The 69,747-nt window shown below is 44.2% G+C and overlaps 2 protein-coding genes across 6 annotated transcripts; both read left to right on the top strand.

The window, feature by feature from the left end:
• Nucleotides 1–1,789: 1,789 nt before the first annotated feature.
• Nucleotides 1,790–16,215, top strand: LOC113970668 (TNFAIP3-interacting protein 3-like; the record flags this gene model as incomplete). Its single annotated transcript, XM_027689804.1, has 6 exons — nucleotides 1,790–1,918; nucleotides 4,092–4,208; nucleotides 6,308–6,433; nucleotides 7,988–8,146; nucleotides 10,690–10,750; nucleotides 15,396–16,215. Coding segments are annotated over 6 exons (624 nt in total), but the record flags the coding sequence as incomplete, so codon positions are not given.
• A 5,766-nt stretch (nucleotides 16,216–21,981) lies between these two features.
• Nucleotides 21,982–52,616, top strand: NDNF (neuron derived neurotrophic factor). 5 transcript variants are annotated; one of them, XM_027689939.1, is made up of 6 exons: nucleotides 21,989–22,083; nucleotides 27,311–27,468; nucleotides 31,034–31,183; nucleotides 48,407–48,595; nucleotides 49,586–49,710; nucleotides 50,555–52,616. In XM_027689939.1, exons 3-6 carry the CDS (start codon nucleotides 31,164–31,166, stop codon nucleotides 51,943–51,945), a joined length of 1,725 nt encoding a protein of 574 aa, XP_027545740.1. In that variant the 5' UTR covers nucleotides 21,989–22,083; nucleotides 27,311–27,468; nucleotides 31,034–31,163; the 3' UTR covers nucleotides 51,946–52,616. The 5 variants fall into 5 exon arrangements, with proteins under 5 accessions (XP_027545739.1, XP_027545740.1, XP_027545737.1 ...); XM_027689936.1 differs by having other exon boundaries at nucleotides 31,030–31,183; XM_027689938.1 differs by lacking the exon at nucleotides 27,311–27,468 and having other exon boundaries at nucleotides 21,982–22,083; nucleotides 31,030–31,183.
• The last annotated feature ends 17,131 nt before the right edge of the window (nucleotides 52,617–69,747 follow it).

The raw sequence follows: 69,747 nt of genomic DNA, 5'->3' as shown, positions 1-69,747 counted from the left end.
GATCTGATGGCTGAGGTTGAGCTTCTCTATTCACTTGGTAACTTGAAGCAAACCTGCAAACAAGTGGCAAGCACATCACTTCCAGGCTCAGATAAGATGTGAGTTACCTGCTGCAGGAAAAGAAATGCAAAGCCCTCAGCTTGTATCTGCATAAGCTGAACATTCATCCTACCTGCTTATCAATTAATGCTAGCTAAGCATATACTTGATTTCCAACCAAGGGGACTCTGTACATGTTTTAAAGGAAACAATGTCATTATGTACTTGCTGAATCACTTCCTATATTTGCTCTGAGTGTGGATTCAATGTCAGACAATCCATCTTCCTCTTCATATTACTGTCCGCCTTTTAATATAGGATATCTGGGAAAAATAGCCCTAACTGCCTTTTTATAAATTTAAGGATGAGAGTACACTCTGCAAAATGTTTTACTACATACCTACCTGAATAATGAAATAAATGACAATGTAATCCAAAAATTTCTTATGGGGACAGGTTAACCTGCATGGAATTTCAGCCTTAGATCAGCAATTTCTTTAAAAATTATTTATTTTTCTTCTCTCTGGGCATGTCTAGGTGCCCATAGACAGGAATTAAAGACCAGCCTAATCACTGGAAAATCTCGGTGTCAGAACACCTAAGATTCAGTGTTGAATAAGGAGCAATAAGATGTAAGAATTCAGATTATTCAAAAACCTGAAAAAACTGGAGATGCTTCATTGTTAATGTTCATGTTCCTGGAGGTGCCAGCCTTTGAGAAGGAGAATGTGTCCTAGGAGCTGGGAAAAGATACCATTCATATGGTGTCCTGTGCATGTGATTGCTTGATCTCGATTTTTTTATTCACATAAAGCAGCTGCAGAAGACTATTTGAAATACTTTCTTTTTCTTTTGTAAAAAAGCTGTTATGTTTCATATGTCCAAACAGCTTTGTTCCAAGACCAGTCTGGCAAGAGTGGGCTAGTGAGGAACATGTTACCCTGCAAAGGAAGCTTATGGGATGCCATTTGCTTCAGGATCTGATGTGGATCTCAGCTCCCTTCACTGTAAATCCAAAACAGCCACTGTGAAAGCCATAGAATAAGAGAGTCAAACTTACAGGTTGGCAAATGTGCCTTAATAATTCTTACAGTACCATCTTGGAAGGCTCGTGTTGCAAGTAGGGACATCTTCCTGGTAGTTTGCTGGGAAGGCAACAGTGCAGGCATATGCACTAGGAACGGTCAGGCTGAAATTCAATGACTGTGATGGGGTCAAAAAAAGGTAGATTTTCAAGCCTTGATTGGTTGCATGGTAAATCTAGAGTGGGCTGAGACCTGTCTCATCTCTCCTGTAGTGAATAAAGCCTTAAGACTATGTGACACTGAGATCTGGTTTTGTCTTTAGTGTTGTATGGCATTGGGAATGGCTGGGACTCCTCCAGCATTTAGCCCTGGCCTTATACTGTGAATACATGAGAAATGCAAGCCTGGGATAATTGTCTGTATGATTCTGCCCTGCTTGGCCTGCCAGCTTTCTCACGGCTTTGTGTGACTGCAGAGAGCAGGGATTTAGCCTGGTATGTTGTCTCTGTCCCATCATGTGGTGAGTGGTTACAACAATGTCTTCAGACTTTATCATATCTGGGCTTCCTATCAATCTGCCTTCCTGTTGCCTCCCTTCCCAACTGTGCTTGGGATAACAAAAAACGCAGCACATCTGTCAGGTAGAAGATACTCTGAAAACTGTTCTTGAAAAACACTTCCATCTGCACTTCAGCAGCATCTCTCTGTGCTTTTTTGCACCCCAGAAAGAAACAAAAGCCCTCAGTGAAGCCCTCCATGAGATGAGGGAGGAGAACAAGCTGCTGAAGCAGAAGAACGCCTCCATGGCCAGAAAGAAAGAGCACTATGAGGGGGAAATAAGCCGTCTCAATAAGGTAGGAGCAGCAGTGAGCTGCTGACCAGGAGCTGTTCCTTTAGTTCCAGGAGCTCTCTTGTCAGGCAGTGACACTACCAGGTGCCCATCTTTTCCATCCTGGGTGAACAAGGTAGCAAACCATGATCAGCTTTTGGGAATTGGGGAAAAAAGCAAGACCTAACTTGAGCTAATACCTGTTCTTGGCAGGTAGTAGGGCTGCATTGCAAAGAGGAAAGTTAAGAGAGTTTTTGGCTTCTCCTCTGAAACCACTCTACATGTCATTTCTAAGCTCTTTCTACATCCTCCCTCCTTAGAACAAAAGGGAAATGGCACAAAGATGACTTTTTGTGCACCGTGGTTAAAAAGAAGTCACACAGTTTTAAAACTGTTGTTTTACTTATGTTCTGTGTTTGAGAATAATGGCTTCTCTTCACAAGACACAGTCCTGTCTTACTGTTTGTACCCACACATATATATATATTCATGCCTATAAGTATTATATGTATTTAGGTCTCACCGAGGAAATTGCCATTAAATAGCTAATTGGGATTTTTTTTTTAACTGAGGGAAAGTAATAAATGTAATTTTGTTTAATCAAAAGATCACATAAAGCAGTGGGTGTTTTCTAACAATTTTTTATTTCATGGTGAACCACAAACACTTCCTGAGGAAATGCACTGCAGTAACCATTGCTGTGTAACTTTAAGTGCTTTAACAAGCTAAAGGGCCATGATGTGCAAAAGTCAAGCCCAAAATCATAATGTTTGCCATAATAAAAAAATCTGTCAGAACATATGACCTCTAGCTCTTTTTGAAATGCATTGACAGGACTCGCTCAAAGCCTCAGTGTAACTTTCATTCAAGGTTCATTCACATTGTTTTGTGAAACAACTTATTTCAGTGTTATCTTTTGCTGCCTTATGATGTGCTTGGAATAAGAGAGATGGGTAAATAGAACATTGTTTTAAATGAAGCATCGATTCATGTAACACACTTTCCCAACAGTAATTTACTGATTTTCTGTGTATCTGCATCCTTCATATCTCATGTCAGGAATGCACATAAGACTGTAAGGGATCCTTTTAAGTCTAGTCCCCTGCTATTGCAGGTTCAGCCACTTGAAGTTATTACAAATCAAACAACTTCCTTTATTTGAAATGATAAAACAAAGTCTCACAGTACTGCTTCCAAATAATCTTCACCTTATTTTTCTCTACTGTAAACCTTTTGAATATTGAATTTTCTGGATATTTATTTTTTTCCCCTCCATAATCCTGAGATGTAGAACCTCCTCAAAAAGGTATTAAAAAGTGGTTTAAAAAGGAACAAAAGGAAAGTTAATCAGTCAGGTATCTGTATCTTCAAACTCCCATGTTGAAGTTCAGCCTTATTTATGTACTGACATGGAACAATTTCTCTTCTGCACAATCCTTAGGGACAGAAGTTCATCAGGTAAAAAGCCTTCCTTTTCTATATCTTCCATGGGAAGGGCTTGTTTTTGGTTGGCCTTTTAATAATTAATTAAAAATTGTTCCTGTCCCAGGGAGAAATGTGTAATGCTGTTAAAAATAAACAAAATCTGCAAAGAGCTGTGGCAGAATTTCACTGTAAAACTGAGCCAGAGTGGTACGATGTTGTGTGTATTCCTAACTCCCTCTAGTGACAAGCTACGGAGACTACACAACGTCCTCTCAAACAGGAGCATTTGCTCCGTTCCAGTTGAAGAAATCTGTACTTTAAGTACAAAAAATGTTTCAGTCTGACTTTCCCGTAGTCACATTTTTAGGCCACCTTTAAATATTGCTTTTATTTTCTTGGGGTTTCTTTGCTCGCTTTTGGCCTCAGCTGAGTTTAGACACCTGTCTGTTTTCCTGAATTCCAACTTGCACAGGGAAATGGTGTTTATGGATGAGATTTGCAGCTGTGATTTCCATGAGTAAATATTGTATATGGTTATAAGTAAAAGCACAGTCCCCTAAATGACACTGACTCAAATTCATGGATGTAGTGTGATATCTTTGAAAGTGTGGACCTAGTCATGGATATATGTTATTCATGGGGTTTATATCCAGGGTATATAATGGAGGCAAATGCAAGTGAAGGGAAAACCTCTTTCTAAGAATTTAAAAGGATATTTTTTCCTTTTCATGTAATGAATCTCTGCTCAGTATTTTTGCTGTTTGATGTTACAGACCCTTCTGGACGTGTTGAAAAAGCAGAACTCGCCTGTCCTTGGGACTCCCCCGGGGAAGGGTGACAGGAACAGCATTGAGGAGATGAGAACCCAACTTGAAGTGCTGAGACAGCAGGTAAGAGCAGCTGGAAGTAAGGCTGGATGGATTTCACACAGCATAATTTTGCCTTGTCTCCCAAGAATTGTGCCTGGCAGACTTGCTATGCAGAGTTTTTGAAAGGAAGTCTTGGAAAACTAGAACGTTGGCATTGCAGTTTTTCAAAGCGCGAGGCGAAACATTTGCATCCATAACCTACGTCCCAGTCTCTGTAGATGTGTATTTATTTATTTTTAAATCTTTGTACTCAAGTGCTTTGTGCACTGCCTTTCTTTCCATATGAAAGAACCTGTTTAAAAAGCATTATAGTTTTCTGATAATTTTACATTTTGGGTCTGGACAGTGTTAGGGTTAACGTTATTGACACACAAATGGATGTGATCAGAATGTGAATTTTATTCAATGGGAATAAAATACTTGTTTCTGTCACGTTTGACAGCAGAGCCAAATTTTGCTCTCTAATGTAATGCTTGCCACATGCCGGAGAACAAAATCCTGCACTTGATTGTACAGTAATAACTTATTTCATTCTACACAATAAAATAGAGTAAACCAATTTTTTTTTCAGAATTCTCATGGGGTATCTATGTTATGAATGTATTCTTCTAGTTGTATAAATCAGTACAGTGAGCCCAGACTGGCTTGTACACAAAGTGGAGCAGGAGGCTGTAACTGTATGGAGAGGGGACTACTGGGACAAACAGTGATGTGGCAGGGTCTCACCAGAGCTTGGTTGTCATCAGCCCAGCCCTGGTCATGACAGGAGAGATGAAGGCATTCTTTTCTTGGGAGGTGTCCCCCTCTGTGCCAAAGGGGTTCCCTTGCAGCTTCAGCAGGTTGTACGGCTGGGGAGTGAGAGGGAGGGAGGTGGGACAGAATCAGGAGAGAAGAAATGAGGAAATACTGAGGGGGGAAGTGTGTAGCTGGACAAGGAACACAGAGATTTCAGCTTTGCCTCTGCCTTGGAGGGTCAGGGGTGTGCAGGCCTTCTCCACACATGGGCTGTGGAGCAGAGTCCCCACACAGCCACACAGAAAGCCTTTGTTCCTTTTCCACGGTGTTATTCAGGAAGGAGGTTCTATCTAGTGGGGACCATCAGGTCCAAAAAAACCCTTGCAAAAATTAGCTGCAACAGGCAAGTTGTGAAAATAATTTTTAGAGCCCTGTGTTGACTTTTTTCTTCCCCTGAGGTATTAACATTTCTTTAGTCCTTCTGTGAAGTCATAGTCCTGCTGCCAGCAAAAGGAAAACTGGATCTATCTGATGGGCAGGGCATGAGCCACAGCGAGCAAGGCCTTTGGAAACAGACTGTCAGCAGCTTTAGGGAGCAACCAAGAGGACATGAAAGGGCTTCTGAAAGTTCTGGTGGTGGTTCCCACCCAGACATGCCTTGCTGTTGTTTGTCAGCAGAAGTGCCACCAACCGCCAGCTCCTCACTGGGTGAATTCCTGCCCATTAGCTGGAGAATTCAGCCAGTCAGCTTAACACCAAATAATTGACAGATTTGTGCTTCGCTTCTTGCTGCCTGAGCCTGGGGTGGTCAGACATTTTTTGGAGGGATGAAGCACTGTGATTCCTGGGGACATAAAAACAGCTAAACCATTCCACCCCTCAGCAGAAGCTTATCTTCTAGGAACCAGGTCAAACATCTGTATTTGCATTTTGAATTGTGTACATTGCATTCCCCTCTGCTTCTCCATTGGGGTGGGGAGGTTATTCCCCAATTGCTTGCACCTGAGGTACAGGAGGGAAGAGAAAACCGCAAAAAGTGTTGGTAAAATCTTTGTCCTGGTACTGTTAATCCCTTAAAAAGCTTGATAGTAGTGTTTGCTGTCTGGTTTATAATATTTAAAACTGATATTTGCCAGTCAGCCTTTTAAATTTCAAGGGTCTACAAATACTGAAGCTGTGGACTGTTTTGATTGACAGGTGCCATTGGAGAGTAGTCATTAGTTGTAATTTTGTAGAAAAAAGACAAGGCAAACTTTGATTGTCCAGAGGAGGGGTCCCTTTGGAATGCACTCCGCTGCTTGGGCAGTGTTTAAAAAGCCACCAGACAACAAAAGTGGATGAAATGGCTCTGCTGAAATTCCCATCCTTGATATTAACAATTGCAGGTACAAATATACGAGGAAGACTTCAGAAAGGAGAGATCTGACCGAGAAAGACTCAACGAGGAGAAAGAAGCATTGCAGAAAGCTAATGAGAGATTGCAGTCTCAACTGAATAAACTCAGCTCTCAGGTATGAGGCAAAAGAAAGCTCCCACTGCCAGCACATGTGCACTTTATTTTTGTTTTCTCACTTTCCACGCAACTCAAAGCTTTCTGGCTTCCATTAATTGACATTGGATTTTATATGAGGTCACCACCTGGGATGAAATCATTCTGAAGTAATGCAGCAAGAAGATGAGAAACGATTAGAGGAGGCTTCCAAAACGAGTAGATGAAGGGAGTATTTATTGCAAAAAACTTTTCAAACATATCTTAAAATGGAGGCGGGGGGGTGTGGAATTACCAAAAACAAGTCCAGAGGACTTTGATTGTTTCACTGGCACTTGATATAAGAGTTATAACATCAAACAAACTTTTGAAATAAAGAGCTTCTCTAGTTAACCCTGACCTCTGCAATTGAATTACAGGGATGGTAATATCACCGAGGAACAAAATGGGCTCCATACAAATGAGCTGAGCAGCCGCCGCAATAATTTTTTCTTGCAACATCCTTTTTATCTCTTCAAAGTAGTGTCAGTAGGAAGCCATAGTAAAATCATGGCATGCAAAACTCTGAGCTTTCTCAATCCCCATTAAAAAAAATGACGAAATTTCGAGGTTTCCTGTCTTGACAAAGTTGTGCAATGTTTTAAAAGAATGGCCGGTTACCAACAAGTTCTATGATGATTTATTGTCCTCCCCGACATTGTTGTGAAACAGAAACTTCAGTATTGACTTATTCTCAACTAGCCCAAGCATCAGTACTAGTAAGGTCTTGCTGTAGCATCAGAGGCAGTGAATAGGGGGGTCTAAAAATAGGGCTAAAAGGCCTTTCCCACTCCTCCCCAGGAGGATTAGGAGAAATGCTGACACCTGAAGGGCTGTACAGGTGCTGTGTAACATGTATGTACAGCTTGTCTGTCCCTGCAGTGCATCCACAGTTCACACTGGAGATCTTCTTGTTTGTCTCTTCCTTGCTCAGGATTTGATTAAACAGAGCTTGTGAAGGATTTTAAAGATGAGAGCAACCATACAAAATATTTATTAGTTTGTTTTCTTAAGTCAAATCGTTTAGTTGTGACTCACAGAATCACAGAATGTTAATCATCTTTTACCCCTCCTTCCTCTGTCCTGAAGCAAATTCCTGTTGACTTTACTGTAATGCAGAGGGCCTAAAGAAAAGGCAGGCCTAAACCTTGAGGCCATTGACTTTGGTCCTATACCAAAATTATTTACTTTTCTTGTCATGCAACTGTCCATGTAGTTCTGCTTCAAATTATCGAAAGCTATTGTCTGTAATGAAGATATAGAATACCAGAATATAGAACACACCCAGAAATGCGCTTGTCATATCTTGAAACCAATATTTTCCTCACATAAAAAGTACCAGGACTCTGGCGTGGCACTTTCTTAAATAATTTTTAAACAATAAGTAGTCAGGAGGGGCTAAACAGGCAGCATTGTGACCCAATGCTGAGAGAGGAGGGTTTCTTCCTCGTTGCTTTTCATTGATGAATTTGTGCTTGACTATTCTGTCGGTCATTGTATCCTGCTGATGATGCATTTCTTCTTATTTTTGTGACAGACAAAAGACCTCCCAGTACAGCCTGAGAGGCCCAGTTACCCACCTCCACTCTTCCTCTCACCCTGTGTGAATTATGGGAGGTGTGGGATGGTTTTTCACTATGCAGATCCTCGAGTACAACCAGGGCCTTGCAGGGCACATGATCAGCAGCAGCACTTGGTAAGATTCCCACTGCTTCTCGTGTCTCAAGGACACTGATTTTCTCTTGGCATGGTGACCACTGAATAACTGGTGCTATCACAGCACCATCAACACCAGCAACTGAATTTGTGGTTTCATAGTTTGTTGTTAGTTCCAGATCAATATCAAATTTACTTTGTCAAACACTATTAATCTATAATGCCATTCAGAAGAAAAATGGGGTTGTTTTATTGTAAGGAACATTTGTAGGTTAATTAGAAAATGAAAGTTGTTGGATTGGAGTCTTGCTGATTCCTTAGATAAATTTACAACACTCATTCACAGCCCTTTCTAACTGTATAGCTACCCACATTCAGGATTATGGGTCTGCTCTCTGGAGCCCAGTTCTGACCCTTTAACCTACAGTAATAAAATAATACGATAATAAAAACCAAATCAGCAGAAGTGGAAGGTGTACCTGAGTGTGGCTAACACCATGAGAAACTTGCCTTTTTTCCTGGCACACAACAGAGTCCTGTCTTCCTCAGCACGAGGAAGAATAGCTTTGCACTGGAGCAGGTTATGTGAGGGGGAGTTATCTATTTCAAGGAAAATACTGCTTCAAAGAAGTGCTCTGGGTTATCTAAGTGAGCTGTGCTTGTTCCAATCTAGTGAGAATGCATTTAAACATGGTGAATGTCATTTTAAATACTCAGTGCCTGTTTCTGGCTGTAAAGCTGTCACATATGGAAAGATGCTCATTATTTGGGAAGTTATAGCCTTTTGAAAAATGCATGTAAGGCTTTCAGACTGCAGAAATCCAATGGAAAGGCTGTGGTCGGACAAGTAATTTGTGTGTTTCGGGAGTGTGCTTATCTGCCTATTTATCAAAGTTGGAAGTATTGCAGAATGTTTTTCACTGCAATTTGGACACTGGCCCAGATTATTTTGGCTCTTCTCCCTGAACTTCCATCATCTGGGTTTCTAGTTCTGTGAGGGATCACCAGGTTTACGGCTCTGCCATTCCTGCCGGAGCTCCGGGGTCACTTTGCCTCGCTGCTTTGTGACTTCTCGTTCCATCCTGACCCTTGTTTGAAATGCTGTGCCTGGGCCAGTGCAGCCTTGCTGCTCTGAGCTTTGGGAGCCTCCCTGAGCAATTTGTTAGCAATGAAGGAAGGTGTTAGAATTTAATGAGTGTCCTGATACTTAATCCTGGGTGTTTAGTCTGTGCTTTTGCTTTTTCGGTCTTTTTATATCTTGCACTTTTTTTTTCCTCTTTACACTGGTAGTGGAAACATTTTGTTTAGTCTTGTTTCTGAAATTCATTCAAGTTTGTGTGGTGCAAGTAGCTATGAAAGAGAAGAGTTGATCAGAGAACAGAAAATCTACCAGAAACTCAAAAAAACCAATAGCAAATAAATGTAATTTGAGCCACTGATGAGAAAACTACCTGTGCTGAAAGCAATGCAGCCTTGCTCTGTATCAAAGCCTATTTTGATTGCCCATAAGCACGGAATTAGTTAACAATTACTGTGAACGGTACAACTGAAGTGAAAATACAACAGCTCCTTCTGTCCTGAAGGATGAGAGTGATCACTGCTCTGTAAGTGCGGGTGACAGCAAAACACAAAAGTTAAATCTGTTTTCTGTATCTACAGCTTCATCCTGCCATCTTAATTTAGGCAAAACTTCTTTAGAATTCTCTGATATTTGTTGCCTATAGATTGGAATCTGTAAGATTCCCCTTGGCATGACTCAGGATTTTGTCAAAGTAATTTCTGCAAAACGAGAATTATTTTTCCAGTTTAGCTGATCTGAAGCAGCAATTACCTGAAATTTGACAAGCTTGCATGTACTCTTACACCACAGATAGCCTAACCTGAAATGTCTGGTCCCAAAGTTGTTTTCTCTAGTGGTAGTTTGCAGCTAATTTACCACAGTGTGTGGTATAAACTATAATGCACTATTTCTTTCTTGCAAGATTTCCCTGGACAGAACTGCATTTGCATAGACATAACCTTCCCAATACTTCCTCTTATAAGAAAGATGGGAATATTTTCTACCTCACAATATTTTCAATAAGTTATTTGATAACAGCTAGTGCTGTGAGGAAAGGGAGAGAGGGAGGGAACTTCATTCCATGGCTAATTCCTGTCCCACTGAAGCATGTTACAGGTGTGTTCGAACTGGAGCAGCTTCACCTGGCAGGTGTACCAGGTTTCTCTGAGGTGTTTTAGTACAGAGATGCCTGCTGGTATCTTCTGCACTTTAATCCCCAGCTCTTTTAAAATCTCATTTGGTTCTGTGAGTGTTTCTTTTGATTTGTGGGACCTAGAAAGGTTTACACCAACATTTCTGATGGGTGCAGCATCTAAACCCCGTGCCATAGAAAAGGAAGCAAGCTGAGGGACTTGGATCAGTGGAAACATAAAGCTAAATATAAGATTTTTTTTGTAAACTACTTTTGTACGACTAATGAAAAGCTTCACAGCACAATTATGTTTTTATCATGTCACTATTCTTCTGTTTGAAGTGCCTGTGAAGGCCATATTGCTGCAATAATGTTTTATTGTTCTGTGCAGCCAGACTATCAGTGGTATGTTCCTGACCAGCTTCCGCCAGATGTGCAGCACAAGGCAGATGGTAAGACAGCAGCTGTTCAGAGCACATATTAAATGTACTTTTATTTTAAGTGGAGGCCTTTGAGGCATGCAGAGCAAACTTTCCTATCTATCTGCCGAGTGCTTATGTGGCAGCTTTGCCTTGGAGAGGTTGGGGTATGAACAACACAGGCGAGGTTTCTAATGTAACACCACCTATGCTACGGCTTTCAGCTTCACTGCAATTCATAAAACGTCTCTATTACACATTATAGGATCACACATTGGCCCCATTAAACACCTGGTAATAGTCCTAAAGAAAAGATGTTCTCAGAATTCTCCTTAGAGCTTCTGTTGTTCCAGCTAAGACCGAATATGATGATGTGCTGAACCTGGGGGCCAGCATGGGTTTAGAAGTCCTTGGTAACAAAGTACAGGCTTCAGGATGTCGTTTCACCTTAAGGGCAAAATGCCCATTGCTGTTCTTGATCTGCTCTGATAGTTCAGGGTGCCAAGTGTGGAAAAAAAGCCATGTAAATGAACAGAATTAAATAGTTGCTACAGTGTCAGTACAAACTGTTGGGTTTTTTTGTGGAAACCAGGAGGAGTATTTAATATTTGTACCTGGACTTGAAACCATTCCTGGTTGTTTTGAAGTTCTTGTTTCAGACCACTCAAAAGATGGATGCCAGGGAGCACAAGGAATCTCTTCTGGATGGGAGTCTGCTACTCCATGGTGTGAGTGGGTACCATAGGGAGTGGCAGGGACTGCTGAGTCCAGAAGCTGTTTTGTAACATCTAGAAGAAGAAGATGGCTACAGAGGAACTATTCTGCTATTTATTGTTGTCCACATTTGCCCAGAAGAGAGGGTAGGGTGAGAATGGAGCTTGCCAAGATGGCTGATGAGCTTCCTGTAATTACATGGCAACTGTGTGGAGGGTTCTGATGTGGTCACAGGGAAAGTAGAGCTGTGACTGCAGGAGAGAACAGGAGATTAATTTTGCTGTTCCTCCCACTTAGACTTGAAGTGATTTATTGCACCAGAGGATACAGGGAGGTTATTTGTAACAGGGAATGAAACAAGGCCACCAACTGCAGCCGTGGGCCGGGGCAGTGCATTAAGGGGATCTGAGGAAAGAGAGTTCTTCTCCCCTGCTTGACTATGACTTGACTTCTGGCTCCCTGAAAAAAAACCTTTTAAAAATCCATGCCCTGTCTTTCTATTACTGTTCCTTGCCCAGAACATCCAAATACCTCCTTTGTCAATGGGACAGTGAGTAGGACACTTGGAGACTTTCCCTGCCCTTTTTTCCGTCAGTCCCTCATTTCTTAATGAGTCCCATCATAGCACTGGGTGTCTGCTTTAACATCTTTAGGGCTCTTTTTATCTTGGCTGACAAAACAAAGATGATTTTATTAGCCATTGATCACACAGAAGTCCAGCTTCTATCAGTTAAAAGTCACTAGCCTGGGTTCATATACTATATATAGTGGTCTCTATTAGATCTGCATGTAAGTATTTTGAGAAAGGTTTCAAAGATAGAAACCCCAAGAATATGTGATGACAAAGTATCCCAATGTTCCAATTTCTTTGTTCTATTTTGTGCGAGCGCTGATTACAATGGGGGGTTTAAATGAGCCAGTATGTGCAGCAGCATTCCTGAATCTCATTTCTCATCCTTCATTTTCTCATTAGATGATAAACTGACCAATAAATCTTATCTCTGCTGAGCTAGGGCTTCATTATAGAAAAACAAATCAGCAGTGCAGCAACTTTTAGGCATGAAGCAGTTTCCTTTAGGAATGCTATTTCAGTAAATTGATATTTCTAAGGAAAAGCCTTAAGTTTTCCTTAACAAATTTTCCTTTGACACTGGGCATTTTTTCTTAAGAAGTAATTATAAAATACAGATCACAGGTTGTAGCTTTAGAGCTGAACAGAAGTGAAATGAATTGAGAAACTCATATTTTTTATAAGTTTATTCTCCAGACTACTATTGTCCCCAGAGATGTGTTTTGGTAGTTGGCAGAGGATCACTTAAGCACAAGCCTGTGGAGCAATGTTGTGTCCAGCACTGAACTCTCAGGGTGGTGTGATGGTTTGGATCTGACATTTTTTAATTAGCTGGAAATAACTTCATCAGAATATAGGAAGGATGAGAGGAATGAGGTGAAAGGAGAAAGAAAAACTGCCCTCAAAAAACTGCTTAAAAACTCAGATAACTCATGCCAGAGTTCAGCTTCTCTGTGAACATAAGTATTTCTTCTCCATATCTTCCTAAACATTAAATATTCCATCTGAAAGCAGGCAGGGGAAAGATGGATAAGAACATTTTGTGTCCAACCATGCTCCATAGGTGGGTTGCTGTGGAGATCAGGCTGCCAGGTAAAGACCACTCAGGGAATCCTCATAGGACAACCACCTGCAAAGCAGGATTAGGGGGAATCATCCAAAAAACCAAAGGTGTTTCCTTGAAGGTCCCAGTAAAGAGGGAAAGGCAAGTGATAGGAGACAGGAAGAGATTAAGGAAGAAGATTATGAGGTATTTTCCTACTGCATTAGCAATGTATTTCCAACAGAATAACTCTTCTTTCCCACCTCTGGGCTGGTCCCTCCATGGGTACTTTGCTGTGCAGGAAGCCCAGTCCTAAACTGTGCCTAAATTCTTCCAGCTTAGCCTTGTTCAACCAGCAACGCTGCTTTTGGAGGGACATGAGCTCCTAAGTCTCTCTGTGCTCCCTCAGTGTTGCTGGAACTGGCTTCTGAGCTTTTTTGTTCTTGGTTGTGTGGTTCTGTTTGGGCTTTTTGAGTGATTCCAGTTTAATTCGTAAGGAGCAAGGCGGAAAGATTTCCAGCAAATGTACTTAATGTCACTTCATTTGGCGAGGAGTGTTGACTTCCTTCCTTATCCAACTGTGCAAAATTGAAAAGACAGTTGAAAAAAAAAAAGATTGATTATGGAGATTTTCCCTGAACCCAGTTTTTTAAATGCAAAATTCTCTGGAAAAGAGGTTTACTGCTCAGAAGCCTACTCAGAGCAAGAACCCTTTTGCATGCCACAACTGCTGGCATGTACTGCCTTTTCCTCTTTCAAAATTAATCTTGCTGCATTTGTTTTCTTGGCAGAAAGATTCTCAGCACATGTATTTAAGGACCCCAGTCACCCCTTCAGAACATCAGATATAAGTAATGGATTTCTGTGACCTGAGCTGTATGTTTTATGTTGGATCCAGTCACGCCAGGCGCAGGGACAAGCCAAAATATAGCCCTTTGCTTAATCTTGGCACAATTTGGGAAAGCAGAAATCAACCTGCAAAGCCCTAAAGATGCCCAGATGAGCACATGAAGCAGCAGGATGTGCCCACTTACTTTCATTATAATCTCATCTCCTGTTCCCTTTCCACACTCTACTGCTTTCCAGATTTTTGCCCTCAAGGTACCTAATTTGCTGCTAATGTTGTTATAATTACAGCTAATTGGAAGAGGAGGAGGGGTTTTTCCACTGAAAATAATGACATCTGTAGGGAGAGGGAATAAAAATGAAAAAACTGAAAAATGGATTTGTGGAGATCTTCAATGAAAACCAGACAGGAAAAAAGAAAAATGTCAATTAATTGACATCTTAATTTTCCTGGAAAAAATCCCAGACCCTAAAAATTTTTGGTATTAGCCTGTTCTCAGTGCATATGTTACATGAGAAATTACCAGTGCTCCCAAGTAGTCAAGACAGATTTAATTAGCAGCTTTGCCATCCCCAGTGGGAATGAAAATGTGATTATTGTCAGGATTTTTACTGGTACAGCTTGATTTCTGCTACTGCAATGTAACAGAAAGGCCATTAGCACACCTGTGGTTTCTAACTGCAGAACCTGTCAAGTTGCCTGTTTTGGAAAGGCATTGCTTTTAAAAGTCAGTTTTATCTACCTTGCACAAATGTGACCCTTTTGGACCAGGTTTTCTGTGGTGTCCATTTGGATCTCATCAGCCCTGTGGGTTTGAAGTGAGTGAGGGGGTTACTGTGTAGCAGCTGCAGGGCAACTCTCCCAGGCGAATTCAAAACCCTGCTGGAAATATTTCACTCTTAATGTTTCTCCTGTAAGTGAAATACTGTGTGCACTTGCACGTGTGTTACTAGAGATGTGTTACAGCATTTCCAAAATCTTTTGAAACTTCGGGAGGCTTGTGTTACACCAGCAATAGTGTATTTCCTTTCTTCGGTTTTGTTTTTCCTACCTTGAGTGAGCTACTATCAAACAGGTTTTTGAGCCACAGACACCTGCTTAGCCATAGGTACTGCTGCCTAATTGTTCCCTCTGTCATACTTACCTACTCTCCTGGGTGCCCAGGTACACCTATGAGCCCTGCTGAATGTCAGCTGAGCTTTTTAGAAGTCTACAAAGGTTTTACAGGGGGGTTTAGGTCATTAGACCCTGATGTTTGCTCTCTATAAACCATCAGGACTAGATGAAAGTCGAGAGAAACTACCAGTGCACTCTGATATCTCTACCTTCTTTTGCTTCTTCACTCCTACTGCCCCTTGTAGTGAATTGATTACAGTCTTGTAGGGATGTATAGAACTGGCTTTAGGGGTGTGTCTGTGAAAGCATTAGGAAACAGAGGGAAATTAATCACAAGTGAGTTGTTTTTCTCAGTCCCAAAATAATTCCTGTGGATTTACTCGTGCAGATTCATCCCCGGAGAAGGGAGCCCAGCGCTGACAGCCCAAGACGTGGAGAAGTGTGAACCAGAGGCTGCAAGCAAGTCTTGCAACTTCATTATTCTGTTTTCTTCTGTGTTTTTTTTTGCCCTCAGCTCCTTATCTCTTCAGTGCATGTGATTTATGTGTGGTGAAATCCCTGCGAGGACAATAGAAAAGCAGATCATACAGGCTGGTGATCCTCAGGATCCAGTTAAACTCTGCTGGGAAGCGTTACTGCCCTTTGTTCTGAAGATGCTGCTTGTGCTGCCTATGAGAATCTGTTAAAGAGCCTTATGAGAAAAGATGCAGCCCTTACTGGGGATTCAGACTGTCACATCTGGTTTGAATCCGAAAGTTTATAAACCCAATAGTGTTGTGATTTTTGTTGTTGTTGTTTGAGAATTATAGAGAAGGCTTATTTGATTCCAGGGAATGATTTGTTGATATATCATCTCGAATTCTGACATCTTTTTCTTGGTTGGTAAAAGAGAAATCTGCTTCACTGTTTGAACACATTTGTGTAACTCTAAACAGGGTACCACCGATGCCAGGCCGAGTAAAAGGTGCCCCTTTCTGAGTCCAGGTCAGCTCTCATTTTGTTTTGGCTCTAGAATTATATGGAGAAAAGTAACCACATGCTTTTTTCTGTGTGCACTTATTCGTGTCAGAAGAATTGTAGTAGAAATATTTAATGGGTTTAATTTCTCAGTGAATATGGCTTTATATTTCCAAATGATTCTTGTAAGGAGTCTGAACATCGTCGTGTACCCTCTAACCCAAGAATAAAACCTGGCTTTTTAAGTGAAATTGTATTTAGATGAATTAATTTTTTTCAGAAAACTATGGTGTGTGGGTGTTCAGCAAATATTACCTCATAATCTACTGGCAAGATTGCCTCTTCCCTTTAGGCTTTTAAGAAGGCAGGTGCTGGGAGACAGGTACTTGAACCTGCTGGGACCCCACCTGAAAGAAGCATCAGATTTTTGCACCATGAAGCCATATGAGAGTCCTGCCTGCTTTCCTGATGGCTCAGGAGTAGTTAATGTGGATTGAAGTTCCCACACAAACAGTTTTTGGAGCTGTGCAGAGTCGTCAGCTACAAGATTGCCTGCCTGTGTCATTTCTGCTTTTAGAACAGGTATTTCCATTCCCTTCCGTATACAAAGGCCTGTGCACTGAAATAAGAACCTTACGGGATTAAACATGTTCAGCATTTGATTTTGGGCTCAATGGGGAACAGTCCCTGGGAAAGGATTTTTCTGCTTTTACTCTGGAGCGATCCTGCCGACACGGATCCAAGCAATGACATTCCTAACCCACAGTATGGACTCGGGGAGAATACAAGCAAAGCACTGAGCAGAGCAGCCTCTGGAGGGAAATTGCTTTTCCATGAACTATTGAAATTAGAGTTTGACTGCAACACTGGCTACAGAATAAACTCCCGGGTCTCTGTAAGAGAGAGAGGAGTTTTTATCTGTGCATGACTTTGGAGCTGGCCTGCAGACACCACAGCAGCAGATAATTTAACCAGCAAACAATGTAACTGCGCTACTCCTGATTAGTGCTTTGGCTAATAAGGGTGAGATCATGGAAAATGCTAATGAGGTGCCTTCGGAAAATCCAATTATAATGTAACCCAATTCAATGGGAGGTCTCAGCAGGTGACCAGTGCTGTGGGCAGAGCACCCCACACTCAGAGACGCCGTGAATCCCCCGAACAGACGAGCTTCTGTGTGTGCCTGGGGGGAGGCAGCAACCCCCGGGTTCATTGAGTTCCACTGTTTCCCCCAACTAACCAGGCAGGTTTGCTCCTGCCGTTTGTGGTGCTTAACTCATCATCTGACAGCTTGTGCAAGCATTGTCTGCCCCGAGCAGACGATTCAACACTGGCTATTCACAGGAAGAAAATAGTGTTTGCAGGGCTATCTTTTTTTTCTCTGCTCAGTCACAGGCTTTTAATGTTTGTCAGGCTTGGGCACAGGACTAAACTTCGACTCACACAAATCCTAACCTCTCTTAGTGTGGGGTATTCCTTTTTTTTATTATGCTGTATCTTTTAAAATGCATATAAAATGCCTGTAAGTTGCTTTTCCTCTTGGTTTTGTTGGAGTGATGTATGTTTCCCAAATGCAGGTGCTGCCCCAAAGGATACGCTTTCTGCAGTAACCCAGGCAACTTTGAGGCGGTGAGTTATTTTAGTTAAAATCAACCAGGCCTTTTTCCTTCCCTGAGCTTTGCCAGGAATGGATATCAACGCTCCCACTTCTTCCTTAAAAGCTTGGTGTCTTTTGGGAGTTTTTGTCCCTTTCTTTTTTTTTTTTCCATGGTGATGTGACACCAACATATCCATGACTTGAAGTTTTTTGTTTTGACTGAACACTGTTTTACTTCCCAGGTATTTTAAGCTCTGTGCCTTGCCAAAAATTTGTTATTTTAAAATTGCCTTTTTCTTCTGAAGGCCTGAAGGGTCTACTGGTGACAGCCAAGTCAATGCTTATTCCATTCTATGTCTATAGCTATTTCTTTCTACCCTTAGATAATGTGTGGCATGATGGGAAGATTTCACTGGTGATAAGTAAGTTGCCTGTCTTTATAAATCACTAAATACCATCCCTCCTTAGTCTCAGGCTGTCATTTGTTTCAGGAAGGAAAAATTGTTACTTTGAAATTGCTGATAAAGTCAGGAGCTGCTTTAATGGCCTGAGAAACTCTGCATACAAGAGGAGCTGGGTTCATGGCAATGCTGTAGGCAAAGCACATGGGGTGCCCCAAATACTTACCTACACTATCTTATGGTGGGAAGGCTGGATAACATGGCCACAACATGTTTCTGAGTAATTAGGATTATGAGATTCCCAAAATTTCTGATCTTATCCCCCTCTCTCTCCTTCTGTAGTCTAGAATGAGAAAAAGCAGGCGGTGTATGGCGATACATTTTGCTCAAGCAATCTGAGCTGCTCCAGCTCTCCCTATTCTTCCCACTCCAATGGACTGGAAATGTAATGAGATGGAAATTCTACCTTGCCCAGAGCACCCTGTGCTGAGAGAATATTTCTAATCAGGTTGAAGTTCTCACTCTTATTTAAAAAAAAAAAATCCTGAAGTTTAAAAATGGTTTCTGTATTTTAACTTTTCTGTGAGAATGACAGAAGAATTCCCCCGATCTGTGCAGATGCAAGTTTAAAGGCCTGTAAGACACCACAGGGGTGGAAAATATTTTTTTGATTAATAAAGCACTTTCCCACCAGGAGCCAGGATGCTGGTTAACGCTGTGTTTTCACTTGCAGCAGCAACGGCCCCGCTTCCACCTGCCCTGTAAAAGAGAAACACCCAGGTGCTTCCTGTCCAAGGGCTGCTGATGTGAGAGCAGAAGGTCCACGCTGGCCTCCAAATGTGCCGTGGGCTGGAGGTGGTGGGAGCAGGGCTGAGGCAAGGAGGGCGGGCAGGAATGTGATAGGGCACAGTGCCACGTGCAGTCTGGTGATCACTGGAGGAGGTCAGACCTTGCAGGACTGAGCCTGTGGGTTGCAACTTTCTTGGTCTAATGGGAGACACCAGACCAAGGGGGGTCTGAGGCTCTTCCCATGGCCAAGGGAAAGGATTTGGAGAAGGGAAGTCTCGTGGAGCGACGGCAGGATGTTTGTATGGCATGACCTGCTGAACAGAGAAGTTACAGCTTTGACCAATGGTAGAGCTCCTTTGTTGCCTTTTTTTGCCATCTGGTTGGTTTCTTTCATTGAGTTATTTGCTTTAGCTGAGAGAAGAGAGGGAGATGTTTTAATTTTCTCGGAGGAAGTTTTCATTTGGTGCCTTCCTGCATTCAGGCTTCCTGCGTCTCATCTCTTAGTTGTGTTAATCCCAAGTTAGTCCTTTTAAGGCAATGGCATTATCCTGGAGGGCTGGCACATGCATAGCTTCTTTGCAAGTTGTTTTGTGAACAACAGCCATCTCTAACTAAATATAGCAGTCACTTATAACTGTTACTCAAGGTTAGGCACAAAGCACCAGCCAGATTATGTCCCTATGCTAAAAGTTAGGAAAAACTGCCCTTTTCTGAAGATTGAAATCAGAGCTGGTCTTTTTGTAATTCCTATTCTTTTCCCCTTTCTCTCCTCAGTGCCAAATTTGCAGCCTATCCTGTATAGTCATGACCCAGCATGGAATCTGTGGAAATAATGTCAGAAGAAACAATCCTAGTCATGCCAAATGGAAGGGATTAGCAAGGATACCAGGAAAACACAGTCATCAGCACCAAAGAGCAGGATATTTCAAATAAAGTCCTTTCTGCATAAGTGACCTGTTCAGACACCAAAAACAGCTTTGGAGGGGCAGTGAATCACCCCTTATTTTCAGGATTCTTGTAGGAAAGAAAAGCTGTACAGGAGAAAAGCTGATTTCTTATGAACTGGGTTAACAATACTCTCTTATGCTGGCAGTAGCAAGAGAGGGGTTACCTTATTCCCTGTTAAAATTCCCCTGTGGTCAAGAGTTAAGTGAGAGTGGGGATGTCAAACAGGGGACTTGGAGCCTCCAGTGATACACTTTCTCTAGAAGGGAAGGGAAGGGAACTTGCTAAAATCAGGTTTGAGGCATGAATATTGCATTAGAGTTAACTAAAAGCAGCCTCGAGTCTGGCTTAGTAATGCCAGCAAAATTGGTTGTTCACAGGGATTGCTCCTAATCCTTACTAGTGATAGTTAAAATTCAAAGTGTGTGTGTGTGATGTTGTCATCTCACTGCTCATGATGCCTGAAGAGACACCTACCTTCCCTGAGGATTGGGGTGTGGTGGGGTCAGAGCACTGGAGCTGCTTTTCTACCCCTGTCTGATAAATTAATAAGGCAGCACTTTGAAGCACAGCTAAGAAAGAGCTGCAAAACCAGAAAACCTCCCCACCAAATCAAACTCACTGCGTTGCAGGGTGACCTCTGAGCACCACAGTTCTGCATTACCAGATACCTGTTGGGCAATTGAAACAAAAAAAGTCCCCAGGAGAAAAAAAAAAAAGGGCAATTAATCTGAATGTGCTGTTAATTTAGTAGTATTCCCACATGGAGTCTTAGTGCTACTACTCACAAGCTGACCATAACTTCCTACTGTTCCACAGGTGCTTGTGACAGGCTCCACTTTCCATGCTCATTCCTTTGCAATCCTTTACTTTGGAGTCACAGCAAACCATCTACTTGTCTTTTTTTTTTTTTTTTTCAAGTCAGATGAGGTTTGCAGAAAGTAAAATTCCCATTGGAAGAGAACTCAGAAAGGTAGTGCTGTACTGCCAGGAAACCTTTTCCAAATAATTGAGTTCTTATTAATAGAACTTTTCACTTTGATGAATGCAAACATTCAAGCTATAGCATGTTGTGTGGCTTTCTGTATCTGAAAGCACAGATAAGGGATGTGGGAAATGCAAACAAAAAAAACCTCTGAGCAGTACCAGGAAGGGGGAGGATATTAATAAGGAAGGAATATCCCTTATGAGTTTCCTGTTTGTTCTTATTCTTTCAGCCTATTCTGCCCAAATTTTTTTAGTTTCTGTATGTAAACATCACTTTTGTTTATGAGCAGTATTTTATTTTGTTTTATTTGGATCAGCTTAATCATATGAAGACTGTAAGCCTTTCTTCATCTGGGAAGAAAATGATCCAGGCATTGCACCTCGATTTATGTGTGCTGGTGGGTGTAACACTGGCTCAGTGTTTCATGGCTGCCAAGCAGATGCCATTCATCTCAGTCAATTGTTCTCAAAATTATTACATTTCAGTTGCAGGCATCTAAATCTCCACTAAATTCTTCAGGCTACTTTAAACTTTGACATATTAGTCCCTGAAATTCTGCAGACATTCTGCCTCTGAAGTCCCCACAAACCCAGTGGGGCTCTGCAGAGCCCAGGCCGAGTCTGGCTTTGCTAAACTGCCCAGATTTTCCTTGCTCTATAGGAAAAACATGTGTGGAAAACTCAGGTTCTTCCAGGTGGTCCGGGGACTGTATGTGCAGGTGCTCCTGTGTGTACTTGCATATTTCTGTTAGAGAAAATAAGTGTTCAGCTATGGAGGTTTGAGTGTAAGAGCTAAATATGATAAATATACATCCTCTTCCCTCTAGGAAAGAAGTCTAGCAAGGTTGCTAACACTTTTAACCTGGCCACATAACATACTGTGTCCCCAGGGGAGAGCAGAGCAGTAAGAGAAAATTAAGATTTCATTTTGACCCAGAGTTCAGCCTTCACCAGGGTCTAATTTTGGAAGTCTTCCCAGGCTGAGCAGCTTTGCCTGTGTTAATGGCATGCTGCACTCCGGGCTGGCAGAGCCCACTCCCTGCCACCCTGCTTTGCTCTCTCAGTGCCAGCTTTATGTTTACACACCGCTGAGGGAGAAGTGTGTTTCCATGGGTTTTTATTTACTCTTTTATAATACTGCTCCGAGTTTACTAGAGGAGTTTAATTGGGCTCCAAAGCATTCTGTCCCACTCACAAAAGCACACTGTCGTTCTGCTGCTGTTTTTCCTCTTGTGGTGAGAGCCCTCCTGAGCTAAACCACCATCTCCTCTCTGCCCACAGGATGTGGAAAGGCCCGTGGTGCACCTCCATGAGCTGGAATGGCAATGGACAATGGACACCCTTCCTGTCCTCGGCCTCCTTCACCCCGCAGCATGTGGTGTTTCAGCAGGAGGGAGAAGGTCAGTGCTCACAGCTGAGAGCAAGGCTGCATTTACCCAAAATGACATGATTTTAGACCAGCATGAAAAACCATTCCTGGCAATTTAAACACATTTCCTTCGGAGTGACAAAGTACAGTAAAAAAACTTGACTTCTCCAAAGGCTTCCCGGGCCATTCCCTCACCTCACAGGAGCTGGTTTCCATTGCCCACGGCACAAGCTCTTTGTTACAGGGAGCAGGTTATTTTTCAGAGTTCCCAAACACAGGTATGACCCAGCCTTTCCCTTGCATGGAGGGGAAGGGACCCAGGCAGAAGTGGTCCATGCTTTTTGTCTGGTTTCCTATGGAGCAGTGTTTATGAAGCTGTGCTGGCCGTGCCCATGCATTTGTCTGCCAGGCCTTCCTGGTGACTGTATCATCCATGAAATGTCACATTTGCCAGCTTCAGTCAATTTGGTAGAAAGCCAGCAGGTCTCAAGGGTGGGCAGTTTGAAGGTAGGGGAACTTTTTATCCCAAGGAAATCTCAGCATGTGCTCTGGGCTTATTAGATGCCAGAGAATCCACACAGGACCTCAGCCAGGTGAGACCTGTCCCTAGGAGATCCATCTTCCCCAACCCAGGGCCACAGTGCCTGGCTATTGGCTCTGGAGGGAATGAACATGTAAGTTGTAGAACGTTTGTAGTGCAGATCCAGGCCAATTCCAAGGAAATCTGTAATGCTGTCAATAAAGCAGGAGAAGGTTATGAATTAGTGCATGACAAACGAGGTGATGGGCTGCAGGTGATCCAGTCAATACACTGAAACGTCCTTATTGATGCCAGGCTGAAGTGCTTTGATGCTGGTCTTCCCTTGATTTGGTGACAGGATTTTTGTGGACACGGTCACCATCATCATCTTGGTGGCTTCACAGAGAAACCACACTATCTTTTCAGGAAAAGTGGGGTGTATTAAGGAAGCACCTGAGGAGCTGCCTTGTCTGTGTAGTGCCAGACCTTTACTGAGCAGGATTGCCTTACTGTGACTAAGCTGCAGCTGGTGCTAATGCCTTCTCTCTCTTTAGTTCTCCATCATCCCATTTCTTGCTTAACAGGAGTAAAATATCATTTGAAAACAAATGTACTGCATCTTATCCTGCTTTCAAAGATTATGATGGTGATGGGGAAAATGAGTGGCTTCCAAGCTGCACACTTCCTATTTGGCTTTTGCCTGGTTTTAAAATGCTATTTCCTTTCTCCTTCTCTTTACTAAGCCAATGCTTGCAAATCCTAGAAGGGAACCTTGACCCCTTGAATGACCTGTTTTCTCAGCAACACTGGGGATATTGGCATGTAGAGGATGGCCTTATTTTTTGGGGCTTGTCCTTGGGACAGTTGTTATCATCAGCCGTTGGTTGCACATGAAGGCATTGCATGAGTTTGCCCTCTCTGCCTGTGTTTGCTGATCAGCACTGTGGAAATACTCTCTATATGGTGTGATGGGGCACTTCCCTCTCTCAGGGGGGTACATGTTTGCCACGGGGAACTCTCTTTCCAAGTTTGGATTCTGATTATCCCCAGAAAGATTAGCAAAAGAGGAATTAAAAGAGAAGAGCTACCCGTGGAACCCAGGAGAAAGCAGATTCCCATAAGAAACCTGGGGCTTATGAGTTTTTTGCCTGCATGTTTCTTGTATTAAGTGTGTTTTTTAAGCAGTGATCCTAGTAACATTCCTCAGAGCCTTCCAGCATAGCAGGCCAGGGTGTTCACAGACAACAAATGCCAGTTCTGTGTGGAGGAGTGGGAGAAGTAACTGGGGCTGCGAAATATTTCATCAGTTTGTATGAAAAACCTTAAAGCTGGTGCTGAGAAAAATAATTATCTTTAAGCAAACAGTTCCACTTGGAATAGCAATACCCAGAAGCATTTCCAGCCACTTAGTTCAGGGGTGCTCTTTCCACGCCCTCAGATTTAGTTGATTCCCTGTGTTCCTCCAGCTGTTGTTATAAAAAGGAGAGGAAAAATTAAATAAATGTATTCAGTCAATTCCTCCTTGGCCCTTATCTACACAGATTTCCTAATGTCTTGAGGCAAACTCTCCCATGGACTTCCCTGAGGACCACACACAGACATTCAGCTCTCTTCTGGCATTTCCCTGTTAATTGCCCACCTTCTAACAAGCAGTCGTTGCTCTTATCAAGAGTTCCAAATAACTCCTTTTGAATGGCTGCGAGGGGATGGTAAATAGAAGTGTCTCTGTTGTGCCTTTTGCTCCTCACAGCACATGAACGCTGTGAAAAAACCAGACAAACTAGTGAGGCTTGTTGACTGCACACACACATCTGAGGCTGTGTGTGAGCCATCCACATATCCATATGAATCCTGCTGCCCTGCCCAATTTGGGGAGGCTCCTACCAGGACTGAAGGCAAACACGTTACGTGCGCTCCCGCATGCTGTGCTCTTGAGGCAGAGACAAACTTCTGCTCTTACATAAGATGTGGGTTTTTAAACTTTGCATAATTGTGTTCTCTATCGTTTCGATCTCGTGTGTGTTCAGATTCTGCTTTCCTGGCCAATGCAATTTATTACAATTAACTCGTAATCTTCTGCTTTGGCCTTTATCATCTGTACACTCGAGACAGGAAGCAATTATAGATCTTTGAAATAGATGTCCTACCTAGGCACAGCAAAATGTCTTTCACAGGACCCCGTGTTTTATAACAGAGGATTCAAAACTGTGATAACATCCCAGAGCACAGACTTGGGAACTTTGCCATTCCTGAGCTGTGCTGTCTCCCATGGATGAGGCTGCGTGCAACGGTTGGAGAGGATGCTGAGGGATCGGGGCTCCTGTCGCTGGTTTGCCATGTGACCAGACTCAGTTTGCCTTAGGTGCTTCTCTTCAGGATACTGAAGTAGCTTTCAGTTTCCCTGTTTTCTCATCAGTTAAGAATATGATACTGGTTGCATAGGGATATTGTAAGGCTTGACATTGGAAAATGCACTTAAGACAGCTGCGTCGATTCTTTCCGAAGCACAGGAATTCAGAGGCTCCCGGACACAAATGTGGCGGTGACTTCCCTCTGCGAGAGCTGGTCAGCTGGGCAGGGGGAGCTTTCACTTTGTTGTCCTCTGAGCTCAGACCAAAGCAAGACCAGCTCTGTGGCAAAGTGCTGGTGCTGGATTGCTGATCCTGTCAGTTCTCCTTGGAGCGGTTTGTAACTCTGGCTTTGACCCTGAGGACAAAAATCAATCCCCTGAACCAAGCTGTGTCTAAAATTCCCAGGTTGGGGCACCTGTATTTGGCCCCAGGACGACTGGAAAGATGCTTCGACGTTTTGGGAAAGCCCACCAGATGGAGCTCGTGTTTGAGGGATAAAGCTCCAGCGGGCTGCTGCAGAAGCTGGGAAAATAGGACATAGTCCTCGTTTTTATTGGATTGTTCCAGCAACAGGGTTGAATTGAGCAAGCCTGGCTTCCCAAGTGCTTGCTTGTAAGAGGAAATGTTCCATGCTAAAGATGCAGAAAAGGAAATGTATTTTTGCAGCTAGAAGTGCTTGAAAGTTTCATTGATGTTTCCATTTTCTTGTGGCTGTCTGATTTTGCAGAACTGTTTTAGCACTCCCTTCCTCTGCCCCTTAGTATACTTCCCATATTAAATTATAATAAACACACCTCTTAGCTATTAAATCCATATAAAATCAAAGCACTGGAAAACTTGCTTAATGGTTTAGAGGAAAGAAATACACATTTGGGGAGTGAGGAGGGAAAGTGTTCAACCTTAAATTTAGTTACCTAAAAGACAGCTAATAAAACTTTGGAGTGTGGCAGAGAAAGCAGAATTAAATGTGTTTTAGTCTGCAAAGTTTTCTGAAAGACATAATCCATGGATTCAGAGGTGCAGCTCCATGTCATTGCCACCAGGACCAAGCTAGTTTTGGTGGGCACATCACCTCTCAGATTTGCGCTTCAAAAGCCTTTAAAAACACGTTTTTAGAAGCACATTTGTAATTCATGTAATCAAACTGCTGCAGTAATACATCAGAGAGCAGTGTAAACACTCTGGCTGCGAAGATATTGTGCTTATCTTCCACATGGGTGGTATGAGCACCAAGGAGATTCGGGCCCTGAGGTGGTGACAAGTCATGTTCTTCATGGAAAGCAAAGCAAATGGATGTCACTAATTTCACCTCCTAATGAGACAGGAAAGTCATTACAACCCACCTGTGTTCTCTGTAATGAAGACATCCCAGTGGCACTGGGGGCGTCCTGGGGGTATCATAAAGCTGAATGTGACACACTTGCTATCAGATTCATTTCTAAGCTGCACCAACCAACCAAAAATGTGTTCTTAGTGAACAGCCTGTGGTTTCAGCCAACATGAAGCAGGCCCACTGCCTCATACCATGGGATTTCTGACAAAAACCAGTCAGATGATCTTTTATTCTAAATCATACGGGATGACCTTCCCTTCAGTAATGCCTTTAGAAGAACCATTCCATAGCTCGCCATCCCACTCAGTTATTGCCTGGAGCTCTCCTCCCCTGTGTCTGTGTGCATGCCAGCACACAAAACATCACTGCTAATTGCCAAGTGCTGTTGGATACACTTGGGGAAGGAAAAAGGAGCATATGTGCATTAGCATAGCTGGATGTATGCTTTAAGTGCTGTGTGGCAGCTAGTTGTAGTTTTGCAGTAGCCAGATGTTGCACCATGCTTAATTTAATCTCTTTTTGTATCGTTACAAAAAGCCTGTAGTGCAGACTTTGAAAACGGATAAAGTTGAAACCTGGGGCTCCACAGAGGAGACACGTTCTTTTCCTCATTGCTCCCTGTCAGTAATTACAGAGAATCAAATCTCAGCGCTACTGTATTTCAGATTCTCCCATCAATGGTGTCACTGGTCAATGACTGACAATTTTCCTCTTGCTCTCTCTTTCTTAGTGTTTTCTGTCTGTTGAGAAAACGGCATGTTCTGATTTCCTGGGAGTGCTCTGGGTGTCTGCTCATTAAATGCACTCAGTGACGTGGGTCACAGCTCATCCAGGGCTGTTCTGTCCAGAGAGGGCCCACACCTACTGCACACAGCAATGTTATATGGCACAGACGTACAAAAAAGCTCAGAATTCTGGGCATCTTTGTGTTACACCCGGCTTGGGATCTTCTGGGAAAGCCCAAAGGGAAGAATGTTGTCATCATGGTGACTTGGGTGCTTCTGCTGAGTAGAGTTTGTGATTTTATGTTTTCTTCTTATCACTGGTTAACCAGAAGGGAAGAAGCCTCAGCCTTGGAATCTGAGAGCTGAGGATACCAAAGGCTGGTCTTCACCTGGAGGGAGAAAGGAGAAGAGGTTGATGCCATGGATTTTTCAGTGGCCTGGAAGGAACTAGAACACTACAGACTCCCCTTGTCTGTCCTGTGCGAAGGTAAATCCTTCTCAATCAGTCGCCAAAATAAACCCCAAATCTGTTCTTTAAATCCATTGTAGTTTTCTGCCTAATAGGTCCCAGTCTTTTGTGTTTCACAGAGAGGTACTTATGGACCCCTCAAATATGCCCTAAAATTTGCAATTACTACTGTTGCACTGAGGATTTATGAGGAGCAGAATGAAGCTGTATGTAGAGCTGAAGTTTAGGGCACTACAAGCAAAAGCACTACATGCAAAAAAAAAAAAGAGTTAGTGCTTAGTACTATTAGTACTAAGTTAGTACTATTCTTGTTGGAAGGAAAGAGTTTGTCACTCCATTGTGCGTGAGCATGTAACAGTGTGGTTGAAAAACAGTGCCTTGAATCAACACTTTGCAGTGACATGTCTAAAGCAATTATTCTTTGAAGACAGGAATATAACAAGAACCTGGGTCTGGGCTGTGTCTGTGGGAACACCTAGTCACGTAAGAATCAAAGGGTGCATGTTCTAGATCAAAGTAGCCCATACTTCCTAATTCCTCTCATTGTCATACCATTCATCTTTATTAAATTCATTTGTTTTAATTAAAGGAATGGATATTTTGCATCAGAGTTTAAGGGGTCTGTTGGGCACTCGCAATTAAATCAATGGTTTATTAACAAGTTTATCTGGAAAGCAGATTAGATTATTTAAATTATGCAAAGTAGCATCATTTTTCTTTCTCAGTAGAATAAGGTTATGATTAAGAAATAATGCTTGGAGCATGAAAGGTCTGCTTGTCATTATTTTTCACATTCAGATCTGGGATTTTAGGGTGAAATCATTCATCTTTAATCTGGTTTTATGCTATTACATCAAATTTTGCAAAATGAAACAAGTGCTGCAGTAGTGTCTAACAGCAGGTGTTTTCCAATGGTGATGTGGGAAACGCCAGTGCTGGAGACTCGATTCAGTTGGACCATATTTTCAATTTGTGTTGTATTTTCGTGCTGTTGGAGCAATACATCTTGTTAATCAGTTCATAAAACAGTAGGATTAAAAAGAATGCACTGGAGGTGTAAACCAGTCAACGCCAAGAGAGTTCCAAGATTAGCTTAATAAATAAAACATAATTGGATAAAATAGGCAAGTAATGAGTTGAGGGCAGCCCAAATGTGTAATTTCTTGGGGTCGGTGGCAATGCATCAGCCTACACTGCATCTGGGTAAAGCCTAGAGGGCATGTAATGGGGTGTCATGAAATTGTATGAACAGTGCTCTGCTGTTGAGATGTGTTGTTTCAGCCTTCTCCCACCAGCACTTTCAAGTGATGCAGCAGCAACTGCTGCACGTGCTTTTGATTTTTCCCAAGAGAGGGTAGAGAAAATGGCTCTTGTTAGAAAAAAGAAGCCCTAATTGGGGCTAGCAGGGAGCCAGCGATGTGTGTAGGGTACGGTGCTCCCTCCCTGCCTGCCCAGGCTGTGCTCAGGGAAGCAGCAGCACTGGGGGAAGGTGTTCTCCCAGGGTCATGTTCTGTACAGCTCTACAGGGTCGTTGCCTCTCACAGGTCACTCTGCTTCAAGCAGCCTAACTGGCAGGAGAAAAACCTCTTCCTCAGGTGGAACCTGTGGCTCAGCCTCAGGCAAGCAAAACCCCGTGAGCAACATCAGCATTCCTGTAGGAAGCAGGAGCATCATCTCTATGCTCACAGCGTTCGGTTTTATCGCTTACCTGCGCGCTGTCGCTGCCTGGGCTCCACCTGGGCAGTCATGTGTTGCTCCTCTGGGAGAGGCAGCAGCAGCTACCAAGCCAGATGCTTCCTAGATTCCTCCTGAGGCCCCTGCTGTCCAGCCCATTCCTCTTCTGAGACAGTGAGCACTGTGTGATGCTGCATAACTAAAACCCATCACAGCCTGGTTTATCGGGCATAATCGATTGACGAGTCTGGTTTAGCACCTCAGTTTCTGATGTTAATAAATAACAGTACCCTTCCCCTAGTGACAAGTGCTAATCAATGGATTACTGATAACAGATCTTCAGATCTGCACCACAATGAGAACCATATAATTGGGCAAAAAATTTATATATACATGCAATTAAACACACATTCAAGCACACATGGTGTCATCTGTCCTCCACACCAAATGCGCAGCAGCGCTGGGTGCTAAAATTTGCAATGAATTATTTATATGATGAATTATCCCTCTTTCCTCCCCTCCTAGAATATCCAATTGCCCGTTTCCATTTTTTGTTTCGGGGAGATTTATTATTCAGGATTTATTCACTGGATATCTTACTAAACATTTCCTGCTCTTTCTCTCCATAACACATAATAACACACATCTTGTTTCCTGGTAGCACCTATCCATCCGCTCCAACAGGGTCTCCCAGCGTGGTGACACCGTGAGCAGTGCCATTTTTACCCAGACAGTTTACAGTCCTCTTTGTGAACCAATTACAGATGTTCCAAATTTTGGATGTTTATTTTCTCACTGAAATCAAAACAGTTCCAGCCCCCAAGCGAACGATCCGCAGTTACAGACAGAGACTGCGACTGCGTGTGAATGAATAATTTTGGTTCTCATCAGTATTTAGTGCCATATTGCTCAGTTCCCTGGAAGTCTTTGAGAGGGTGGGAGGAGAAGATGAATGCCCAGAGAGAAGTCATTTGGAGGTTTGCTGATCTCCTGCCCCTTTGGTTCCTCAGTTTTGCCACACAGACATAAGGAACAGCACTTTACAGTCAAGGACTTCTTGCCCTGGGTGTTGCACCACTCCATGCCTGGGACCTGCTCCTGTAAAGATTGTACAAACATGAGTCATCTCTGGTTTCAGGGGGAGCACTCCAATGCCAATTTTCTAGGTGCTGGGATAATACCTGGGATAGTCCCCTATTTAATAGTTTAAAGGAATCACCTACACAGGAGAATTTTCTGTATTTGGGGCTTTTGTTTATTTGGTATCCATTTAACTGGCTGTCCCAGTACCTTCCAGACATACATGTAGTTTCCAGCATGTGAATCCCAAATCTGCCTCCTGTATCTGTGTTTAACATTTTTTGTACTTTATAAATTTTTGGGTGGCAAATCTAGTTGTGAAGGTATTTTTTTAATGTGCCCCTGGCTGGGAGTCGCTCCGTGCTGAGCTTTAAATCACGACAGAGATTTACAGTTGCGATAGAGGTGGAGCTGCAGGCATCCAAAACGACAGTTATCTGTGCAGTGTTCACATACCTCTGTAAATAATATCCCAGGGATGTCTTCCTGCTCCCCCTGAAATCACAAACAGTAATACCCCCTAAGAACAATAGCACTAAAGCTGTCCTCAGGTTGAAAATAATCGCTTTGCCTGTGTGTGAAGCTCAGCCTCGAGAGCTCTTTGGCTGGGTAGCAATATTTTACCTTTAATGACCTCGAACCCGAGCCAACCATTTCTGCAGGCTCTACAAAATCCTGGTGTGCCATGAATCGGACCCGAAGGTAGCTGCCTGCCTTCACCTGAGCACATCCCTCTCTGCTGGCTCCTGCGCGCTCCGAAGGCTTGGGGAAAAGCTGCTCAGAACGTACCGGGTTTTCTTTACTGATTTTGGCTTTCTTATTTAGTCAGATTCTCCCATTTTTGGATGATTGAACCCCTGTGCCTTCTGCATCAGAAAGAGGAGCCACGTGTATTTTGCTGAGATTATTTTATTGAGGTGCTGCAGTTGGAACAATCCTTTGGAAAGGGAGAAGTCGGGATGCTGGGTGCCTACACCAGGTATTTTTTGGTTCCCCTTAAACATGCATAATTTAATTCTAAACTTGTGCCTTTTCTCCCTTCCCCAAACTCCTACCCTTGAAACCTATTTGAAAACGATAAGGACAGTTGTGAAAGATGTAAAAACAGGGACATGAAAACAGAAGGATAACTGGATAGTGGCTCCCGGGGGGCTCTTTTTCTTAACCCTGGGTTTCTTTTGGTGAACTTATGCTTTTGAGCAGCCCCTTGGGCAGAGTGCTCGCTGCCTTGCCGGGAGCGACCCGGCTGCTCTGTGAGTTGACGGAGTGGGAGGTAAGTGGCAGTAACTAATGGCAATTAGCAGAGGTCTGGACAGCTATGTGTCCCTGAAGACATGAGCTCCTCTGGGGGTTGTGTCTTCACAAAGTGAAGCTGTTTGTCGCCCTGCAGAAAGTGATAATCTGCATCCCTCCACCGAGGATTTGCTGTCAGATTTGCCCAGCTGTCTTGAAAAAAAAAAAAAAAAAAAAAAGAAAAAAAGAGGTTTTGCTTTATTTTATTTGTGCTTCCCAAATCTGTTGAAGTAGTAAGGAAGGAATGATTACCTTCAGGGAAATCACCCATCAGCTGCTATCAGTAATAACTTGTTTAATGCTTATGTAGCACTTGACGGTTTTATGACTGATGTGCCAAAAAGGAAACAAAATCAGAGGGGTTTGTTTTTAAATGGCAAAGAATAGTTTCTGCTCCCAGCTAATTGTAAGAAAACTGCCCCTGACTCCCCAAACCTGAAAGCTGCCTCTGAAAAAACGTAATGAGGGAGAAGGTGAGAGGTTGAACGTAGAGCTTCAAGACCCGTTTGCTAAATTGCAGGAGGGTTTAATAAATCCCATTTCTCACGCATCCTTGACGGTCTCCCCAGCCCTCTCTCCCGCCTCCGTCGCTGTCGGGATGTTCCGCAGCGCTCCCGCAGCCCCGACCCCTCCAAGCAGCGTGAAAATGAGGAGTGGGAGAGCGCTGCGCGCCAGGCGGCCCCGCATTCCGCCGTCCCGGCTTGCGGGCAGGATACAACCCTCCAAGATGGATGTTTGAGTAGCCCCCGGCGGCGCGGCACAAAGCGCTGCGCGGCTCTGCCGGGGGGCTGCGGGCCGGGCTCCCCCCGGTGCCGGGGCTGCCCCCGGGCCCGCCCCTGCGCCGAGCGGTGTCGGGGCGGGGCGGCCGCGCCCCGGGGCACCCCCTGCCCGCCCGGCCCGGCCCGGCGGCAGCTGCGAAAGACGCGCCGGGCGCCGCCGCTCCGCGCCCCTCCGCCAGAAGTTTTGCCGACAGAACCGCAGTAGCAAAAGGGAAGAGGAGGAGGAGAAGAAGCCGGGGCCGTGCCCTCACCCCGGGCGGCGGCGGGTGCCCGGGGAGCTCCCGGCTTCTTTTCCCTGGGTTTTATTGTTTTTCTTCTTTCTTTCTTTTTTTTTTTTTTCCCCTTTCCCCCGCTGGGAGGGGTGGGGAAGGGAAGGGGCTATAAAGCGCGAAGGGACGTGCGTGACACAGTCCCCGCTGCTGCAGCCCGTCCCCGCCGGAGCGGGGGGGGGTAGGTAAACACCCGCCCCCCGAAAAGAAAAAAGCCTCTCCCCTCCGCGGGAGGGACGGGACGGGACCGGACGCCGCAAGGTAAGGCACCGGCACCGGACGGGGGAGCCCCCTCCGATTGCCGCCGGGGCGGGCGGGGGTCGCGGTGCTCCCACCCGGGTGCGGGACCCCTCGGAGCGGGACGCGGCCACCCCGGGGCCGTCCCTCCCGCCGCGGCGGCAGCGCCGAGCCCCGCGTCCCGGCAGCGCTCCGCCGCGGGATGCTGCCGGGGGGACCTCGGCGTCCTCCCGGGTCCCCGCCTCGCCTTGGAGCTTTGGGTTTTCCTCCCCGCTTTTGCCCTCTTCCAGCCGGTGGCGGCCGGTGCTCCACAACCCGGGCGGCTGCCGGGAATCCCTGGCTGGTCCTCGCTGCCGCTGGGCGGGTGTGTGCCAGGCAGGCAGCGGCTTCGGCTTCGCCAGCATCGTACGTTGTTTTCGGGGGAAAAAAGTGGCTACCAAAAAGAAAAAAAAAAAGTAGACAGAAGACTCAACGGTGGGATGTAAGTGCGGAGATTTGCTACGTGCAGCCTGGGTTGTGCTTTTATTTCGACACCAGAGACAATGGCTACAAAGCGTTGTTTAATCACTTGCAGATATAACTTTTATGTATCTAAACCTTCACAGTTAAAGGCTGGCGCGGATTTTTGAAAAGCTGTGATTCTGTGACCTTTTTTTCTGGATGTATTTAACACTTGAGCAGTAATGTGCCCTGGTTCCTCAGATGGTTTAGCTTGGTGCCAGGGATGAGCGTGATCTTGTTTGTGCCATGCTGCCCAGGGCTGCTCTGGAAATCATCCCGGTGGACATCGACGTGGACTTAAGCAGCCTCTGCAAGGCTGGTTTCAGAGAGCGGATTGTGAAGCTTGTAGCTTCCCTTGGATTTTCCCTCCCCGCCAAAGGATCTGGTTAGCATCTAGTTACAATCGTTAATTAAAGCACTTAAACAGTATCGCTGTTCTGGTGGCTTGACTGAGCTGCATGGGGCGAGCTCAGCGGGCAGGCAAGATCCCTGCCGTAAATACACGGATCTCCCTGGCCCGGCTGGCTGTTTGTGAGCAGATGCCAGGACGCATTCAGTAACACCGGTGTGGCACTGTGCTTCCACTGGAGCATCCTACAGTCAGGCAGTACTGGCAGCCCCATCTGGCACTGTCTCACGATGGGCTTCCAGCCTCGATGCACTGATTTCGTGCTTGGTCGAGATGATGGAGTTATATCTGTGTAAAACTGGAAGAGGTGAGAGCGATTGGAGGGTGAATTCCCCCCTGGGTGGTTGACAGCGAGTGATTTATCACATTAGTGACCCTGGCAAGGCACTGCTGGCTTGTCCATAACCTGGTTTCCGTAAAAATAAGCGCTCAGGTGTTAGACATCATCAGCACCCTTGGCTGGGCTGTAAGAGGGAGCAGGGAAAAAAACTTTGTATTTCTGCTCAGCCTACTTTGAAAATCGCTGATTCTTAGCTATTTTAGGAATGGCATTTCAGATCGCTCCTTGTCGGGAATGCCTCATCCTGCCGGCCTCGCTCTCCTACCTCGTAGTTAAACACATACATACCTGGAAGAGGAGAGCTGCTGCAGTCAGCTTTCTAGTACCACTACAAGTCTCTGTGAGTACCTAATGTCTAGAATTTAAAAGCTGTTAATAGTTGAAGGAGGAGAGGACTTTTTAAAACACTGAGAGATTTTTACGTTCTACTCTGACCGTTAAAAATGTGATGAAGCTGAAATGTGCAGCAGTGCATCACACGTGGGGACTGTGTGGGTATATTCAGGCTCCTGTGCCGGTGTTTTGTCCTGTGGTGAGAAGAGAGATACCTTGTGGGCTTTCTGTGCCAGCAGAAAGAGCCCCTCTTCATTTTGAAAGGGCTTGGTAATACATCTGAAAAATTCCTTCTGTCTTGTCACCTTTTTGTGATGAGACTGTGGGTGCGTCAAGCTCTGTCTCTGCATGGCCCTGCACAGAAACCCCACTGATGTTTCTGATGTGTAGGGTGGGCACCTCAGCATGTCATCGCAGCCCTGCCAGCGGGATGACACAACACACGTGGGGACATGCCACGCTCTGTGGCACCCACGAGCAGATCCAGCTGCTCCCTGGCCTGAGCCACACCTGGCAGGCGGTGGCACACCCGTGACGTGCTGCTGGTGTTGCCGGCCAGCGGGTCACCTCCCGCCCCGGGCACCCCGGGGAAGGTCGGGGTTTGGTGGTCATATCACAGTTTCAGAGGGAATTTGAACACTGTGTGGGATGCTGGTCCCACAGAGATTAATATGGGCCCCTTTATTTAATTGTAAGAAGGCTGTCACGGAGGTGAGGCAGAGCTGTGCAGGATCGCCCCGCACGCCTGTGTTGTTGTGGACGGCGACTTCGGAAACGCCGAGGAAAAGCTTTTAGGTTTCCCCCAATGTTTATAAATACAATATGGTGCAAACTGTCAAGCAAGCTGTTCAAAATCACATAACGCCTGTGCTGCCTTCCCTGTTCGGCTCGAATGCCTTCACCACGTACTCCGTGTTCATCTGACGCTTAAAGCTCCCGGCACGCAGCTCCGACCCATCTGCCACGGCTTTTCCAGCACCCCTCTCCAGCTCCTGTGAGCTGGGCTGGGGACACAGTTGGTGCTGTAGCTCCACCTTGGGAGTCCCGAGCATCCTTCAGTGCCACGCTGCTCCCGGCCAGCTTGGCAAGAGCTCAGGCTGCCCCTGGAGCATCCTGGCTCATACGCCCAAACTGCTCGTATGGGCAGAAACACCGTCTTCGAGTCCCCTTCGTCCTCCTTAGAAGGTTTGCCCACCTTAGAAGTTCCCTGAAAATGAAGGGGTAAACCCCTTCCTGGTAGTTCCAGCCATGCTGTGGGCTTCTGCTCCCTGTCCTGTTCCTTCAGTAGGGCTGGATTGAGCCTGTTTGCCGGATGTTTCACTCTGAAGTGTGCCAGGGTCTTCTGCCTTAATATATATAAAAAGACAAGATGTTTATTAAACTCAGACCCTGCTTTTTCTTCTACAATTTATATCCCAAGAGGCTGGTGATAAACAGTTTATTAAAAAGAAATCCTGATTTATTTCTGCAAATGGTTACATTTCAAGCTGGTACCGAACGGTTTTGTAGGAGACCACCTTTTATGCTTCCCATGGCAGTTTAAAAGATTGCTAGAAAAATAATCCAGAATCTAAGTAGGTTTGGATAAAGGCAAGCCAGGACTGTACGTCAGGGTATGTGGTGCTTTTATGCAGCGAGGCGGCGGATTTTACCACAGAACATCTGGGTACTGGCTTCAGTTACAGCCCAGATTTTAGTGGGATAACAAGTCTTGTTTGGCTTCACGTTCATTTTGAAGTCACTAAACTTTATGTGAATAATAAAACTGTAAGCCCATTACTTCACTATTTTCAGGGGGCTGTTTCAGACCTCCTTTGGGGTCTCGCATCTTTCTAGAGCTGGTTTTATTTTGCCTTGCTAAGTGGGTATTTACCTTTTCAGCCCCTGGCCTGCTCTGGCAGGAGGCTGATTGACTAATTTGTACCGATGGACACACCAGGGATGGCGGGTTTCCATCCCACCCCGCAGAACGTGCACGTTTTCTGCATTAGGGGCAGCCTAATGAAAACTGCACATTCCTTGTGCAGAGCATTCAGAGGGCCTGGTGTTGTTCATATGGAGGACGATAGAGCTGCTCTGGGCTACCAGTTCAGCCACTTGTGAGAGCTAAAATAACGGGGGAGGTTTTGCTTTCCTTTTCTGTTTGATTATAAAATGCAGAGGAGAAGGGTGGACCTGACTGAAGGAGGGAAGGGCCTCCTCCCTCATGTAGGAAAACAAGTTTTCAAGCCCTTACGACAGGGTGCACATACTGGTGGGAATGCCCAGCTCCAGGGATGATAACCTCAACTAATAACATAAATGTTTGGAATATGAGTTTTGTGTTGTGAGAGTGTCCATGAGAGTGTACTGACATGCCATGAGACTGATGTTTACCTTGCTTACAGAGCTCCTGGTGCGATACCGAATGCTGCTGGTATCACTGGCTGTATGGGCAGGAATAAACTCGAAGAAGTCAGGATTATGTCAAATATCGTAGGTAAGACCAGTGAGAAGGGACTTAAGTACTGCTTGAGCTCTGCTAAATCATGAGTGGAGCAGTGAGTGAGCGAGCAATGCCTTGGAGAAAAGGCAGAGCGCAGAAGCTGCGTTCCCCACTCTGTTTTACATCGTGACTGAGATGTCCTTCTCTGACAAACACCCTCATTAGATCAAGCAGGGATAGTTTCTGCCTGAGAAAACGACTCAAGTAAGCCTAATGCTTATGGATGGGTGGAAGGAGCTTTGAAGACTGAGGAGATGTTATGTTTGAAAACTTTAACAAGATGTCATTAGGAGAGGAAGTATTTGCCCTTAGATTGGGAAACAGGTCAGGATAATAAATCATAACTCCAGGAGAATGTGCTTAAAGCTGGAAATACGTTAAGAGGGGGAGAGAGAGAGCAAATATTAAAAAGAAATTTGTTCTTTCAGAATTAATTTTCTCGTTTGCTGTATGCAAGGACACCCATGGAACAGGAGAAAGATAAATGTTAACACAGAGCTGTAACAGGAACCAGTCGAAAATCCCATGACTGTGTAGATGGCTTTGATTGCATCCCAGGGAGCGTGTCGGTCATGCAGGACACGTCAGAAACAGGCAGGGTGTTGTCTCTGTTCATATGTGAGGTAGCTGATACTCTGATTTCACCAAAAACGTGGTGGGGGACATTTTAGAGGGGGGGTTTTAAATGCCCTTCGAGTAATCAGCAACACGAGGGGTTTGAGAACCCAGCCCCAGTACATGACTGTTTCAATGAACAAAAATATACCTGATAAACCAGAAGGATGCAGGCAAATCCTGTGCTGAGCATCTTTCAGTGGGCTCTGTCCTCCCACCTGGGCAGGTAATGGCAGCATGTTCAGCATTTCTCACAGATTTCTCCAGAGCACTTGGGGTTGTTCGGGTTTGGCCTGAGCTGGGGCTGCTCTGGCTTCAGGGTAATTAAATTCAGTAGTTGCAGAGATGTTTGCTGCTGGTGTGACAGCTGAGATAAGAAGCAGTGGGTACTTACTGCAAGCACCTGGAAAACTGGGAACCAGAAGGCAATAATTTATCTTTCCTACTTCATTCCCCCCCTTGGTGGGTCCGGATATGAGGATATGAGCGCCCCTCCAGGGTGACCCTCACACGCTCACAACGGGACACACCTCTGAGGCCCACACCTCCCCTGGGACTTCCAGGGGAAAAGCATTGTTTGCCTAATTAAGCAAATTTATTTATTATTATTATTATTATTATTATTATTTAAGAAAATGTAACTTTGAAAGGGTTGAAACTTTATTGGGGAGTGAGAAAAATGATGCTTTTCACCTTTCTCACTTCTGACTTGCTCAGTACCAAAATAGAGCAGCGCTAGACCAGCCACTGCTGCATAGGGATCACAGGTTCTCCACACGCCTTTACAGGGATGATTAAACAGGGTGGAAGGCTTTTACAAAGCAGCCAGAATATCGTGGAGAAACGAGCCTTCTCTCTCTCCCTCTTGCTGCTTTGTTTAGGTGCAAGCAGATTTGCTGCTAATTTGTTTATACTCAAACAGTCTAAACGTGTCTCAGCGTTCTGAAACCCAGAAACTTGATGCAAATTAAGCAGTTTACAGATTGGGATGATGATGGTGCGGGAAAGCCAAGTGTCTCAGAGCTGCCAGCTGGTCTCTGGATGTGAAGAAAAACATCAGTGAGCAGCGTTAACGGTTTCTAGTCCCCATTCCTTCCTTTCCCTTGGCTACTAAATCTGTATTTAATTCCCCAGGGGCTTTCTCTCCTGGGTAAATATTACTTACTTGAGTATGATTTGTAGGGCTAATAGGATCTTATCCTTATTTGGGGAAGACCCCAGGGGCACTCTCAAACTGATTTTTCAGTAATGAGAAATAATGAATAAAAATCTAATAGTCCTAGGGGTTATTAAAGTTACAATTTTGCAGGGAAGATTTAATGTCAGTCAATTAAAACTTTTATAATCCTGTTATAGTACAATGGTTGGGAAAAAAAATAATACAAGGAAAAATAAGTAGGTTTTAAGACCCTCTTGCATCACGTGAACGTCTAACTTAATTTAATGTTTGAATTTTAAAGCAGGAGTCTAAGACGTCTCCTGCAAGTGTGTGATAGCAGGGTGGCAGGCTCAGGGAAAGAAATGTGCTGTGTTAATTTACAGAGCGCATTCTAATTCCCACTCATCTGAGAAAAAGCAGTTGCCAGGTGTTTATAAGAAAACCCAGGCAATTAGGCCTTTAACTTCAAAATGCATCGTAGTGAGATGTACTTCCAGTAGCCCAAAACATGCTCTGGCTTGACCTGTTGCTCATGGGGTTCATGACCAGTCCCACTTGGAACTATGGGTTTGTCATGGCTTTCTCCAGCCAGGGACTGAGTAGACCCCAGCTCGTGGCCCTTGGTGAAAAAGCACTTGAAAAAGCATTTGACTTGAATTTCAGAAAATTCCATTTTTTGAATTTACAGCTTTTTGGGTTTTACAATGAGGTAGTAACTGTGATGCTGAAATGACACTTTGTCCGTTAGCAGTAACTTTCCTCCAAGATTGTTGTAGCCATTTCCAGTCCCTAGTGAAGAGACATCCCCAGAAAAGGGTGCCCAGAAGGCAGTGCTGGATCCCACGCCACAGCTCTCGCCACATTTACCCCCTTTGGGAAAGGAAATGCCCTTGGCACGCATTTCAGTCATCTCTGAATGCAGAAATTCTTCTCTTGCCCCCCTTCTTCTCCCTTCTTTCCCCTGCTGTCAACTGAGGATGTATGGTTGCCATAAGAGGGCCTGAAGGTTTTGGGGCTGTTTGGATGTTCACTCACCCATGACAGTGTGACCTCCCCACCGTATGTGTTCCCCGGGCTTTTGTTGGCAGTAACCAGATGAAGGACTAACCTTTCGCCTGTCAGCCTGGACAAATAAACACTGGCCCAGCAGTGGAGTGGAGCTGAAACCAACCCTTTTGAAAACCTGATTTTTCACATCCCTTACCACAGCTCTGCTGTTGACCCTGGAAGGTTTGAAGCTCTGGCAGCACATCCCTTTGGAGCACCCATCTTTTTGCACTTGGGAAAGACTTCCCAGCTGGGTCATGCAGAGGTCCTCTGCTTAGAAAGCCAAAAAAGTGCTAGAAAGAAGGCTGAAGACTGGCAGCTCCCAAACAAGCTCCTGCCCTGCTTTGGTATGGCGGGCTGGTGGCTGGTGAGCTGTGGTGTCTTACAGCCTCTCCAGACAGGTGTGAGTGTCAGCTCTGACCAAGGCTCACGTGTGGCAGCAATTCCAATGCTTGTGCCTCTCCCTCTCCCGTCCATTTTGCCTTTTGGAGTCAAATCCTTGCTCAATCACATGGCTTATTAGTGCTGGAGAGGTTGAGCGATGCTGTGTGAGCAGCTGGGGGAGGTTGGGATTTTCTCTGGAGGCAGTGACCCGTGCTGGATCTCGGCGAGTTCTTGCTGCTGTAACTGTGGCTGAGATCTGCCAGCTCTAACACCCAACGTGCTGGTAGAACTATGTAAATATCAATAGCTGCAGCACCGCATTTGATACTTTCCATTTCCAAACACTTGGCAAATGTTTACATATTTCCAGCAGCCCTTTTCCAACTAGGGAAAATGAGACACAGCACCTGTGAATTACGGGGGTACATGACAAATCATTATGAGACAGCACCTTAATGGTTCATTAAGGACTTGTAGGGCCTAATATTTCCTTTGCATACCTTTAAAGCTGAAGGCAGATAGTATTAAAACTGAATTGAATTTTGGATAGTAAGTTCAATCAGAAAAATTTGGACTCTGATGATAATTAGGGAACGGGAAATTTTGGAGGATCACCTATCAATGTAACACGTATTACTGTGGTCATAATTAATATGTGTTGGTCTCTCCTCCCAAGTAACAACTGATAGGACGAATGGAAATGGCCTCAAGTGGTGCCAGAGGAGGTTTATATTGGACAGCAGGAAAAATTTCTTCATGGAAAGGGTTGTCAAGCACTGGAACGGGCTGCCCAGGGCAGCGGTGAAGTCACCATCCCTGGGGGTATTTAAAAGATGTGTCAATGTGGTGCTAAGGGACGGAGGTGGCTTAGTGGCAGTGCTGGGTTAGTGGTTGGACTCAATGATCTTAGGGGGCTTTTCCAACCTAATTCCCATGTGGGTTAGACTCTGAATTCAGTGGAAAAAGTCATCATTCCTTTGAAGTCAGCTGGGGATCTGGATTGCAGGATTCAGATGTAACTGAAAGTGACACAGGGATAAGATCGAAAAAATATAGGAGAGAACAGAATAAATTGTATTTTCTCCTGTCCCATACTTAGTTAACTAGGAATGTTCCTGGATTGAAAAAAACCCAGAATCCAACCTTACAGTTGCATTTGGTGCCAGATGCCTGCTACGGTTTCTGTTTGAGTTCCCATTGCTGTGTCTTTGCCCCAGGATATCGACTGTTACTGCAGGACACCATCCTGGTGGCAGCACAGGGATGCAGTCGCTTCCCCAGGGACTGGGGAATTGTCTCCTGGGCATGAGCACCATGGGTTGTTACTGCTGCTGCCTTGCTCTGCTCTTCCAGCTGCCAGAGGGCTTTCTGGAGAGCTGCTGCTGCTGTGCTCCACACTGTTGCAGACATGGCTGGTTGTTACTGGTGAGCCTGGGAGCGCTGAGAAATCCTCGGTGCTAAAACGGGAGGTATGGTAACATTGCAAGTGAGAGTTTCTGAGTAGCCCTTGCAGGAAAACTGTGTGTGTAGGGGTGGGAGGTGGGTGTGAATACTAATGCCCTGGGGCTGGCTGTGGCTTGTAATCCTATGGATGTGTGTGGTGGTGTTCCTGACCCCAAAGAAAACTGCGTGTCTGATGGAAGCTCTGGGAATTAGCCTCTGTGCACTTAACAGGGTTTCAGAGTAGTCAGCAGTATTCCCTTTTTTAATCACCTATCAAAAAGTGGAAGGGAAGAAGTGCTCAGGTGATTCCAGTGTGCTCATGGCACAGCTTTCCACAAAGTGTGAGTGCTCTGGTTGTTGCTGGAGCTACCTGAGGCTCGGCTTCCCTCTGCTCCTGCTCTGCAAGTCACTCTGGTGACCTGCAGCTCCCTGCCTGTCCCTGCCTCTCCCACAGCTCCCTGCCCTGCACCAGCCCCTTGTTTTCTCCCCTTTATCCAACACCTTGTTATCCATGAGCAGCCTCCAGGTGAGTGGTATTCCCCAGGCCCTAGGAATGGCTCAAACCACTTTAACTCCTCCGGTAGTTAATGCAGTAATGACTTTGGGTTTATGTTTTAAGCTCTTTCCAAAAGTCCTTCTGATTTCCAGCTGTAAGCCCTGGCGGTTTGAGGATGCGACAGCGGGATGCACGGACACCACTTCTGTCCCTGCTCTTTGTCACGCCCTGACTTTTCAGTCATCCCTGTCCCTCATGGGTTTTGGCAAGGGCTCTTGCTCATAGTGTCGTTCCGAAGTATTCCAGAGAAGCAGTGGGAAACTCTGTCCCAAATCCCAACATGCTGGTGTTGGTTGTAATTTGTAATTGTTCGTGTGTTCCTCCCTGCTAATCCCCTTGCTGAAATTCATTACGGAGACAGAGCAACGTACACCCGGAGAGCTGTGCTGAAGGCGGAATGACTTGGCCGGGGAAAGTAGCTATTGTTTTATGATTAAAGGAAGGGATTATATTGGGATTTCCTTGAACAAGGAAAGTCTCTGCCCTACTTTTATTGCTTGTAACAAGGGGATAATAATTACTCTCCATTATAAAACACCTCCAGCTCTTGCGATGAAAGATTTGTGGTAGGGCTGCGTGGCATTCCGGGTTGGTTATCTTAAACAGCCTGGAGTTGTGCAAACTAAAGATTTCTCTGCCTTGTTTCTCCAACTGGAGCTCAACCCCTGCTGAGACTTAGGAAAAAATTCCTCTTCTCTGAGTCTGACACGAGATTTTCCTCTGGAAGAGCCAGGACCAGTGACCTGTCCCCACTGTTGCCCTCTCCAGGAGCAACATCCAGCCACCTGGAGGTTTGGGAGGGTGAGCAGGTATGACAGTAAGGACACGGGAGTGGCCAAGGGAAGTGTGATTTGGGCAGGGGGAGGGCTGCCAGCTGGCTGCCACCCAGTGCTCCAGCACATCCCTTCTTCCCAAGCTGCTGCCATCCCTAGCAGGGACAGAACAACTGAGCATTGTCCCAGAGGCTGCTGAGGACTCGCTGTTTGTTTGCCTTTGACACTCGCTTGGGTCGAGGTGGCTGTGAAGGGGAGAAGTGCTGGTATGTGGTCTCCAACTGAAAAAAGGAAAACTATGAGGCATTTCCTCGAGTGTCCCAAATGGTATCTCCTGGCTCAGCTGGTGTTTGAAGCATCCAGCCACCACCAGCTCCAGGGTGACAATTTTGATGTAATCAGAGTTGGATCTGTTTCCACTAGAAGTGGAAAAATAAATAAGGCTCGGTTTAGAAACAAAATAGTCCATGTAAAATTTGATTTTTTGATACCGTATCTCCCTGAGTATTTTTGCTTTTCAACATGTCTAATTTGAGACAGCTCTGCATTTTACAATGATAGCCCTTCGGAGTTAACCTCTCCCCCAAGCTGTAGCTCCCTGCCACTGTTGTTCATTAAGGCTTGGTGGAAATGTACCCTTATTTCTTCATACCTTCTTATTTTCACATGCTTGGATTTTTTTTTCCTGTGTTACTGTGATTGCTTTGCTAAAACAATACTCCCAGCAAAGGAAAATCGTGGGTTGAATTGGAATTGCAAGAGGCAGTTGGTTAATCCACAGATTATTGACACGGTGGACCCTAAATGCTTCAAAGGCACCATTATAGTCCATCGTGTCCGTGCGGACTTAGGGAGCTTTAATCCACGGATTACAGGTCCACAAATGCTCCTACCCTCCCAGTTACAGCTGGTCCTGCTAACGGGAGCTGCCATGTCAAGCTGGCTGTGGCACTTCACAAAAATATTTGCCTTTAAAATCCACAGAGACAGCGATACACCCCTGCGCCCCTGTCAGGGCTGCATTCCTTGTCCCGAGCTCCAGGAGAGGTCCCACAGCCCTGCCTGGCCCGTGATTTTCCCCAGGCACGAGGCAGGAGCAGACAACAAGTTCTCAACAGTGCTGCTTTAAAAAAAAAGAAACCACAAAAAAGCCCAAATGAAAAGCGTACCAAACGTTTTCCAGATCCTTCAGGGAATAGTGAGCATTAAATGGCAGCCCTTCACTTTTCCCCTCTGCTCTCCCCCTAAACAAACAAACGGAGCAGCTCCCAGTAAATACTTCGGTTGCAAAGGCATTATTTTTTCTTGTTTGCACATTTAAAAATAACTAATTGTATTACAATCGAAATTGGTAGGTGCTTTTCAACCCCTCTGTTTCTCAGGTGATAACTGTGTGTGCTGAGGTGCGTGTATTTGTGTTATATATCGCTGGAAATGGAGTGTATAATGGAAAAGCTCGCTGCCTCTTTACTTGCAGCATTCCTATAATAAGTCAAAGAAGTCACACAGTGCCCTTTTATTTCCAAAGCTGGACTTAAATGGTGTCAATAAATCTGCAGGCTTATTATGAGATGCAGCATGGGTAATGTAAACAGCAAAAAAACCCAGCACCCCAGCACGCCAGAGTTTAAAAATAGGATGTAAGGAGGAAAAAAGTCAACCATCCGTATAATAAAAAAAGAGAAGAAATGCAACACAAAAGCACTGTGTCAGGCAGTGCCTTGAAATTATCCTCCCTAAATTACAGCCATGCACTTTCCAGTCTCTGTAATTAAACATGAGGGTTTGGTTATTCCAGACGAATTTGCTTCAGGTAAACCCAGATCTTTTTTGTTTTGCTGTTGTAAATCCTTTACAGGTCTCTGTGAACTACAGACAGTGGAGGGGTAAAGCAAATGATTTCCATAGATGAAGGCAGTTGAAGATGGCTTTAAATAAAACTGGCCTTGCACGTGGTGAATCCAGGACTCTTGCTCCCTTTTTATGGAGCGTGGGTATATTCAGGGACAGTCGTGCTTGGGGCAGTCAGAAAGTATTGTAGTCTTGAGCAGTGAAATCAAAAGTGGGGTGATTTAATCTGCCCTCGAGGCCTCCTGTTTCTGTCTTTGGTTGAGGATGTGCCCACCCCAGTGATCCTGCAGCCTGTGGAAAAAGCCTGTGAGGTGCTGCCATGGCTCTGGCTAATTTGTCGCTCGACTCAGAACCTGAGCCGGCTGCAAATCCCGTTATCCCCTCCTCTTCTGCTTATAATTGGAGTTTACCTAGAGATTTGCAGGCCTTTCGTGCAGATGAAGTTTGTTATGCAGAGGTCTTAAAGGCAAGACAGAGGGCTGTGTAGGGCTTGTGGAGGTGGGATTTTGGAAAAGTCGGGTAAGGCTCGCTGCCTGAGTGGAAATTTTTAAAAAATAGGAATTCATTGTAATCATCATAAACACTGTGATCTGATTTAGCAATAACTTTCATGTACGTGCCTTTAACTGGAATTTATAAAATGGCCAGGCTGATTCTATGTGGAAGAAGGAAAAAAAACCACAAGCCTCTGCCAAGGTGGTAAATTCTGAAGTGTTTAAAATAACTCATATCCCAATGTACAGCATGTATTTTTCATCATCTGTTGATCTACTTAGGTAAATACATCCAGGTTTATTAAGCAAACCTCTCCTGAGGTGTGGCTGTTGCTGCCGGAGTGTTTGTGTAGCCCAGGAGCTGCTCACCTGGAGACAGGACTGCCGCATTCCAGGTGAAAATCCAAGGAAACCCTGGCCACCTGCCCTGGGTTCCATGTTCCAGTGGTCTACAGGCAACACTGGGTGGCCTTGTCCATTGGGAGAGGAGATGGGGACCCCCTGGATGCTCCCTGCTCATAGTCTGGCTCCCCGGAGTGGGTCAATCCGCGGGACTTTTCCCTCTGGAGTTAAAGCTCAGTTTAGAGAGAGAGTTTGGGAAAAAAGCGAGAGGTAAAGATGGGCCATTAGAGGGCACTTTTGCAATCCTGGAGAAGGAAAACGGTGCTTATTATTTCACTTAGGACTGTTTATTTTGGCACTCTCTTAAATTCAGTGATAAACAGCAGGCAAATCCCTCCAGTCAGCAGGAATATATCAATAAAATATTGACTCGGAGTTTAAAAGAAAAGAAAACAAGATGAGCTTGTAGAAAAGGGAATAAAAGGCATTTAAGGAGGTGGCACAGTCTAGAGAGCAAAAAAAATCACACAACATATTTCACATAATTTGTGTGGCTTAGCAGTGCAGTGCTTGGGCCTCAGCTTGTACCTGGCTTCTGATAACAAATCTAAGGCAAGAAAATCATTTGATGGAAGTTTCTGAGGGCTTGGGGGGTAGAGCAGGAATTCACAGGCTCACATCTCGCAAGTGCATTTTCTGAGGTGTTTCCAGGTATTTCGGTGTGGGATGGGCGGGGATCACAGAACTAACCTTGATGTGTCTCCTCGTGGTTACTTTTAAGCCAAAGTGCTGTTACAATTAGATAAAGGAATCAGAGGCAAATTTGTACCTCGTGGCTGCTCTGTGGCTGGTAATGGGGACAGAAACAGCGTTTATGGGAGTTTTTTGAGCGCATTAACTGGTGAAATTATTTAAGAAGTGAAGCTTAGCCTGTAATCAGAATGGTTTATTTTAACAGAGGTTACATTGCAGCGGGACTGACTATGGGAATACACAAGGTTGCAATTTTGGGGGGTTCACATGGAGGACGCTGTCTGCAGAAAGCGGCAGAGTTTCTTACCTAACCAAATAATCTGCTCTAAATGTTGTGATTAAGTTGGAAAGAATTTCTTCCCTGTTGGCCAACGATAACACTCGAAAAATCAATAAACAGCATGTTAGAGCACACGAAACTCATCCTGCTTTGTGTGAGAGGAGGTTTCTGCTGACTCCTGTGACTCGAGTCAGCAAGTATTTTGGATCTTTGCTCCAAAAGGTCAAATGCCATTGAGTTTTCTGATAAGTATCAACACTTCAGTCTGAATTCGAGGAAATATGTCTGTTGTCATCAAGAGCTGGTTGGGATAAAATTTGACAAATGCTGGGAAAGCTAAATCAGCATTTAACTATAAGTAGCTCACCACTTGGGGGCTCACAGGGGGCTCTCCCTGCCCACCTGAGACGTGATTCTGGGAGAAGCTTTTGCTTTCATCTTTCCATGGTGTTCCACTCAGGGAGGGGAGGATCTGGCTGCAGATACAGGAATATGTGTCAGACCAGGGAGGGAGAAGGCTGAGGAGGGCATGAGTGAAAGGAGGGGAAGATAAAATTGCATCCCATGAGAGAATGTTTAGGATGCGCCATTTGTGGCTTACGGATGCTTTGGAATTTGCTCCATGTTTTCTCTTCCCTCTTGCATCACCAGTTTCAATGGGAAAATAGATGGAGGGCAGGGACTGAGCTGGACTGCAGGAGCTGGAAAAACCAGTAGAAAGCAGGGCAAGAATCAGCTGAGATAACGGGGCCAGAGACAGTGGAGGGCAGGGAAGGGGGGGTGTAGAAGGGGTGAGCTGGGGGGATCTGTGCGTTGGTGGAAGGAACAAGGAGCTTTATGTTTGCTATTTTTGCATAAAATATTAAAGAAAGATCAAGTGTGTGTGTGTGGGGGAACCCCAATCTCAGCAGTAGAGTTGATCTTAAAGTTAAAAAGAAAGGGTTTGTTATAAAGTCATAGTTACCTTACAGGAGCAGTGTTTGACTGCACATTCAGCCAAGGGACAAGATAAAACTGTTCCTGCCAGCTCAGCTTTTTACCATGTTTCTCCCCAAAGCCAGTGCTAACACAGTTGAGGTGAAGACCTAAACCTCCATTTCCCCTCCCCCCAATTTAAAAAAAAGGTTATCATTTAGCAATTTAAACTTGATATACTCGTACCAAAAATGGATTGTTTCCGCCCCCTACTTCCCCCATACCAAAACCATTATGTATGAGATCATCTGCTGTACTGAAAGGAGATTTCCAGCCTGTCCCACTGTATGTGTTTGGGTAGTCATTACTGACCTACTTGTAGACATAATAATGAAAGGCTGAGATTATGAATTATTATGCCTAATTTGTTAAGGATTCTCTGCTTTTGTGTTTTGCAATTCCCATCAGGCTTGAGGATTAAGCCCTGCTGAATTGCATGCTAATACCAATGTGCTTTGAATATGTGTGGGTTTATATCACATGTTTTCCTAATTCACTATTTTTGTAAAGAACAACTTCCCTGGAAGTATTTACTTTCCAAAGGATTGTTGGAAGCCCAACCAAAATCTCCTAAGGAGAGCGAGGCCGATGTCCCCTCCATCTGCTCTGTGCTGGCTTTAGCTCCCAAGTCCAGCAAGCTCTGTCTCTGCTGTGGCAAAACATCAAACTGTGGCTCTACCAAAGTATGTGGAAGGCTTTTGGTAATGACAGGGAGAGAGAAACATTTGAAAGCAGTGCATGGGCTTGCTTTCAGTTGCAGTTCAAGGTGGAAGGTGCCTGCAAAAGCGCATATGATGTTGTTACAGGGACGCCCACGTTTCAGCAGGGAATCAGCTGCACGTGGTGCCCCCCTCCTGAGGTGGGATTCCCTGTCTTTGCTGTAGGATGCTCCTGCTGCACTGCCCGCTGCTGTTGCTGCTGCTGCCACTGGGCTCCAGGCCCCAGAAGTTCCCGACCAGGGATGAGGAGCTGTTCCAAATGCAGATCCGGGACAAAGCGTTTTTTCACGATACGTCCGTCATCCCGGATGGAGCGGAAATCAGCAGCTACCTGTTCCGAGACACCCCTAAAAGGTATCTCTGCCTGGCTCAAGGGAGGAGGTCGTACTTTGGAGATAGTAGCTCTGTTTGCTGAAATAAAAGTTGGACCCAAACCAGAGAAATACAAATGCCAGTGTTCTGTTTGGTGAAGTAAGTAACTATGCGAGTTTCCATCCAATCTGGCCTCCCCAGCTGAGGGCCTGTCCAATTTATTTGATTTCTGGGATAAGCCCAGAGCTCCCACAGACCGCAGAATTTCCCTGAAGTGGGGCCACTAACCGTGTCTGGAGGCAAAGGGAGCGGGAAGGAAATTAGAAACTACAGGCTTAGCCCACCACACTTGTCTTTCTTCATTATTTCATATTGAACTTTAAAGTAGCAGTGTAAGGCAGTCTGGTCTGAACTCCCCACTTCCAGAAAAAACTGAGGTTAGACTGGGGAAGAACCTGAGGCTCCAAAGAATTCAGGGAAGAGCAGCATTACCATCACATCACATTTCTCCTCCAGCCTTCATGGGTGAGAAATACTTTACAATAGATGATGTTTAGAGCTTGTGGGGATGTGGGAGGGCAGCTGGATGTGTCTGTGTCTATATGTGCTTCTAGGGCCCTTCCCTGGACATAGCATAAACATGTGTCCTGCTTTGAAGAGCACATCCCTAAATTCCATGAGAGATCCCATTTCCCTCATTTATACCTTTGTGACTATTTACACCGTACACAGTTAGTGTAGGGGTAAAAAATGAAGCTGGTGGAGGGGAGGACAGGAGAGGGCAGAAGCCCCTCTGCTGTGTCTTGACAAGGAAGTGTGAACTGTACCCCGGTGTCTGAGTGGGAGGACTCTCCTCACCTCCTTAGCTCTCACCTGCCAGCCTTCCCACATTCCCTCTGCACACACTTGCCTGTCAGTAACACTGTTGACTCCATTGTCCTGCCAGGACCATCCTTGATCATGTCAGGTCGGTCCCTGCCAGTTGGCTGCCATCAGGAGTTACTGACATGTGGTCTGTTAACCTTCCCCTAGGTATTTCTTTGTGGTTGAAGAGGACAACACTCCCTTAGCAGTGACTGTGACACCCTGTGATGCCCCCCTGGAGTGGAAACTGAGTGTGCAAGAGCTCCCAGAGGAAGCCAGTGGAGAAGGTTCAGGTAACAAACCACGAGTGATTTTCCCTGTGCCTCACAGACCTGCTTTTCTCCTGGATTTGAGGTTCCTCAAACACTGAGTGTCACAGCAGGCCCATCTTTATGATCTCCTGCTATTTGGATCTTCAGCCCCAGTCCTGCTGTTGTGCAGGAAACAGGCAGGAGGCAGCAACATGACAGGGAAAAGGGCTACAAAAAATAAAAGGAAAAGCTGAGGTCACAGAGGGCACTGGGTTTCCTGGGGGCTTTGCTGTGAGCTGTGTACACAAGGTAAGAACTGGAGAGACAGGGCTGGGGTTGCAGCAGGGCTGAGCTCACCCCTTTAAAGGGGGTAGAGCTGGAACCAGGTAACTGCTGCTCAGGAGAGAAAAGGGCTTTGGCTTCTAGAGCCTCTCAACACGAGTGCTAAGCTGTCATACACACCACATGGGAGGGTACACACACCTTTGGTCCCCACTGTATTTAGCAACAAAATTTTAGCCTGACTTAGAGGGCCAAAGTCAAGGCCCAACAACCAGACACAGGCAGGTGAGTCAGTTCTCCCTGGGGAACTGTGTGGCATCTCCAGGTGGGGTGCCTGATATTCCTATGGATATACCATTCATGAGACTCTGCTAATACTGGCCAGGTAGAATTTCTATTGCGTTTGGTTTTAACCTGAGTGCCAAACTAATTTGCCCCTCTGATTTGACAGAAGTATTGATTACATCTTCCTCAGAAGACAAAACCTTCCTTTTCATCTCACATTTGTGTTGTATGTAGTAAAATGTAGGTGTCTGTTAGAGTTTCATTTTCTCATATTCGCAGAGTGTGTCTGTACGGATGTTCTTCTTTGCTTGTAACGCAGGTGACCCAGAGCCTCTTGAGCAACAGAAACAGCAGATTACCAGTGAGGAAGGCACAGAGCTCTTCTCTTACAAAGGCAACGACGTGGAGTACTTTGTGTCCTCTAGTTCCCCATCTGGGCTGTACCAACTAGATCTGCTGTCCACAGAGAAGGACACCCATTTTAAAGTGTATGCAACCACCACTCCGGAGTCGGACCAACCTTATCCGGAATTACCTTACGATCCCAGAATCGATGTCACCTCCCTGGGACGTACAACGGTGACCCTGGCGTGGAAACCAAGTCCCACTGCCTCCCTACTGAAACAGCCAATCCAGTACTGCATAGTCATCAACAAAGAGCACAACTTCAAAAGCCTCTGCGCTGTGGAAGCCAAGCTCAGCTCTGACGACGCCTTCATGATGGCTCCAAAGCCAGGCCTGGATTTCAGTCCGTTTGACTTTGCCCATTTTGGCTTCCCTGTGGACAACAACTCCGGCAAAGAACGGGGTTTCCTGAAACCATCCAAGTTTGGGCGGCAAACATCCTCCAAGCCCAGGGTTGACCTACATAAAGTTTGTATCGGGAACAAGAACATCTTCACCGTGTCTGACCTGAAGCCCGACACGCAGTACTACTTTGACATGTTCGCGGTGAACACCAACACCAACATGAGCACCGCGTACGTCGGCACCTTCGCTAGGACCAAGGAGGAAGCCAAGCAGAAAACAGTCGAGCTGAAGGACGGCAAAGTTACAGATGTTTTCATCAAGAGAAAGGGAGCCAAGTTCCTGCGGTTTGCCCCCGTTTCATCCCACCAAAAAGTCACCTTCTCCGTTCATTCGTGCCTGGATGCTGTTCAGATCCAAGTGAGAAGAGATGGAAAACTTCTTTTGTCTCAAAGCGTGGAGGGCGTGCGGCAGTTCCAGCTTCGGGGAAAAGCGAAAGCGAAATATCTCATTAGGCTGAAAGGAAGCAAGAAAGGTGCTTCCATGCTGAAGATCCTGGCTACAACGAGGCCCAACAAGCAGTCTTTTCCTTCTCTCCCAGAAGACACGCGGATCAAAGCCTTTGACAAGCTCCGCACGTGCTCATCGGTCACGGTGGCCTGGCTGGGCACGCAGGAAAGGAACAAGTTCTGCATCTACAAGAGGGAAGTGGATGACAACTACAACGAAGAGCAGAAGAAAAGGGAGCAGAACCAGTGCTTGGGTCCAGACACGAGGAAGAAATCGGACAAGGTTCTCTGTAAATACTTCCACAGCCAGAACATCCAGAAAGCAGTGACCACAGAGACAATCAGGGGCCTGCAGCCTGGCAAGTCCTACCTGCTGGATGTTTACGTGATAGGGCATGGGGGGCACTCTGTGAAATACCAGAGCAAATTGGTGAAAACAAGGAAGTTCTGTTAGTGCCCCGTACATAGAAATGTATGGAACTCCGGACTGAGCGTTATCCTACTTCCAAGTATACGGATCGACTACTTGCACAGCTGAGAAGTTGTGAGCTGTATTTGTACTGTGTAGAAAAGATATCAACTTGTATATTTATGTTTACATAAGTAATTGTTTGGAGGAACTGAGGCTGGTGCTCTCTGGCAGCACCTGGCAGTGGTGTTATCATGTGTCCAGTGGCCCACATGTGATGCTCAGTAGATTTCCAAGGTAGCAGGAGACCTCGGAGGGACTGGCACGCCTTTGCTTCCATATTGCATGAACTGCTTCTAAATTATTTTATACTTAATAAGGCTGAGATCCATCATCTGTCCACCTTGTTACTCACACACAGAACTCACAGACGTACACCCTTTCTCTCAGTGTAGGCGGTAGGGTTTCTGTAAATTATTTTATAGAGTCTTGTTTTAAATGTTTATGTTTCTATGATTGTAAACTATTAAAATCTCCCCCCCCCAATAAAATACAGATCTAAACTAAGTATTAACTGGGCTGCACATGAAGCAGTTTCATTGCTAATGTAAATTCTTACCTAGCTGATTTCCATGTTTAAATACTGTATGTATTTCATGTACAAAGTTGCCATAACGTTATATTCCTGTACATAAAATTAAAAATATTAGATTATATATTGTTTCTTCCTTTCCTTTTCTATTGGTATTTCTATTGTGTAGATTTCTGTAAGATACTGGATTTCTGGATCTCAGATTTTCTAAATTTTCTCATTTGTTTTTCCATGCCACCTTCGTTGACTCAAGAACTTGTAGGGAGCTGCTTAATGGAAAACACACTTCAGGGAAGGAACTAGCCTAGCCCCATTTCAAGAAGCTCAGAGCAGGATACACACTGCCCCAGTCCCAGAATTAAGGTACAGGTCAGGGCCTCAGGACAGGTAACAGACTTTTTCCCTTGATCCCATCATATGTGTCAGTCTGCAGCACCCAGGCAGTGCATGTCAGGGCTTTATTCAAAGGTGGTCTCTGTTTCTCCACATGTATCTTCAGAGCCCTGAGGGGGCTGTAAGTGCTAAAGGCACAGCAGTGAGATGTTTTATGGACAGGCACCTAAGGAAGAAACAGAGGTATGAGGGGAAGGGACCAAAATCTGTGTCAAGGCTGAAAGCAAATTCCTCTTAGGCTGCTCAACAGGGAAAATGAGACCTCTCCTTCCCTGCAGAGGTGAGCTCCAGTTTTCCATGGCCCCATAGTGGTGAGCTCTGGAGGTTTTCCCCTCTGCTACCCCCAGCTCGTTTCAGTTTGCAGACTGGTGGGTGGCAGTAGGGTTTCGTGGCTGCACAGGCTCCTGTGCCATCCCACAGCTGCAGTTTGTTGTGATTCTGCCAAGAAACCAGGGGCAGATACCAGAGGAAGGCTGATCAGAAGATGCCTGCTGTGTTTAATGTGATTAAATAACAAACCTAATAATTGAAGTTTAGATTTCTCTGGAGATGGTCTCCTCATTTGAAAACATCTCTCTGATTTGTTAAAGGTGCTGCTTCAGCAACACACTCTTGCTAGATTACTGTGCCAGGGTGTATTTGAGCAGTAGGTAAATAGAGCTGGGAATCCTCAAGAACGGGACTGTGGTACCAAGGTTAGAGCACCAGCTGCCAGGGAGACACCTTCCCTACACTTCACTGCCCAAAAAAACTACTGAATTCCTAAGCTTACATTTTTTTTAAGCATTTCTCTATTTACTGCTGCCAGTTGTGTGGGGAACAGCACCCCTTCCATTGGCCTATTATGATGTTTACTTGGAAACATATGTGTTACCACAATCCAGCTCGATTTGTTCCCTTTAGCCAGATTTCTCTGTTTGGATATTCATCCAGCTCACTTGGCTTTTCTGCCTGCTTTAGCCCCTTATGTTTGCAGCATGTCACAAAATTAAAGAACTCCCCCAGATGCGTGCATCTTCTATTTCTGAGCACTGTGTTTTCAAAGAAAAACGTCACATTAGTTGTCTTTATTCCCTCTGGAATTCTTTTCCAGAACAACTAGCTCTATTTGTTCTTCTGGATGAAACTGAGACCATACTGGTATCACATCTACTAATCAGCACATTATTATTCAGGTCTTAGTGGACTCAAGTGGATCTGAGAGAGCCAGTTCTTTGAAGGATGAAGGTAAAATAAGGGCAAAAGTTTAGACAGTGCAAATGTAAGTCAGCCTTAACTGAGAGGTGACTGAAGCAGGTGTTAAAGTAAAATAGGTCTCATCTGCTGGGAAAGCTCCAGACTGAGTGTTTGTGAAAGCACAGAGCCCACAGAAAAAATCATAGCATGGGCAACGTCAAAAAATATGTATTAAAAACTTCCCAGAGAATAATGCATGGATAACTGGCATAAAAAAATCAAAGAAGCTGGTATATTAAATACACCAAAAATTATATAACAGGGTTTCTAAGCACAAGCCTGGAGAGGTAATTAAAATAGAAACTTATTCATAAACCTTTGTGATAGCAGAGATCAGCCCTCAAGTTCAGTGGCAATACACACATCTTTGGTCTGACTGACCCCCAGAGATGGTCCCAGGTGTGCACAGCTCAGCCAGTAACATGAGTTCTCAGTTCTACATCTACTCATTCAAGTTACCATTTCCCTTTACATCCTCTTCCATTTGATAATGTTAAACTTAAACTGTCTCCTGGCATTCCAGTGATATTAGAAGGCGATCAGAGGAATATGAACTTTTGTTTCTTAACTCTGAGACACTTTTTATTTGTTTGCCTGTTACTTCTTGCGGCTGGTTTTCTGCCTCAAAGGTGCAGCAGAAGAAGATGCAGTTTTGCCCAACAACCTTTTCCCTCTTACGCTGAGTTTATATGGCCATGTGTGTGCCAAATAAAACCACACCAAAAAAGGTGGCTTTTTCCATCTGCTTTTACCCCACTTGCACTGGTTGGAGCGGCTACACAAAGCACAAGGCAGTTCCCCAGGGAAATGTCAGCCTGCTCTCCAGAGCTGTGACTCCAGAGCCCAGAGGATGCAGCTGGGCCTCATTACCAGCCCCACCACTGGGGCCAGGTGACCCTGCTTCCTTTAACAAGCCTTTTCACAGGAACTGTAAAAGATGCCTGTCCTGCCCTGCCTTGGGATGAGGTGAGATGGCAGTGAGTTGTTAGAGGTAGGTGAATCAGCCTGTCTTTGCTTTTTGAAGTCTGCTTTTAAGTAAAAGGAAAATATTCAGACCTACAGGGGCTTTGGGTTTGTGTTTTTGCTCTGCCCGGGGGAGTTATTTCATTTTGTATTGTGATACTGGTATTTCAGCTGGTTGGTTGTGAGTGATTGGTAAATATGGCCCTGTTAAAAAAAAAAGCCTTTCTTCCAGTCTCATTTTGTCAGAAAAGTATAAAAAAAAGACTGTTTACCTGTATGAGGTCTCCTGAACCTGCTAACCTCATGCATAAGAAATTTAATTTATGTCTTACTTCAGAGAGCAGACAAAAGAATTTTCCATGTCTTTTTCTGTTCTCTGAACAAAGAGTGAATAAGTGCTTCATACCACAAATGTCTGTTGATAATATAATGGCAAAGCTGTTGAAAGGCTGATACAGAGGAAATAATTCATATCTATTTTTTGGGAGTATTAATGTTGACACACGTGCTGATTCTTATCCCCCCCTGCTCTGCCTGTGTGTTAAAGCTGGTCTTGGATGATAGTTTATGTAGTATAACACCTGCTAGAGGTAAACAGGGCTAATTTGTTTCACTTGATTTATAAAATGTCTGTTTGTAGCAAGAAGCAGCTAAAATCACTGTAAATTTCTGCTCCAATGGCTTAGCTTTAAATGTTGACAGGATTATTAAGTATTAATCTTATAATGCGTGCCTTGCGGAGAGACCTGAATTATCATTTTAGTTGTGGTAAAGTTCTTTTTCTAAGTCTAGTAAGCCTGGTAGTGAAGAGTCTGTCTGACTATGTGAACTCTGGTTGTAAGATGGGAGTAACACCACAAATGGGACACACTGTTTAGCCTGCTTTGCTTCTAGAATGAGAGCTAAGAAGTTATCCTGCTTATTCTCAAAGTATGGGCTTTTGGATGGGAGGGAAAAGACCAGAGAGTCTGGATTACAAAATGATCTGACTCTGGTGCTCAGTGGTTTAAGGTAATTCCTAATTCATACAGATTTCACCTGGAATTGCGTGTTATTTCAGGTGAAACAGAGGGATAGAGAAGAAAAACTAAGACTTGAATGTTTTGTGAAGTAAAAGATTTTAGTGTCCCCCTCACTCTGCCTCCTGATTTCTTTAATCATTAAATGGAAAAGTGGGTTGTAAATACTGACTTCCCCCCTCCCTATCTTTTCAAGCCACTGTTTCCCAAACGTTGCATTTTCCTGTTGAGCTGCGGCAGCTGTTTCGGGCTGTGTAATTTAATCCTGTACGTAGAGGAGAAGCTGAGCTTTTCACATCATTTCCATATTAAACTTTTTCCCCAGTAGCTCTGTGTTAGTGAGGAGAGCCTTTCATTTATTGTCTTTACGTACTCCGTGGATTTCAGAGTCACTTTAGAGTTGCAGTGAATCCATGAAAGGCCGTGACAGAACTGATACGATTCAGGGATGGTTTAGTCTTCTAAACAAGTGTTTAGACTGGTTTATAAACTTGTGGTATTAATCCTGTCAGAGATGCAAGTTCTTACTTCATCTCATCTGTTCAGTGGTTCCAAAGCCTACTTTGGAAGAATGCTTTTATCACTTCTCTAAAGTCCACATCACTGGTTATAATAATCATAATCCTCAGCTTGTCTAGAAAACCACTGCTGATATGAGAGTAAGGGGGACATCCTCCCTCCCCTCTTTTGTAAAGCCATTTCTTTTTAAAAACTATTTATAAATGTAAGTTTAAGTGACCTGATAACACTGATAGGCTTTTTGAACGCAGATAGTTACTACTTCCCAGCAGAGCTTGTCTGTTTATCTCAAAGGGACTTATCTATCTCTAAATAGGCATGAGTGAATAATGAATGTATAGCTGGCATCTGATCTTGCAGCCATTGTGTATTTTGGAAAGCTGACTGATTTCCAAGTTGATTTCTGCCTGCTGAAAAGTGTGTGGAGTTGAGGTACCCTTTGATGAACTGCTAGGTAAATGTTTAAAATTCACTTTTAAGAAGAGATCCTCTCCTCCTCTGGAGCCTTTCCTTAGTGATCCTGTGCACAGTGGGGAAAACTGAAAAAAAGGCAGGTGGAAATGCTGTTACTTGGATACTTGCTGTTTATAGACGCAAAATAATATGACTGTTAAAAGGGATGTTACACCTCAGGGGCAGATAACTTATCATCAGGGTGGGATGATGATGGTGGGAGGGTGTCCCCTTTTGGGCAGTTCACCATGGTTGTTATTTTGCTCCTTGGAATCAGGGCTCACTCCTCTTCTGTGTCCTGGGGAGTGAATTAATTCTTTGAGGACACAAGGGTGAGGAGCCCTTGCTGAGCATGGGCAGGGCTCACATGTGGGCTGTGGGCACTCTTGAGGTTTTTCCTCCCACACACCTGTGCATATGCCAGCTGCAGTCTGGCCCCGGTAGCATTACTGTGTTTATTCTCCTCAATTCCCCATCACACAACTGGGAAGCTGAACGTGGAATAAACACAAATACATTGACTCCAAGTTGCTTGGTGTGGCCTTATAATTAGAAGCTGGAGCCAGCTCTCCCTGTTTGCCGTGCAACAGGGAGGCATTGTTCCTCCTCCTGGCTTTTGTTTTCCCAAGTACTGTCTCTTCGGGGCCGTTTTTTCACAGACCACACATTTGTTTGGGTTTTTCTGTTAGTGTTTGACACATGTAGAGCTAATGGGCAGGTACACCAAGCCAGTGGAGATACTGTGCTGTTCTGGAGGGCTGGTTCAGTCTGTGTGCAGAGCAGAGCAGCTGCAGGCCGCCTGCAGATGTTGACCGGGTGGGCAGTTGCTCCTGAGTGATTCCATTATGTTTCCTCAGATCCCTCTTGGAGTCATGTTGGGCAACTGCTCCTAACCTCTAATGGCTTCCTTATGTCCTTCCCCTCTCTTGTTCTGGCTGTGCAGCTGCTGGGCAGGCCAGCACGGTGACAAAGGCTGGTGCAGCACGGTTTGCAGGCAGATGATGCCTGATGGGGTACAGACAATGCAGGAGGTTCTGCTTCCTCTGTAATAGGTGACAGCTGAGGGCTGGGTAACTGCTCTCCTGCCCTCTCCAGAGTGGGTGGAGCAGACCTAAAGGACTTGAAGAAAAGGCTGTGCCTGCTGCTTTGGTGTGGGCAGTAGGTTAAAGCAAGTTACAACTGTTTCTGGATCCTGTTTAGTCCCAGGTTCCCTGTTGGTATCAACAAAGGCCCTTTTCTCATTGTGTTTGGGAGCTGTTTGATCACTCTCCTCTGGCCTTGCTCAAACGGCATTACAGCTGATTGTATAATAACTCAGTCTAGCGTTCATGACATGCTTTGTAGGAGGCTCTGCCCAGAGGTTTTGATCAGCAGCTCCTAGTTCAGATGGAGTATGGAAGTGGAGACAGGATTTTGTAACTCTCCAGTCTTTACCAGAGCCTCGTGTTTCTTTATATCCAAGTGTGCAGGAATTGCTTCTGAGATCAGAGCTGTTTCTGAGCTCACATTGTGCCCTTGTGCATAGCTTGTGATGCTGTCACTCACTCACCCTTCTCTAAGAGATAAAGCTTGACAAAGCCACTACTTCTGCACCTGGTAGCTAAGTCTTTGTCATCATAATTAAATGAAACACCAAAATACTTTTGTCATTAAAAAAAATAAAATAAATCTTTGACAAGAGCTTTGAGGTGGGTCTGTCCAGACCTCTTCTCTCAAAGAGCTTTTAAACTCAAACCTCAGGTTTTCTTTGAACAAGGCCTACACCAGAGAAGCCTCTTGCAACAGAGACAAGAGAGAGGAAAGACAGACTAGACATGGGGAAGGGCTTATAAACAAATCCCCTGCTGCTCGCTTTGTCCTTGCTTCCAGCCTTGGTTTCAGTCAGCTCTGAGGCTTTCAGGGCTGAAGCAGCCGGCAAGTTCATTCTGGTCCCTAGTGAACTTTTCCCATTGTCACTGGGGCTTGTTTTTGGCTTCTCCTGCTGCTCTTGGCCCTCTCCTGAGCCTCATCTGTGTGCTTGTGTCTCCTTGCTCTTTGCTTCTCCCCACTTAAGCACACCCAGGAGCTCACAAATGAAGATACTTCATCTTTCCCCCTGCAGGGGGGCCCACTTGGCTCTGTCTCTCCCTTTAAAGGAAGATAATAAACTAAGAGAAACAAATAAATTGGTACTGTCTGTCCTAGCCCCTAACAGAGATATTTTTTTCTGGAAGAAGAAGGGTATGTTGTGATAAATGTCAAATGTGCAATATAAATATTTAGCTACTGTTAACTCATCTGTTAATGTTTCCTGGCTGTCTTTTCGAAGTGGTTTGTGTGCTTCTTTGTGTGATGTTTCCATCATACCATATTGTTCTCTTCCAGCTCAAAATACAGCCACTTTTTTGAGTTCCCATATAATGGAGAAAATGTGCAGTTATCCACAGTTCCAGTTTGTGCAAAGGTTAACTGAGTGATCTCTTTGACTGCCTTGTAGCTCAGCTGGAAGTCGTGCTTTCTAGTTGCTTTTCTTGTGGCCTAGGCTGCTTATTTCTGCTAGTTCAAGAGAAGTGCTCACAGTGAAGAGTGGAGGTTTGGTATTTGGTGTATTTTCTGCATGGCATTAATAATTTTGCTTACATTTTCCACTCTTGTCGACCTCCTGTGTGAATGCAAGTGTAGGTGTCTGCTTGGCATAGGGACTTCCATTAAGAGGACGGATCTGCTGGGTAGTGATTCAGTGATCCTGGGAACTGTAACAAACCTTCATCTGCTAAAATAATGCAGCTCCCACACTGCTCTGCACAGTGAATATGGTTCCTTTTTTCCTGCTCCAGCCTAAATCTTTCTAGTAAGTTCAGAGGAGTTGCTATGGTGGAAACACCCATCTGTAAATTAACCACCAGTGTAATGAAAAGTTATGCAAATGTATAACATCCAACCAGTCCCATGGCACTCCAACAGCAGGACACCCCACAATGCAGTGACAAACAATGATACTGAGGAAGAGGAATGGACATGAAAGGAACAAACAATATTAACGAGAATAGAGGCACATTTTCATTAAATGAAAACATCTTAAACAATGACCTTTCTGACAAACCACAGAATTAGCAAACATGCAGCATTTTTAATAACTGTTCCATAGTGGAGTTTTGCACACATACCCCCTGGAAGCTTAATGCAGTCCAAATGTCTGTCCCTTGGACAAGGCCTGTGGGCATGTGCTCTTTGATGGCTGAAGGAACAAGTGACAGCTTGCAGGTTACTCAAACCTGCAGGAAATCCGTGTTCCTGATTATACCTCTCTCCATTTCAATGTGGATTTTTAACTGGGAGGAAAACATCAAATGATTTCACTGTTTTTATGGGTGGGAAGTGAGGGGAGAAGGAAAATAAAATTATTGGTAAATAATCTACCTTAAAAGGTGTATTTAAGTCTACTAAAAACTACTTGTCTTGAATTTAGTCCAAGCCAGCTCTAGTTGCTACTGATGTACATGACATCAATATCATATTGCATTTGAAATGGATAAATGTCTTCATTTACATGATGATGGGTTTTTTGGTTGCTGTGTCCCATTAGGCAGATAGCATAAACTGGACAGAGGGAACAAAATGCCATGTGGGGTGATGCCAAAATTAATAGCTGTTCTTTCCTGGACTTCTCAAAGCAGTAGTTTTCTTATGAAGAAAGAATTTGATTTATTTTTAGATAATTGAAACCTTTTAAATTCTCACTTCTGACAGCTTTCATCGATGGGACCTATCAGATGAGATAACTGTCTGGTTCTTAAATTAGGGGATATTATGTGACTTTAATCTTTCATACCAGTATTTATTAAGAACAAATTTTCCAAAGCCAACTGAAGAGAATTAGAGATTAATTGCATTCAACTAAATGTAGACTATTAAGAGTTAAAACACCTGTGATGGACAAATGCTTCACCCATGTCTACTGTTTTGCACCAAGCCTTTTATATTGTTCTTTTTCCTCTATCTTTTATCACAGTTCATTGTTAGTTATTATAAATATTCTCCAGCCTTCAAAATTTCATTAGAAGTGATGCTTATGCCTACAGCCTCCAAGTTTGTAAAGAGGTGAAACAAAGGAAAATAAACTACTGCCATTCTCCTTTGATGGTCTTTTATCAGAACTAAAGTACATGGTATACAACCCAGTAACTCCCATTGCAGTTTGTAAACTAAATGGAAATAATGCAGTGTCAAGAGCTGTTGGACAAATGATAAAATGCAGCTACTTGAAATAGCAAAAAGATGATTTCTTTCTAAGAAACCATAGAGAGGAAGTGGAGACTGCTTCTGTTCTTTGCTGGGGGCTCTGTGTGTATGGATGTGCCTATGGGAGGAGCAGGTTGGTGGGTTCAGAGATCCACTGGTTTGACAGGCAGGACCGTAATAGCAGCTGCATATTGAGTGCTCTGCATCCACTGTGCTTCCTTCCTTCCCAGTTTTCCCTAGGGTTCCCTTCACGCAGTAAGAATACCCTTACTTAGGCACAGATCAGGCAAAAACATGTGAGTTGTGTTGTACCCTGTGACTCTGAGCAGGTTCTTGCTTTTCATGCACGTTAACAGAGCAGTGAAGTGTGTTTGTTGTGCGGGGTGGTCACAGACGTGCTGTACAAAGACTGATGTGGCTGCTCCTCGAGTGCAGACAGGGCTTCTCTCAGACTTTCTGGGCTGAGTTATTACAGTTCGGGCAGACTTTCATATAATTTCAAAAAGGGCATGTTAATGTCTTGTACCTCTTGGAAGACACACTTCTAAATAAGATGCAGCTGCACTGTGTTTTCAGGCTGTTCCCTTGGTGCTTTATGAGAAGGGATGACTAACTCATTTACAGCAATCCTGGGCAGTCATAACTTTATGCGCCACCAGTGTCCAGATGCCTTGGGGCGCCTGATGGGCTACGACTTAAAACCTAACTTAAAAAACACAATGGGACCGAGGGGGGGAAACAGCAACCCTATTGTGTGATAAATAGAACAGCGTCCCACAAACAATCTCCAACCCAAACTCTGCGCAGCCCGACCCAGGGGGGTGCCATTGTGCTCTCTGAAATGGCAGAGCAGAGAGCAGCACACGCTGAGGGAAAGCATTTATGTAGGCAGGCTTTGCACATGGCCAGAACCAGCTACAGCTTCAGGCTGAGCACAGGAGTTGTTGGTCTTGTTAACCTTCAGAAAGGAAGCAGTGGCAGGCATCTTACAGATGTCTTTCTAGAGCTATTGCTTTTCTTCAAAAAGTGTGCTTTTCAGAGCCTCTTATAAACCTGTGCGTATATACACAGACTCTGTTCCATTGGTCCTTCCCTGCTCATTTCAGACAGCTGCAGAACCCCTTGGTGACTTCAGTCTGCTCTCAAAATCAACTTCTGCCCTGGAATGTAGTTTTAACGGGCCTGTATCAAGAGTTTGTATCAGCTTCTGCTCTTAGTGAACAGTGAAAGTCGTTCCTGGGAAGGTGCCATGTGAGAACCTCTCCCCCCACTAATTCAGTGTCCAGACATCTCTGCCTTGTGAAGCTGACTAGACCTGTAGAGCTTAAATAGAAGGCTCTGTCTGAAAGAGTCAACTTGTTTGAATCATTCTACTGTTGCTTGTAAGAAAGAACATATTTTTTATTTTTGTCTTGATTTTGAGAACACAAAAATAATGAAGGGAATAAAGAAAAATTATATTTGTCTTTAATCCCTCTATTGCTTTCAAAACTGAGTAGCTTCACTGGGGAGTATTTGTAAGAACACAGTCTTTGAAATAGCTATTGGTTTTCTTAATATTTCTTCTGTTGTTTGCTTGTTTTTCTGATGTACATAAGTAATTTTACAGTTGATCCTTACAGAACTTGGCAACAATACCCAAAACTCATTTGAGTTGCGTGTTTGATGATTCTTGCTTCTTACATTTTTTTTTTTGGAATCTAGTCTCACATTTTGATGTTTTGGACAGTTGCTGAGTACCCACGGTGTCAGATGGAATATAATGGGAATTAGAGTTGTTAAATGGAAGCATTCAACAGAAAAGCCATTTTCAAATATTCATCCTGCACAGTGTAATGAGAACCTAGTCCCTGACAAATGTTGATGTTTTTTGGTGGGTCTGGTTTTTGTTAGGCTCAGTTCATTCTAAACATGCATGGGGTACCCCTGATTTGAACTTACCGTCTCCATCCCTAATGGTTTTGGCCACCTGGGTTTTTGTGTGGTATCTCAGGTCAAACACCACTGATAGCTGTGAATTCAACACTTCATAAAAGCAAGGAGGGGAGAAATAAATAATTGGGGTCTGTAAATACTGGAGTCTCGTGCCAGTCCTTGAAACACACGGTCTCTTTGAATTCAAAGTCTACAAGATGAGATGGACTGAAGTGGTGAATTGCAGAGGATTCAGAGAAAAAATTTTAAGTCCTTCGAAGGGGGTGGGGGAAGTATTTGGTTGGTACAAGTTGAGGGTGTTTTTCTGGTAGAAAGGAATACTAGAAATGCAAAAATGAAGCAGGAATGAAGACAAGACATGAGTAAAAAGCCTGGAAAGGGGTGAGAAGGGAAAGCAGTAGGTATGCAGGCTGCAATGCAAGAAGGCAATACTTAAATGTGGAACCTAGTCTGAGATGACAAGTGTTGCTTCTTAGGTGAGCCTGGGAATTAGGTTTGGCTCCTAAGCTAGGGGATGCAGATGTATTTGTGCTCCCATTTCCTGTAGGCCTTAGAACAACTGGTTCTCTTCTGGGACCAGGTTTCCTGACCAGGGGAATTAAAGTTCTCCAACTCACAGTTCAGGAAGAAACTAACACATATGTAGTGTGGTTAGCTGGGAGATTTAAGCCTTCCACTTGTAGTTCAGACACAAGGTAGTGGACATTCTTCCTGTTGAAAAGAAGGTAACTCAAATGCTGGTTTTCTGGGAACTGGAGGAAAACAGTGAGCATAATTATGTGAAAGCTGACCTGACACGAGTCTCTGAGCAAAGACAGCAGAGATTGTGCAAATGTGCTCAGAATGCCAGAATGGATTTTCCATAGCTGGCAGTTGTGGGAAATACCTTCTGTGTGTGTGTAGCCATTCTCCAAGGATTTAGAAGCATTCTGTGCAGCAGCTTAACATTACCCAATGTAGTGGAGGTTCATGAAGAAGTGAAAATATGCATGTCCAACCCCACGTGGCAGACATGAAAGTAAAAGGTCAGTCATGAGAGCTGTCATCCATCTGCTATAATAATAATATTAGCAAACCACTGTGAGTTCATAGTAGTCGGCTGTCTTCCTGCTACAGGAAAACCCAACATGGTGTTCCAGCTTCATGTCCTGCTCAGGAATGGTGGAAAAATACTTGACAGCATTAGGGCTCTTTCAAGGCTTTAGAAGGAATTTGTTGTGTGGTTGGACTGCCAAATATGATGAGTTAAAGGATAGTCACAGAGCAGGTACTGAAAGGGAGCCTAATTTCCATGTTTTTTCAACACATAAAAATAGCTGCACAGAGCAGGAATCGGCTTGGTGACAAAGCTGGTGTCACAGGAAGATCCCTCTCAGGATTAGGCAGCAAGTAGAAGAGGAATTAGGTAAATGTAAGGCTATTGGTCCCCAAAGTAGCCTATGATGAGCACCAGTGCAGAGCGTAATGGGAGGTGCAGGCCTGAGGAGGTGTGACCTCTGTGCAGCAGGGCAGGTGTGTGAATGGGGAGGACTGAAGGAACCAGCTCACCAGGGAGAGGCTGGATCTGGAAAGTCACTTTCCATCAATGAAGGAAAGGGTGAGCCAATCCTGAAGGGGCTGACAGGAAAAGCAGGGTGTGTGACAGCAATTTAGGAAGCTGCTCTCAGGCTGCAACAGGATATCCCTGAGCTTTTACAGTGTGTGAGGATGTGGCCCAGTTCATGTGCTGCTGCATTAAGTGGTTCTGTCAGCTACTGTTTCTGAGGAAAATAATGGCTTACACTAAATGTTGTAAAATAAGTATTTGGAGTTCTGTGCTTTAGTTTCTGTATGTCCAAGATTCCCTAGGTTCATGTTTTTCTGTGTTCTTTTATATAGAAGCGTAACATGTGAGTGTACCAGAGGTTGCCCCATGTCCAGTAGCAGTTTTCTTTAAAGTAGTTTTAATGTACTTGAAGACTATTATTTCATATCCAGAGGTTTTCTGTTCTCTGGACTGAACACCTGAATGTCTTCAATAATTCTTCTGAGGCCGTATCTATTAGACTTCTGTCTATGGTTGACATCTGGACTTTACTTCTCTGTCTATAAAGCCTGTAACTCCTATAGATATACTCCTCGTGATTTTTCTTAACAAAACCACATCAGAACTTTGCTGTTCCACTTTTTTTTTTCTAGAAATGTGATGCCTCAAAATGAATCCAGTTCTCCAGCTGAGGCTGAGCCAACACTGAAGTTGATTTTTATCATACAGTCTTTCATGCTGGGTGTATAAACAGGAGTACATATTATATTTTCACATCAGGAAAATAACTTTGACTCGGGTTCAGCTTAAGACCCACTATTACTTTGAGTACTTTTTCTCAAGAGTATTAATCATGTAACATTTTTTCTTTTTTTTCTTAAACCTTAGTTTAGAACCCTCTAAACCAATAGGACTGAACACTTAGTATGCCATCAGCTTGGGAATGTAAATAAAAATGTATGTATTTTAGTATTTTCAAAGGGGAAGGAGAAAAATTTTAATTCTGAGATCCTGGCACCAACTTCTAGGACTTCAAATCTCCGAGAAAGGAATTTTGACAGCAACTGCTCTGTACATGTAAGCAAAGAATGAGATATCAATTTTATCTTAGAATTTACAGCTTGGCATGACCTTGAGTATCACAATACAAGAAGTCTGTATTAATTTACAGAAAACCCAAAAAGCCAACTGTGCATTGATTAGAAGAGAGATTTGGTAGGGAAATAACTTTTTAGTTGCAATGTTTACTGAATTCAAAAAGCTTCAAAAGAATCAGTGTAGAAAAAAAAACAAGACACAAAAAACCCAATCCTTGAAAAAAAGCTCTGAAAGGAATTTTGCTCAGCACATCAAAGTGCATTAGGGAAAGAACAGCTTAAGTTTTTCAGATCACCAGAAAATACAGACAAAACAAACACTGTTAGAACTGGAAAAAAACTCACTGAGACACTGAGTAGATGGGACTTTCTGTCATATTTATTTCAGAAAGAAGATTGTTTTACACAAGAGATCGAGTTTTTAGTTGGTAATATGACGTATGGTTTAGGATGACTCCACGTCAACACTATTCATTCCAGGTACTTAGTCCCTGAGCCTGGTGATGACTACTGGCAAGGGTGCCACTGTCCCCAGAGCAGGACAGGCTTTAAAGGCCCACGCAGCTCTTACTAAGCTCTGGGAGTTCATTTGCTGCCTCTGTTTCCAAATCTTTCACTTGAGTGTGCTGCACTTCTTGGATTTGCCTTCAAAAACAGTACAAGGGTCACCATGTCTGCGTGTGCTGGCACTGTTGTGTGGGCTAAAGTTCCGTATCCAGCTTGTCAAGGCCAGGCTGGATGGAGCTCTGACCGAGCTGGTCTAATGGAAGCTGTCCCTGTCCATGGCAGGGGATTGGAACTGGATGAGCTTTAAGTTCCCTTCCAATCCCCTTAGATTCTGCCATTAGACAAGCTGGAACCTTTGCTTCCCGAAAGCTTCAAGGCAAAATGAGACAGTGCAAAGCCCTGTTTCCACCCTGGTCCAGGTATTGCACTGTAGAATGTCTGGGGAGTCATTCATGACGAAAAAAGAACATTTGGGATCATTGAAGTTAAGGACTTTGTACCTAGTCAGAGAAAAGGGCTTGGCAAATTCCAGGGAAATACCTGACTGAAACATTTGCAGAGCTAAACATTATTTTCACACTAGAAATGTGCAGGCACACAGGAACTAAGAGGAAATAGTCTTGCAATACTGTACATGTCCTGCAAACGGGGTACAATCCAGATGAGACAAAGATTGCTTTAAAAGAGCTGCTCCCGATCTTACCAGGTTATAAGAGCGAGTGGATAGGGTTGGAAAGGAGGTTGGTAGATTCAGGAAGGAGGTTTTCAAAACATACCTGCAAACTTGATTAAACTGCAGTGCAGGAATTTTGTGTGGACCAGAGATGATACTACACCATCTAAGCAAGGGATTAGCTGTGAAAAGCCATCCTTTCTTCTGCAGAACACATTTTCCTTCTAAGCTGCTGGATACTTCAGCAGCTGGCATGCTTATTTCTGGAATCTTGAAGACTATTTTGGTCTTATATCTTTTAATTTCCTAGAATGTGACATATTAAGTATGACAATTAACTGTTCCTCAAGTGAAGGAGTAACATACTGTGCTCCTGGTATGATGTTGCAATGAGTACTGTAACTCCGGACAAAAACCCTTCTAATTATTTTGTTTGTCACCACACATGGATTCCTGCCATGGAATTTCATTTGGGGCACAGCAGCTTTCATGGCTACGTAAGAGCTTCCTTCTGAAAATGCCTCTTTCTCTTTCCAAGGAAAGTTATGGAAATAATTCCTGACAGCGTTAGGCTTCAAACCTGAAGGCTGCTGGATGTCCTTGTGTTTCTCCTTAGTGTTCTGTGTACTTCTAAACATGCAACATGGAAACAGTGGGTCAACATGTTCTATTTCTCTGTACTGGATTGCAAATGAGTTACAGCTTTAAGGTTAATGGCTGATCATTTTAAATTAAAAAAATATAACAGGTGGATGAGCAGTTGTGAACATCTGATCGATGTCACAACACCCAGTACACTACAGAAGGAGAGGCTGATATCTCTTTTTTCCAGTGCTACAGCATCTCTTCTAACTCTTTAAACTGAACAAGACACAGGTAACTGCTTTCCTTGTTGGAATAATAACAGATGAAGTTTACAAAATAAAATAATTAGTCTTGTGTACCTAAAGAGCATAAAACCAAGACATACAAATGCATTGCAAGTTGTGCTGTATTATTACATTTAACTGCACGTAAAAAGAAATCCTTTAAGGCTCAAAATGAAGGACCCCCAAGCTTTCTTTCTGTTTTTTTGTTTTCATAAGAGAAAAATACTGAGGCCTTAATAAACTGTAAAATTATTTTAAAATATTCATAACCTTTGGAAAAGGTCAAAGGGAAAATGATGCCAATGTTTTTATTTGATATTTATTAAGACAGACTGGAATCCACTCAAGAAAGTGTTCTGGTCTACAAAAATACTAACTATATTCTGTTATGCATATGGAAGCTTTGGAGCTGGATCTTAATTAAAAGAATAGTTAAATTTTGCTCTTACTCTTAAAACTGAGGCAGTTTCCTCAGGCAACTTATTTCCCCTCTGGTCAATTTATTTGGTTTTGAGATCTTAGAATTTTTACTTATCCCATTTTTATTCATTTTTGTTACTAAATTAACAGTGAGTGTCCAGGCTCTCAATCAAGGTGTAAAACCTGTGTGTCTGGTTTTCATTCCCAAAATCATTCTTTCAAACATGTTGTTGGAGCCTCTCTTCCTTTTGTTTTTCTTGTCAAAGTGAGTGCCTCATCTAATTTACCAGAGCATTTGCTCATATATTGAATATCATGCAGTACCACCTACGTTTTTCTGTATATACATATGTGTTAGTGAGAATGTACATTACCTTTGATAAAGATTTTTTTAATAAAGCTTTATGATGCTAAACTATGACTCTGTGGATGCTAAATGCAAAATGGCATCATTGTGTGCAACACGTAAGGGAACAAAAATAGTTAAATAGGAACAAAAAATAGGCAGTTTCATGTTCAGTTAGGCGTGGAGTTTTTTTATTTTCTTTTTCCCTAGTTGTCTGCCCGTGGACTGGCACAAATTCAACTGATCCAAAGCAATACACGCACTTTTGTGATGATCTGTTCACTGTCATGCAGTAAATAAAATTCTGGACATTTTTCATTCCTTCCTACTTGGTGGAAACTGGGAGCTTTTAATACTCTGCTATTTATACATCTGTTAATGTCTCTGGAAGAATACTAAGAGGAAGAGGTTATTACGCTCTAGTGACTTCATTATTATTATTATTATTAGCAGCACAATTTTAAAATATGTCTATAAATAGAGTTTTTCCCCCTTTTCCTTCTGCTTGCCTCACGTGCCTTCGTACTTTGCAGTTTTGACTGCACGATCAGATGTAACCTTTCCAGCTCCGACACTACTTCAGTTTAGAGAGCAACAATATGCATATGACATGGACTGAAATCCCAACCCAAAATAATCAGCTTTCTATAGAGACAGGTCAGTGTTGGATATTGCAGCTTTATTTCACAGAGGTGTTCGTAGAGTGCTGGTGTGCGGCATTAGCAACCTGCTAGAGTGAAACTTTCCTCCCTCTTCAACTACATTATGCGTGGTTTTAGTCAGAAACTAAGTTGCTGAAAGACAACTGTGTTGAGAGAACACATGGGATGCTAATTTTTAGAGGAAAAAACGGTGATGCTTGCGTTCTTTTGAGGTCGCTCAATTTCTGACATTCCATCCTGAGTGCCCTCAGAGACGATCCCCGAGAGCGAAGGATTAAGGGGTTCCGGAAGGCGGACCTGGGTTCACCCAGGCTTCTGCAATGTAAAAAAAAAAACAAACAAACCCCGAGGGTAAATCCGAGCCGGACGCCCCGGCCCCTCGCGCCCTTCCCGGCCCCTCGCGCCCTTCCCGGCCCC

The sequence above is a fragment of the Neopelma chrysocephalum genome, unplaced genomic scaffold (genome assembly GCF_003984885.1).
Source record: "Neopelma chrysocephalum unplaced genomic scaffold, ASM398488v2 Primary Assembly neopelma1_78, whole genome shotgun sequence".
In the NCBI taxonomy this organism is placed as follows: Eukaryota; Metazoa; Chordata; class Aves; order Passeriformes; family Pipridae; genus Neopelma; species Neopelma chrysocephalum.
The sequence above is the reverse complement of the archived record's forward strand: the minus strand, read 5'-3'. Positions and strand labels throughout refer to the sequence as shown.

Bases quoted from the DNA above. Each gene is read 5' to 3' on its own strand.
- NDNF (XM_027689938.1), top strand. From the start codon at position 31,164: ATGCTGGGTGCCTACACCAG. The intron at 31,184-48,406 runs GTATTTTTTGGT...TCTTTGCTGTAG, and splicing joins ATGCTGGGTGCCTACACCAG to GATGCTCCTGCTGCACTGCC. The intron at 48,596-49,585 runs GTATCTCTGCCT...ACCTTCCCCTAG, and splicing joins TTCCGAGACACCCCTAAAAG to GTATTTCTTTGTGGTTGAAG.